General features: G+C 32.7%; 1 long non-coding RNA gene across 1 annotated transcript; it reads left to right on the forward strand.

The window, feature by feature from the left end:
• The first annotated feature begins 23,911 nt into the window (after nt 1–23,911).
• Nucleotides 23,912–47,993, forward strand: LOC121486470. The gene is made up of 3 exons (XR_005986639.1): nt 23,912–24,188; nt 24,481–24,578; nt 47,940–47,993. It is a non-coding gene; the product is annotated as an uncharacterized LOC121486470 (long non-coding RNA).
• The last annotated feature ends 24,096 nt before the right edge of the window (nt 47,994–72,089 follow it).

Genomic DNA, 72,089 nt, shown 5'->3' on the forward strand with positions numbered 1-72,089 from the left:
GTAACCTTTTCAACTGTGAAGGCTCTTAATAAGTTTAAATCATTATATAAAAGCATCTCCAAAGTATCCTGCAATCTCAGAGCACGTTATTTAAAATATAACATGGCTATAAACTATGTCACTTTCTTTAGCCAGTGATTCTTAAAATTTATTCATAAACGTATGGAAATTCCTTAAAATGATGGTGATTGGGTTATCAAGGCTGTTTCATTTTGGCATAGCTGAATGGTTCTATCAGTGAAAGAATTTAACATTCTACAAAAGATTGTTATAATTAAATGCAGATGATTTGTCCAGTTTGATTTGATTCAACCATATATGTAATGTAATGATAATAAAATAAAATATGTAGCTGGCATACCCAAACTTATTCTGGTCAGTGTTTAGGAGACCAGAGCAAAAATAATTGTGTAGTGGGGCTAACAAATGGAGATCTATAAAGTGATACATTTGTTTTAAAAAATAATTGGTTTGAAACACAGCAGCTCATACTATAGAGAGCTTTTACTGACCAGGAAAGATTTTCTTTTTGGTATAATACTTCCAGCTATGCAAAGTTAACATCTGGTTTGTATAACTGAAGCCATAAGTTTTGTTGTCGTCGAGGCTGTTGTTGTTTGTTGGCAATTGGATACAGGGAATAATTCAAATAACTGGGGTAGCTAAAGACATTACAATACTCCAGGTCACTCCAAGACACTTGAATACACACACATACCCAGAATCTAAAAATTTTTGACTTCCTATAATTAATTGACATTTATTCTTTTAAGATGCCTTTTATCTTTTTAGTGGGAGGGAGCTTGATAATCAATTTTTTTTTTATCTTCCAAGATTGCATTTAATATTTCTTGTATTCTCTTTATTTCTCCAACATATATGCCTGGTATGTGGTCACTTTCTTAAGAAAATTGACAAATGTATATGAAATATCTATGTCTACAGATATGGGTAGATATAGATAGATGTATCTGTAGATGTGATGTAGATTTATGTGAAAAAAGGATAATTTGTGGCATTCAGGAACACTGTGAAGCCTCTTCTTGTCATGTTTTATAATGTCTTTATCAATTTACCTTGTTGGAATTTTTCATCAAATAATCAACTACCGTATATGGTATAATACTTGGCAGAAAAAAAAATAACAAATCTTTTGTTAATAATGAAGGGAAGATTTTGACTTCTGGAATGGCAGGAGTAGCATTTTGGTGAGTTTGCTTTCTCCAAACTCATGAAAATACTGGCAGAATAGTGAATTGTAACCGTTTCAGAACCGTGGAAATTGACCAGATTCACAAAAAACCGAACATCATCTATCCAGGGGATACATCAGTAAGAGAGAGGAGTCTGTGATGCTCTAGTTTGGTGCTATTCCTATCCTTTTTTTCTCCTGAGCTTCCTGGTGGGATAGCTCTGAAAATCCCCCAGCTTTGCAATCAGCAGAAAATACTGATGTCTTTTGGAGCCTTTGTAGAAACACCACCTCCAAACAGAGGCCCTTTGTTTACACTAGAAGCTCCCAATTTGATGCAAATTGGAAGATAAGTACAGTGAAAACATTCAAAATTCTAAATTCTAAAGAGGAAATAATCAAATGGAGGAAATTACCAACTCATAAAAGTGGAGGCAAGAAACATAGAGAAGCAAAACAAAGAGCACCAACTAGGACAAAAAATAATCAAACGATGGGGGAAATCACATAAAAGCAAAGTTACTTAACTTTTCAGTTCAAAATCATACTGGCTCAAACCTTATAAAACAAAATATTTATTCCTATGCTATTTAAAAGAGACATATATAAATATCATGTCACTTATTTGCTGAAGTTAAATGAAAGAAAATCCTTATTCAAACAAAAGCCAAAAGAATGCTACAGAATTTTCAATTAGACAATAATATACATAAGACAATAAAAGTAAGTATGGTCACATAGAATGATACATGACTCAGTACACCAAGAAATAAAGCAAGTGTTGTAAGGATTCTAAGCCAGTGAAGGTTCGGATAACATTGGTAAGCCTATGCTTTGGAAAAAAATACTTCAGGATACAATAAGGCATTAACAAATAAATCTGAACATGATAAAAACATAAATAAAGCAATTGTACTTTTATATCTCCTAAGGAAATACTAGGTGGTGTTCCAAATAACGTATCTTTTCTAATAGCAAAGAAAAAAATATAACCAAGGAAATAATAAAGTAATCAATATTATAATGTAAGGCCATGAAAAATAATAAAATAGAGCTACATTTATTAAAGAGAATATATGCCAAAAATAATGAGTAAAGAATATTTCAGAAAAAAAATACCAAGATTCTTTTATAGAAACATTTGGAAGAACGGAAATAATGAATATGTGTTGTAAAATCTATTGTGTAAAGAGAGGAAAGTATATCAGCGTGTAGCACATGTAAGGCTTCAATTGCTTTAATCTGTAGATGATACATGTGTATTTACTTTTTAAAATTTTTTTAAATATTTTATTTATTTATTCATGATAGACATAGAGAGGCAGAGACACAGGCAGAGGGAGAAGCAGGCTCCATGCAGGGAGCCTGACGTGGAACTGGATCCCAGGTCTCCAGGATCATGTCCTGGGCTGAAGGAGGCGTTAATCCACTGAGCCACCTGGGCTGCCTTACCTGTGCATTTATCTTGTTAATTCTCTTTTACCTAAATACTTTTAATACACTATATCTTATGTGTGTCATGTTTCATAATTAAAACATTTAAAAATCAGATTGATGTCATCATTAAAGATGTTAGTTTTACTATATCGATAAGCATATTTGGCTGAAGTAATGTAGCCATGAGCTGTATTTTTCCAACATTGTAATGCTTTTATTGAAATATTTTACCAGTTAAGATATACTTCTGTAGTACAAAAAAAAAGTACTCTAAAAATTCATTTTTACAGAATACAAATTAATTTCAATTGATTTTCAGTCTGATGTGGTATCATAAAAATGACAGTGATATAAACAACCTATTAATTTAATAGTTTTTTAATTAAAGGGGCACCTAGGTTGTTCAGTCAGTTAAGGGTCTAACTCTTGATTTCGGCTCAGGTCATGATCTCAGGGTTGTGAGACTGAGCCCCACCTGGGGCTCCATGCTGGGTGTGGAGACTTGGTTAAGATTCTCTCTCCCTCTCCCTCTGTCCCCTTTCCCCTGCCCTTGCTCCTTCTCTCTCTCTCTCTCTTAAAAAAAAAAAAAAAAAAATATATATATATATATATATATATATATATATATATATAGTTTTTGACTTATAAAAAATGAAGTGAGAAAATAGTAAACTAATCATATTAAATTGCAGTGAGAACTTGGGAGTGTATACATCAAGTCCCAGCTTCCAAAAGTCGAAAGACTTTTCAAAAAATTATATAGCTTTCAGATTATACAGGGACTTTCAATCTTAAACTGTGTGGCCCATCAAACATAGAGAACCTTGTATAATTATGATATTCAAAGAAAAAAATAATCAAATTAAGTGATAAAACATTACTATGAATATCTTTCATATTTAATTCCACATTTAAGAATGAATTATAGCTCAAGACACTAACAGGTCACTTTAAGCTTATGTAATATTTAACTTTATATTGTAGACAATTTCTTGCAAAGAAAGTAAGCTTTAACATAAAATAAATATTTATATACATTTATCTACTATTTTATTCTATAATTTATAAAGTCATGTTGGTTTTAATGATGTGTATGTAAGATATAAGCAATTCATAATTTGTGCAGTTCTTTAAATCGCATTACAATCATCTAAACAATAATTATAAGTCAACTCAATAATGGGATTTTTTTTTCTTTTAAAATTAATTGAAAAAATTTAAATTAAAATAATTGAAAATTATTTAGGGCATCCTTTCCGTTAGCTTCACACTGTTCTATGTGTTAGGGAAACCCCAATAATAAATAAATAAATATCTTATACTCTTGAAGTTTACCTTCTAGAAAATCAATTTCTAAAGTTAACAACCCATGTAGAAAATTTTTCACAGATAATATGAATTTGGTCTTAGATTTCTTGATACTTTATGCTCTTTATGATGCCAATAACTGGTCAACAGCCAAAATTCTTATGCACATGATGATTAGAGTGACAGAAATAGTAATGATAGAAAAATGATAGTTCTTTTTTTACAATACAGATAGAAACTTCTGACACTTTAAACAAATGAAAATTGTTTCTTAATGCTAATTTTGCACAACATATCTAGATTTGAAATACTACTTAACATTTAATACCCCTCATTGTAATGTCTTATCATCAAATATTATTTTGAATCAAATTTTATAATTTGCATTTTCTAAGCTATATCAAGTATATGTTAGATATTGGTCAATTTATAAGTGCATTTACAGAAATAAATAATTTATACATTTAACAAAATATAAGTTAAATATGAGTCACAATGATTATTTTCTTTCAAAAATATTGGAACACAAAATACTTCAAATACATTTTTTTCCAAACATTTAATGTGATCTTTATTATTTCCTGGCAATTCTTCAATGAAATAATTACTATAAAATCACTAGTAAGCTATTGATTGAACAATGTTGTTATTTAAAAAACTTGAAAAACCAAATTAGATCTAAGAGTCTTTTGTATAATATCTCAAAAATATATATTAAATTATTTAATGAATATTAATAAAACAACTAATGCATACCTGTGTATAAAATAGTATAGTTCTAAAGTTTTATTGTTGTATTCAATCACAAAGTTGCTTAAAAAAATTTTTTTTCATGTCCCAGATAATTGTTTTCTGAATTTTAAAAACATTTCTTGTCTAATTACCTCTGGAAATAGATCAAACCACATGCCACTTAGTATATACCTAGAGGGCATTTCCTTGAAATTATGTGTTGCAGAATCAGGGACGAATCCTAAAATGACAATTTACTCTACACTGTCTGCTGTATTACAGATATTATATAAGCGATTATAATGGAGCAAATTGAGTTGGCTCCAATAGTTCAAGAACAATCTACTTATTTGATGTCATCAGAGTGATCATTCCGTTCAGATGAGTGGATATACGCCCATGCATCTCGTAGCTTATTAAAGCACATCATTTGGCTTTCCTTAGTACACATTTCCAACTCTGGTATCTGGGCCCCAACCAAATTGTTTGGGACTAGAACCCTACAACCTGCTAAAATCAGTGTTAAATAAGGCTGCAGTAATCCATCTGATTGCAGATGTAATTATTATGGAATTTCAGGGACTTAGCCAACAGTTTCTCAACACTTTCAAAAACATTTTGTGAATTACTTCAATGTTTTCATTTCTGAAAAATTGTCCTATGCTTTATCATTATGCTTTCAAATGCTGTTTGAGGGTTTTAAAGTGTGGGGTTATCCTTGTGTTTCTAATGCCTATTATATACAGAGATAGATTGCCCTATTTTATATATACACATAAATAGGTGGCACATGGGTGACACCAACAAAGAATAAAATTATTAGACAAATATTGAATTATGCACTTGCCACTTTGGAAATAAGCCGGGCATATCTGTTACTTAAGCAATCTAATTGGTCTGATACTGAATCTCTTGTCAGCATTTCTACTTATCTGTGAGGTGCAGAGAAGAGGTTAAAAGTATAAAAACTAAATCATATGACTTTACCAATTACCACCAAAAAATGAATTTGATGAAAATAGTGGATTTGTGGGACTCATATGTTGGATTTTTGTGGTTGAGTTGAGTCCTGGAGGTAGACAAATATCATTTGGCTGTGAAGGAAAGTGAAAAATGTGGCTATATCCCCAAATCTCCTCTATCTTAAGACTATTAATGAATGTGTCAGTGGAAAGGTAGTAAAGGAAGAAAAACGAGACAAAAGATAATTGATAGAGTAGGATCTCAGAGGAAATAGAGGTAGTTACGACATGGAGAGAATTTTTCTTCTTCCATTCATAATTGAATATGGAGATAATAACAAAAAGAAATCTGCATTAGTAGCAAAATAAGCTTTGAGATTTTTTTCCTGATAGTCTAATTTTCTCTTTAATAAAGCAAAGATATTTTCCCAAACTAAATACATTGTATTGGACAAGGTAAAATCATATGTACATTCTTTCATTTGCACTCAGATGCATAAGGGCCTGGAACTTTCTTTAGCAGGAGATCAAGAGTCCACACAGCCTGTGCTGGGTTTATTACTTTGTGTGGGAATATCTTTCTTTGTTTCAGGCTCAAAGAATGTTCTTTTGTACTTACTTGAAGTTTGAGTGTCAGATGGCACCTGGGCCACCTCACTATGGTATCTACCCTCTATGGGGAGGGGACTCTGTCTTTCTCCTAAAGCACAGGAGGGATCCACACAGGTAAATCGTCCTGTGAAAACTGTTAGATTTATGGACCTTGCCCACTATTGAAGCTGATATTGTTCTATTTATATAAGCAAAGTGTTGTTTCATATCTATATATTTTTTTTTATTTTACAGTGGATGGCCCTTTAGAAACTCTGATACAAAAATTAAGTGCAGTATTATTAATTATTTGGATTTGTAAATCTTTACAGGCATACTGCATTTTATGCCTCATTTCATGCTTCACAGATACTGTGTTTTTTGTTTTTGTTTTTGTTTTTGTTTTTTCAATTGAAGGTTTGTTGCAACCCTGTGTTGAGCAAGTCTGTTAGCACCATTTTTCTAACAGCATTTGCTCACTTTGTGTCTCATGCCTTTTGGTAATTCTCACAATATTTCAAATGTTTTCATTATTGTATTTGTTGTGGTGGTCTGTGATCAATGATATTTGATGGTACCACTGTAATTGTTTGGGGGCATCACGAATCATACCCATAGAAAACAACAGACTTAATCAATAATCAATAAATGTGTGTTCTCACTGCTCCACTCATTGGTCGTTCCCATGTCTCTCCACCTCTCCCCAGGCATTCCTATACCCTGAGACAACAATATTGAAATTAGGCCAATTAATAACCCCACAATGGCCTCTAAGTATTCAAGTGAAATGAAGACTCACATGTCTCTCATTTTAAATTGAAAGCTAGCAATGCAGGCACCTGGATGGGTGGCTCAGGTCATAATCCCAAAATCCTGGGATTGAGCCCCGCATCAGGCTCTCTGCTCAGAGCCTGCTTCTCCCTCTCCCTCTGCCTGCCACTCTGCCTAGTGTGCTCTCTCTCTCTCTCTCTCTCTCTCTCTGGCTAATAAATAGTTGGGGGGAAAGAGAGAGAGACAGAGAGAGAGAAAGCTGGTGATGGTTAAGCTTAAATTTAGGGAAGGTGTCAAAAACTAGGCCTCTTACACCAAACAGCCAAATTGTGAATACAGAGGAAAAGTTCTAAAAGGAAGCTTAAAGCGCTACTTCAGTAAACTCAAATGGTAAGAAAGTAAGATGGCACTACTGCTGCTATGGAGAAGGTTTATGTGGTCTGGAGACATCAAACCAGCCACAACATTCCCTTAAGCCAAAGCCTAGTCCAGAGCCAAGGCACCAACTCTCTTCAATTCTATGAAGGCTGAAAGAAGTTGAGGAAGCTGCAAAAGAAAAATGTAAAGCTAGCAAAGGTTGATCTTTGCTTAAAGATCATGAACTCCATTATATGAAAGTTCAAGATGAAGCAGCAAATAACAATGTAGAAGCTTCAGCAAGTTATTCGGAAGATCTAGTTAAGATAATTAGTAGAGGTGGTTATATTAAACAACTGATTTTCAATGTCGAAAAAAATAGCCTTGTGTTGAAAGAAGATGCCATCTAGAACTTTCATAGCTAGAGAGAACAAGACAATTTCAGGCTTCAGAGCCTCAAAGGACAAGCTGATTGTCTTGTCAAGGGCTAATGCAGCTGATGACTTCACAACTTCACAAGTTGAAATGCTGTTAAACACTGTTTACCATTGTGAAACTCCTAGGGCCCTTAAGAATTATGATAAATCTACTTTGCCTGTGCTCTATAAATGGAACAACAAAGCTTGTGTGAAAGCACATCTGTTTATAATATGGATTTGGTGAGTATTTTAAGCCCACTATTGAGACAAACTGCTCAGAAAAAAAAAAAAAAAGATTCCTTTCAAAATATTCCTGTTCATTGACAATGCACCTGGCTACTCAAGAGCTCTGATGAAGATGTGCAATGAGATTAGTGTTGTGTTCATGCATGCTAATACACCTAGTTTGCAGCCCATGGGTCAAGAGTTAATTTCAATTTTCAAGTCTTTTATTTAAGAAATACATTTTGTAAGGCTAGAGCTGGCATTGTGATTCATTGGAGTGATGTGGGCAAAGTAACTGGAAGACCTTCTGGAAAGGACAACCCTTTCTAGAGGCCATTCAGAACATCTGTGATTCATGGGAACAGGTGAAAATATCAAATGAATAGGAGTTTGGAAGAAGTTGGTTCCAAGCCTCTTAGATGGCTTTGAGGTATTTAAGACTTCAGTGAAGGGGGTAACTGCAGATATGAAAATAGCAAGATAAATAGAAGTCTGAAAAATGTGACTGAATTGCTACAATCTTGTAGGAAAGAAACTTGAACAGATGAGGAGTTGCTTCATATGGATGAACAAAGAAAATGGTTTCTTGAAATGGAAACCACTCCTAATGAAGATGTTGTGAAGACTAAAATGACAACAAAGGATTTAGAATATTACACAAATTTAGTTGGTAAAGCAGCAGGAGGGTTTGAGAGGACTGACTCCAATTTTGAAAGAAGTTCTACTCTGGGTAAAATGCTATCAAACAGCATCACATGCTGCAGAGAAATTGTTTGTAAAAGGAGAGTCAGTTGATGTAGCAAACATGATTGTTTATTAAGAAACTGCCAAAAAAACCAAAAAAAACAAAACAAAAAAAAAAAAAAAGAAAGAAACTGCCACTGCCACCCCAGCGTTCAGCAATCAACATCTTGATCAATCAGTAGCCATCAATATGGCGGCCAAACTCTCCACCAGCAAAAAGATTATGACTCCCTGAGAGTCAGATGATGGTTAGCATTTTTTATGAATAAAATATTCTTAAAAATTAAGGTACAAACACTATTTTTTACACATAATGCTATTACACACTATATAAACTACAATATAGTGTATACATAACTTTTACATGCACTAGAAAAGCAAAAACCCCATTTGACTCACATTATTCAAATATTTTATTGTGATGGTCTGGCATTGAAACCCCAATATCTCTGGAGCATACCTGTTCTCTGTTCCCAACAAAGATTTTTCAATGGAAAAACAAAAAGTTTAAAAAAAAAAGATTTTCAGTAGATTTTAATATGTTTAATATGTGTAGATTTTAATATGTTTAATATGTTTAATATGTTAAATATGTTTAATATGTGTTTTCTATTCTTGAACATTTGGAATATAGGATTTAAGCTTATAGCTATGTGTATATCTTGCTATTTTATAAGCTGATAAAATATTTTTTGTTTACATTTCTATAAGGACTATATTATACTAAGAAGAATCTATAATTTTATCTAACTTCATATCGAAGAATATCCAATTTCATAACTTGCTGTGATCAACTAGACATTCCTAACAAATAATTGAATTAAGATAAATATAATTGCAGATATGATTTTATATTTATATACCATGTATCTATTCATATATTAATTGATTCAGCAAATATTTAAAATGCTGTTTCAGCAATTCTCATGTTAAATTATGAGTAGGGTAGAGAAATTGATGTACTAAAAAAGTAAATGACAAATGTGTAGTTTTTGTTACTTTAAGGACTAATTAAACATATATTTTTAATTTATCTTTTCTGCCATAGGTGGGTGGTGTTGCCTTTAGGGAATTTGGGATCACTGAAGAAGTAGCAAGATGAAAAATATGATTAACCTCTTGAGTTCTGTGTCAACAGTTATGGGTCTAAGCACTTTAAATATTTTACTCATGCTTTCCTGGCTTCTAATGTGCCTGATAAAAGGAAATTGAAGCTGCCAGTAATACAGTTGTTTATTTATAGATATTTTGTCTTCAGTTTAATCTTAGAATTGCTGCTTTGTGTGTAATGTTCTACAGTCACTAAAATCCGTCTAACTTTGCTTCCAGTGTTTTCATTATTACTTAATTCTAATAATATCTATCAAATGCCACAAAGACTAAAACTTACCTTAAATCTAGGTGTGTATTTGCACTTCTACTCATGAAGTCATTGCTTGAATAATGAGCAGGGATATGATCTCTTTTGTTTTTTTGCCTAAACAGATTTAAATATATATATAATATATATATAATATATATATATTATACACATATATACATAAAATATATGATTAATAATGTAATATATTAATTACATATAATTATATGCAGAAATCATATTTGAATTGTAGAACTGATTATATAATATGATATGGACTTAATAATCTACATTCCAAAAAAATTCACTTATTGAAATTGAATACCTATTGTGATGGTATTAAGAGGTAGGGCTTTTGGAAGGTAAGTAACTTATGGAAGTGGAGCCCTCATTCATGGGATTAGTTCCTTTAGAAGAGGCAAAAATAAATGAAAGTCAGCAAGATACAAGGAGGGCAGGAAAAAGTCTGTCACCAGAACCTGACCACACTGGCATCCTGATTTCAGACTTTCAGCCTCCAGAAGTGTGACAAATTTTTGTGGTGTATAAACTACTCAGTCTATGGTACTGTATTCTGGCAGCCCAGTCTAAGACATAATTCTATAAAAAAAAAAAAGTCAGCCTTGGCATTTTTTAAAAATAAACCTAATTATTTATTATTTCTGCTATATCAGCTGTTGTGCTTTAAATTTCCCCTACTCTAAATTTCTGAGATAGTATAAATGATAATTACACATGATCAATGTCAAAACACAGGTGATTTAAACTCTTAGGATTGATGAAGGACAAATATTAACTTTTTTCACCCCTTTATCTAAATGTCATTCTGAACTAAAATGAAGTGTTCTTTTGTGCTAAGGTGGTCATGTTTCAGAGTAATCCTTGACATCTTAAAACTAAGAAACATTTTTATATAAGCCTTCAGTATAATACCTAATAGTACAACATGCTCACCTTACTTTTTCTTTTCTGAATAATGAAAACTGAATTCATACCATCATCTCAGGTTTTCATAATTTTTGACAGGAAATAAGATGGAAAAATTTAATTATGAAATATCCTCTGAAGCATTTGGTTGTGTACTTTAACCTTTTTAGTATTCTGAATTTCAACAGATGGTCATTCTAGCTCTTCCCAACAGGGGTTTGAGTTTTTAAATAGGAGAAAAATTGTCCATCCAATCAAATTTGCAGTTCTGAAAAGGTCAAATTAGTATAGTACATGGCAGTTATTCTGAGAATGTATTAAACATTAGCAATCTGACAGCTTATTCTTTTGACACAATGTAGGACAACTTTCCACATGAGAAAGCTTTTAACAAATAAGAAAAATTCAAGTCACTTGACAATTTTCACTACAACTTTCACCAACATAAAAATAATAGAGAAATCAAATATTTAATAATATCTTTAAAATTGTGTACTTGGGATTGAATATTTTATTCAATTGTTTTATATTCTTCAATTCTTATATGTATCTTGGCCTCTTTCCTTATTTGCTATTTTAATATTGAAAATGATGTGTGTTGCAAATTCAGTATTACTGTTTAAAGAAATATATATGTTGAAATGTTATCTGAAATCTTAAAAAGACAGCATTATTTCTTATGGAAAAAAAGCTCACTTTAGAAGACATTGACAAAATAAACCATGACATATCACAGTATTGAAATGGTCTATCCTTCCCCATTGAGAATGATATTTGCTGTGGGCTTTTCGTAAATGGCTTTTAAGATGTCGAGAAAAGTTCCCTCTATCCCAACACTTGAAGGGTTTTGATCAGGAATGGATGCTGTATTTTGTCAAATGCTTTCTCTGCATCTAATGAGAGTATCATATGGTTCTTGGTTTTTCTCTTGCTGATATGATGAATCACATTGATGGTTTTACGAGTGTTGAACCAGCCTTGTGTCCCAGGGATAAATCCTACTTGGTCATGGTGAATAATTTTCTTAATGTGTTGTTGGATCCTATTAGCTAGTATCTTGTTGAGAATTTTTGCATCCATGTTCATCAGGGATATTGGTCTGTAATTCTCCTTTTTGGTGGGGTCTTTGTCTGGTTTCGGAATTAAGGTGATGCTGGCCTCATAGAACGAATTTGGAAGTACTCCATCTCTTTCTATCTTTCCAAACAGCTTTAGTAGAATAGGTATGATTTCTTCTTTAAACGTTTGATAGAATTCCCCTGGGAAGCCATCTGGCCCTGGACTCTTGTGTCTTGGGAGGTTTTTGATGACTGCTTCAATTTCCTCCCTGGTTATTGGCCTGTTCAGGTTTTCTATTCTTCCTGCTTCAGGTTTGGTAGTTTGTGGCTTTCCAGGAATGCGTCCATTTCTTCTAGATTTCCTAATTTATTGGCGTACAGCTGTTCATAATATGTTTTTAAAATCGTTTGTATTTCCTTGGTGTTGGTAGTGAGCTCTCCTTTCTCATTCATGATTTTATTAATTTGAGTCTTCTCTCTCTTCTTTTTAATAAGGTTGGCTAATGGTTTATCTATCTTATTAATTCTTTCAAAGAACCAACTCCTGGTTCTGTTGATCTGTTCCACAGTTCTTTTGGTCTCGATATCATTTAGTTCTGCTCGAGTTTTAATTAACTGTCTTCTTCTGCTGGGGGTGGGGTCTATTTGTTGCTTTTTCTTTAGTTCCTTTATGTGTAAGGTGAGCTTTTGAATTTGAGTTCTTTCCAGTTTTTGAATGGATGCTTGTATTGCGATGTATTTCCCCCTCAGGACTGCTTTTGCTGCATCCCAAAGATTTTGAACGGTTGTATCTTCATTCTCATTAGTTTCCATGAATCTTTTTAATTCTTCCTTAATTTCCTGGTTGACCTTTTCATCTTTTAGCAGGATAGTCCTTAACCTCCACGTGTTTGTGGTCCTTCCAAACTTCTTGTTGTGATTGAGTTCTAATTTCAAGGCATTATGGTCTGAGAATATACAGGGGACTATCCCGATCTTTTGGTATCGGTTCAGACCCGATTTGTGACCCAGTATGTGGTCTATTCTGGAGAAAGTTCCATGTGCACTTGAGAAGAATGTGTATTCAGTTGAGTTTGGATGTAAAGTTCTGTAGATATCTGTGAAATCCATCTGGTCCAGTGTATCATTTAAAGCTCTCGTTTCTTTGGAGATGTTGTGCTTGGAAGACCTATCTAGTATAGAGAGAGCTAGATTGAAGTCACCAAGTATAAGTGTATTATTATCAAAGTATTTCTTCAGTTTGGTTATTAATTGATTTAAATATTTGGCAGCTCCCACATTCGGGGCATATATATTGAGGATTGTTAAGTCCTCTTGTTGGATAGATCCTTTGAGTATGAGGTAGTGTCCCTCTTCATCTCTCAGTATAGTCTTCGGGGTAAATTTTAATTTATCTGATATAAGGATGGCTACCCCTGCTTTCTTTTGAGGACCATTTGAATGGTAAATGGTTCTCCAACCTTTTATTTTCAGGCTGTAGGTGTCCTTCTGTCCTTAAAATACAAATCTATGAAGAATTGGGCAGAAGTGTGCAAAAAAGAAAAGAAGAAAAGAAAAAGAAAAAGAATCTAGACATTTTACACCCTTCACAAAAACTAACTCAAAATGGGTCATGGCCCTATGTGTAAGCAAAAAACTACAAAATTCCTAAAAGATTACATAGGAGAAAACCTAAATGACTCTGGGATGGTGGTGTATTTTTCAGATATAATACCAAAGACACAATTTCTCAAAGAAATAATTGACATGCTAGATTTCATTAACATTAGAAACTTCTGGTCTATGAAAGACAATGTCAAGAGAATGGGAAGACAAGCCACAGACCAGGAAAAATATTGGCAAAATAAAATACTGTTATACAAAATATAAAAAGAACTTTTAAAATTCAACAAGAAAATCAACTCAACTAAAAAATGGGCCAAAGACCCTAGCAGAAATCTCACCAAAGAATGGTCACATTGTGTTTAATATTTTGGATTTTGCATGTGAAAAAAACCTGGGGTATTTAAATTATGATCTCTTGGAATTATATGTTAGAAAGACAAATTTTGGAAGCAATGTTGAGGAAATATGGAAGGAAGAATTGAGAGGATGAGTCAGTGAACCTAGTGGGAACAGAAACCATACAATAATTTCAAGAGATTACGAGAATAATTACCAAAAAATTCACAAGTTTACAGGTTTTGTTAAAATGTGAAAATATGAATATTATATTAATGACACTTAGTATGTATTGAAAATTAGAAAATAAATTACCTATTTTAAAAAGCTGAGAAATCCCAAAAATATTGCCAACCTCAAACATATAAACTATTTTAGTTAACTGCTCTAGGTTTATGAACATTTCTACAATTTTCAAATTTGAAAATATAGCAAACTTGTTCTTATATGTTATTTAAGATGTTAGGGTGTTAGAGTTTTTCATGGATCCTAACTAATTTTAAATATTCTATGAATTGATGACATTAGATAATACATAAAAGGCTACTGTCTCTTTCAGAAACTGACAGAGGCCATTAAAGTGAAGAACTCTGAATTTCTATAATCTTCAAGAAAAAATAAAAGCCAAATGGGGGCTGGGGGCTGGAGGACACATAGTATAGTTAGAACATGGAAGGACTAAGCTATTCAATGTTGATTTCCTTTTTTTTTTTTTTTTTTGGTTTTAAAGCATTATTATCATTATTATTATTGAAGAATAGTGGGCATACAACGTTATATTAGTTTCAGGATTATAGCATAGTAATTTGACAATTCTACACATTATTGTAGTTCTCACCATGGTAAGCGATAAGTGTACTTATCACCATAGAATTATGTTACCATATTATTGACTATTTTCCTATGTTGTATTTTTAATCCTCTTGATTTATTTATTTTAGAAAGGGAAGTTTGTACCTCTTAAACCCTTTCACCTGTTTTGCCCATCTCCACATTTCCTCCATTTTGGCCACCACCAGTTTATTTGTTTTACTTATGAATCTGTTTCTGTGTTGTTTGTTCATTTTGTTTTCCAGAATTCATGTATAAGTGAAATCATATGGTATTTGTCTTTTTCTCTCTGACTTATTTCACTGAAAATAACCCTCTACATCCACCATACTGTTGCAAATAAAAAAAATTAATTTTTTATGGTTTAATAACTATATGTATAATATGAAAACATATAATGTATATTTGATACTCATATATATGTATGTATCCCGCATCTCTATCCAATCATGTTTCAATGGACATTTGGGTTGCTTCTATATCTTGACTATTGTATATAATGCTTCAATATGCATAGAGGTGAATATACCTTTTCAAGTTAGTGTTTTGTTTTTTGTTTTGTTTTTGTTTTGTTTTTGTTTTTGTAGATATTCAGTACTAGAACTACTGGATTGTATGGCACTTTTACTTTTAATTCTTTTTGAGGAAACTCCATACTATTTATCACGGTACCTACACCATATTTTACATTCCCACCAACAGTGCACGAGGGGTCCTTTTTCTCCCCATCCTCACCAAGATTTGTTATTTCTTGTCTTTTTGATAGTACCATTCTGATGGGTGTAAGGTGATATCTCATTGTGGTTTTCGATTTACGTTTTTCTAAAGATTAGTGATGTTGAGCATCTTTTCACATGTCTTTTGGCCATCTGTATGTCTTCCTTGGAAAAATGTCTATCCAAGTTCTCTGCTTTTTTTTTTTTTTTATCAGACTATTTGTTTTCATGGTGTTGAGTAGTATTTTTTTTATATATATTTTGAATATTAACTCCTTATTGGACATTGAATATATCATTTGCAAATAGCTTCTCCTATTCAGTAGGTGGTCCTTTTGTTGTTGATGATGGTTTCCTTCACTGTGCAAAAGCATTTAGTTTAGTGTATTACAATAGTTTATATTTGTGTTTGTGTCCCCTGCCTGAGGAGACATATCCATAAGAATGTTGCTAAGGCCAAGTCTAAGAGATTATTACCTATATTTTCTGCTAGGTGTTTTATGGTTTCACATTTAGGTCTTTAGGTCCTTAATTCATTTTGAATTCATTTTTCTGTAAAAGCTCCTTACTTTTAAAAGAATCTGTACTGGGACATCTGGGTTGCTCAGTGGTTAAGTGTCTGCCTTAGGCTTAGGGCCTGATCCTGAGATCCTAGGATAGAGTCCCACATCAGGCTCCCTGCATGGAGCTTGCTTGTCCCTCTGCCTATGTCTCTGCCTCTGTCTCTCTCTCTGTGTCTCTCATGAATAAATAAATAAAATATTTTTAAAAATTAAAAAATAAAAGAATCTGTACCATAATTACCTGGAAGGCATTTTTCCATTTCAAAGCTAGAACAAAATGGTTCCCACTTCCAAACTATGTGTTCCTTCGGAATTTACAATTTTCTGCTCCTATGGCAAAGATATTGTAAGATTAATCATCAAGGGTTTTTGTTGTTCTTCTGTTTGTCTTTTTTTATTTATTTCTTTTACACTACATGAACCACCAGTAGAATATAAACTGTATAGATTAACCTTTGTGTATGTGTGTATGTTATCTTTTTGTTGTTTGATCCCCTTGGCAATATAAGTCTAACCACACTGGTGTCTTTTCACCCTGTATAGTATTTACAAAGATTGTTCTAAATGTTTTTGGTCATATATCCAACTTTCGTGATGGCTTATATGTATACATATATGATATACATATATGTCCATGTATACACTTACATATTTATAGATATATACATATATACATACCTATATATAAATGTACATAGGTATATTTTAAACAGCCTTATTTATTTTTTAAACAGCCTTATTTGGATATAATTTGCATACCATAATGTTCACCCATTTGACAGATACAATTTTTTTTTTGACAGATACAATTCAATGTTTTTGTTTACAGAATTGCACAATCATTGTACAATGTTTTTATAGAAATCGAATGATGCAGTTTTGCTGTCTGCATGTTTAAGAAAATTTTAATTATATTTATCAGGTCTATATTTTAAATTCTGACACCAGAGACATTTCCTTGATTTTTTTTCATTGTGGATTACTTTTGTTTGTTGTCATCTATATGAGTATATTTATATTCAGCTGTTAGTGGCATTTGAAAAATTGCTTAAATGTGAATTTTATTTTTGGAGATTTTTTTCTCAGAAATCTCATTTGCCTATTTAACGTTGAAAGAACATAATATTTACTTCTATGCCTTCTTTTTCTCCAAAATATTAAATAGTTTGAGCTATGATTAAAAATCACTTCCAGTAAAAGGCAGATTTTTTTTTCTATTCTACAAAATACTTCTATATAGCTGATATGTATAGGGCCCAATCTCCTACAGTAAAACAGTAATGTAGTTAGAGAATACTTAGCTCATTAATTTGTCAGTAACAACACAACGCTATTGATAATATAGTACATTAATGCTTACATTCTGTTGATATATCACATTTGCAAGTAACCATGATTTGCTGGTATTGTTGGGATTGAAATTTTTGTTTTGGTTAGGCAATAAATTACATTTGAAAAAAATAATAAATTAATTTTAAGAAAACATGTCAAGGATTTATATATTTTGATAACAAATTGTCTGCTAATGTTTAATCTATTTACACTTTTTTTAAATTTTTATTTATGATAGTCACAGAGAGAGAGAGTGAGAGAGAGGGAGAGAGAGGCAGAGAGAGAAGCAGGCTCCATGCACCAGGAACCCGATGTGGGATTCCATCCCGGGTCTCCAGGATCGCGCCCTGGGCCAAAGGCAGGCGCCAAACTGATGCGTCACCCAGGGATCCCTAATCTATATACACTTGTTTTCACATTTTATGATTTATGAAAACACAAAATCGTAATGCAAAATTTCATCTCTAAAAGAGACAAGGCATATTAGCCAATGACCTGCCTGACAAGAGCCAAAGAATGTACAGCCTACTGAACAAAAGACCAGACAGGTTAGGAAAAAGATAAGCATATTTTGCCATAGTTCCTTTTCATTACTCTTATCTATAGATTCCAAATCTAGCCCTCACCCCATTCCTTGAAAACTTTAGATACTAAATCATAACAACTTCATCCACCTCTACTTTCATCACAATTATTGATGAGTTCCACAAAGACAATAACTTCAAAGCTCTGTTTTGTTTTTTTGGTTCCTTGATATATTGTCTTCCTAAATTGATGTTTTCAACTCATGTCAACCATCCATCATATGATCATACACTAGATCTTGTTCCTAATGACTTTGCTATTCCAATATCTCTTATCAGGAATCTTCATCTCTATAATGCCCAAATGGTTGAGTGATAAAGAAGGATTCACTCACTCCTTAATGATCTCATGTAGTCTTATGGCTTTACATGCCATCTCTAGCTGATAAATGCAGTTTATTAAGTCTCCTTTTGGGATTATCACATAAGCTCAAGAAATGTACACTAAGCTCAAGGCCACTTACACAACTACCCCATTTAGTGCTTAAAAGGCACTTTGGATCTGGATATGAGAAAACAAAACTTGATCTTTCTTCCACATTGAAGCCTACACATTTGTAGCCTACTTCATTTCAGTAAATGGTAGCACTAAACTTCTATAGTTCTCCATCTTCTGTGGGGGAAAATATAGATTTATCACTGCTACTGTTCTGTTTTTCATGTATGGTTTGTATTCTTTTAGCACACTCTATTGTTTTTATCATCCAGAATCTCAGCACTTCTAGCCATTTTTGCTGCCATCTTGCTCCTCATCACAAATGTTTATCAACTTGATTACTGCAGTAGCTTCCTAAATGTTTTTCCTACTTACCACTCATCAACCTTTAAATTATGCAGCCCAGAGTCAAACATTTATAAAAATGTTAAGATCAATTGTGTATGGCTTCTAATTAATAAAATGTAACAACCAACAGTTTTACAATGAGCTAGAATGTTCTAAATGTTCTTGCTTCCAGTGACTTTCCATTCCTTTCTGTAAACATTTTTTGTTTTCCTCTGGCACTCTTTAGATATGTTAGTCTCCTTTCTGTTGTTATAAAGGTATGGGTTTTGTTTTCCCAACATCTTCACCAATATTTGGTGCTATGAGTCTTTTTAATTCTTGCTTTTCAAGTGGATTTATATTGGTATCTCATTCTGGCTTTTCTTTGCATTTATCTAATATATAAGATAGCTAAAATTCTATATATGCTCACTTGCCATCTATGTATGTTCTCTGTGGAAATGTGTGTTTGAATTATTTGTTCTTTTTAATTTGGAATTTTATCCCTTTTAATATTGAGTTGTAAGAGCTCATATTTTCTGGATAAAAATATTTTTTAAATATTTGTTTTATAAATATTTTCTCCCACTCTGAAATTTATCTTTTCTTTTTCTTACCATTGTCTTCTGGAAAACAAATGTGTTTTTATTCTGTCAAATTTCAAATTTATACTTCGTGCTTTTGTAACTTATTCAAAAAATATTTACCCAGTTCAAGGTTGCTAATATTTTGTCTTGCTTTCTTCTACAAGTTTTTTATTGTGAACTCTTTACATTTAGATCCATTATCCACTTCAGTTTAATCTTTAATTAAGATTAGTATTGAGATTCATATTATAGTTAGTAAACCAGTTGTTCTGGTACATTTGTTGAAAAGGTAATCCTTTCCCTGTTGGATTAGCTTAGAGCTTTTGTTGAAAATCGATTGACCTCTATTTCTAAACTATTACATCACATTGACCTTTATTTGTATTATTTACCAATACTACATTGTGACACACCATTCTTACAAAATATTACTAAAAAAAGAACAACCTCCAGACCAAGTAAAATTATGCAGCAACTAATTTACTCCTACGTTTTCTGATGACAACATTGTGAGAATTAGGCTGATTAGTCATATTTTGATCTCAAGATTTGCTCTTTACCTCCTTTGCCTTGCACAGTGCCCACCGGATGATGTTCTTTACGGAATCAGCTATGTGGACACTTTGTTCTCTGGTACAGTTATGTGTAGACACCTGCTGAATAGTGGAAACTAGCTGTTTGCTTATTCTTCCTGTCTCTTTCCTGTCTTGCATCAATGCCAGAAGAGCTACTTTCCCTTGCCACGTCTTAGAAAATACCTCTGAGTTTCCAGAAATTGCTGGGCCCATGAAATTTCATTCTCTCCTTCCTCTGGCTTCTTCAGGTCAGTAGTAGTTTTGACTTCTCACCGTTGTTGTTTCACGAATGCTTCAACATCCATTGCTGTTTTCCTTAATCTTCTCTCAGATCTCTCTAAATTGTCCTTTTGAGAATGCTGTTTCCTGCTGAGCCTCAGACTGAAACTAATACCATCAGAGATCCAACTAAATATAGATTCTGATTGATAATTGCCAGTTTTAACAAAATTGTCCAGGATATGTGCATAAACTAGCTCCAGAATGTAATAAATAAAAGGAGGATATTAAGTAACCATATATCAGTCTCTTGTTTTTCAGCCCTCTTCCTGAAGACAAGAAATCAGTCATTCCACAGTAATGAGTCCCAGAGCTGAAGTAGCCAACTCCAGTAGGACTGACTAGGCCAGAAAACTAAGGTAAGATTTTGGCTTCTTTAATATTTTCAGCAAGTGGAAATTTTTGACAAATGATGAAAGCTAGTTCTGTCTTCTTTGGTCCTGATTTTGAATGTAAAAAGACAAGTTTCTTATAAATATATCTATGGAGTATCAAATATTAAATTGCAAGCCAATCAAGAATCTTGAATAATGAACCTTTAAGGAGGCAATATATATGCAGTCTATATTTTAAGAAATAGAGCAGCACACCTTTAATAAGAACAATGGCCAGATCAGCAATATGGATATCTAAAATTGAAATAATACAAATCCCTCTCATGAAAGGCACATAAAATACTGGACATAACAAAAAAAAATTCACTCTAGGTCAGAGCTGTCCTTAGAAAAGGGAAAGGAGAATCTCCAGTGAAAAATGTACCTGTGTACTAAATTGCAAACAACTAGGGGTGAAAGATGTAATGGTTTTCAACCATGTTTGTACTCTCAATTTATATTTAAAATATTTGCATCCATATTTATAAACTATATTTTTTCTAAAGTATTCTTATCCAGTTTTTCAATAAAACACATATTTAAAAAAAAACTAAAAATAAATAAATAAAAAAAATTAAAAAAACAAAAAACAAACAAAAAAAAAACACATATTAGTCCTATACTTAATCCTTGCTATATCTTGAGGATTTATCATGATTCACTGTGAAATTTTCTGCATTTTGTTGATAAATTTGCTAAATAAATGTATTTATATAATATTATTGGTCCTTTGAATAAATGTGTTATAATTATTTTTATGAATTATAATTAAATCTAAAGTTGTAAAATATTTTTATTGCAAATAATTTTTATCCCTAGGTTATTGTATTTATTTTCTTTTTTGTTCAGTCTTGCCAGTGTTTTGTTTTTTACCTATTCATTTGAAAGCTTTAAGAAAATGGACACAGTTGATGGACCTCATTTTTAAATCACTATCATACTGATTTCTGCTCTTAAAGTTATTTTTCTCTATATTGGCTTATTCCATTCTCAACACATGAATTTAATTTTCAGTCTTTCTTATTTTCTAATTTTTGCACATAAAGCTTGTGGTACAGATTAGTAGCTGTTAACAGAATTTTGTGTTTCTTTCTACCTGCGGACACAGAGAAAAGCTATATTTCTGCACTGGGCAGGACCATATGGCCAAATTTCAGCCAATGGAATGTGAATAAATATGTGCCATTACAGGTTTAAGAGTAGGAACTTTGCAGAGTTCTACTATCTTCTTGTAAATCAAACATGCTGTACTTTGCACAGTAGGAATTATTTATTAGATTTGGCAATATAGTGAAATGACTTATGGAAAAAAGCAGAAACTTTATGAGAAATACATTTATTGTATAAACCAAGGAATAAGTATGGATTTTTTATCAGATAAGTAAGTGATATTGCAGTTTGATGGCAAATTTCTGATTCTTGAGATATAGAGATAGTTATATATGAAAGAAGTTTGGATTTATATTTCTTCCATTCAAAGAAACAAACAGAAAATTAAATGTGTCAAAATTCTAAATTGCCCTTTACAAACATATTGTGCATAAAAACTAAATATCTGGGATCCCTGGGTGGCGCAGCGGTTTGGCGCCTGCCTTTGGCCCAGGGCGCGATCCTGGAGACCCGGGATTGAATCCCACGTCGGGCTCCTGGTGCATGGAGCCTGCTTCTTCCCTCTGCCTGTGTCTCTGCCTCTCTCCTCTCTCTCTCTGTGACTATCATAAATAAATAAAAATAAAAAAAAAATTAAAAAAAAAAACTTTAAAAAAAAAAAAATAAATGCAGTTTATTAAGTCTCCTTTTGGGATTATCACATAAGCTCAAGAAATGTACACTAAGCTCAAGGCCACTTACACAACTACCCCATTTAGTGCTTAAAAGGCACTTTGGATCTGGATATGAGAAAACAAAACTTGATCTTTCTTCCACATTGAAGCCTACACATTTGTAGCCTACTTCATTTCAGTAAATGGTAGCACTAAACTTCTATAGTTCTCCATCTTCTGTGGGGGAAAATATAGATTTATCACTGCTACTGTTCTGTTTTTCATGTATGGTTTGTATTCTTTTAGCACACTCTATTGTTTTTATCATCCAGAATCTCAGCACTTCTAGCCATTTTTGCTGCCATCTTGCTCCTCATCACAAATGTTTATCAACTTGATTACTGCAGTAGCTTCCTAAATGTTTTTCCTACTTACCACTCATCAACCTTTAAATTATGCAGCCCAGAGTCAAACATTTATAAAAATGTTAAGATCAATTGTGTATGGCTTCTAATTAATAAAATGTAACAACCAACAGTTTTACAATGAGCTAGAATGTTCTAAATGTTCTTGCTTCCAGTGACTTTCCATTCCTTTCTGTAAACATTTTTTGTTTTCCTCTGGCACTCTTTAGATATGTTAGTCTCCTTTCTGTTGTTATAAAGGTATGGGTTTTGTTTTCCCAACATCTTCACCAATATTTGGTGCTATGAGTCTTTTTAATTCTTGCTTTTCAAGTGGATTTATATTGGTATCTCATTCTGGCTTTTCTTTGCATTTATCTAATATATAAGATAGCTAAAATTCTATATATGCTCACTTGCCATCTATGTATGTTCTCTGTGGAAATGTGTGTTTGAATTATTTGTTCTTCTTTAATTTGGAATTTTATCCCTTTTAATATTGAGTTGTAAGAGCTCATATTTTCTGGATAAAAATATTTTTTAAATATTTGTTTTATAAATATTTTCTCCCACTCTGAAATTTATCTTTTCTTTTTCTTACCATTGTCTTCTGGAAAACAAATGTGTTTTTATTCTGTCAAATTTCAAATTTATACTTCGTGCTTTTGTAACTTATTCAAAAAATATTTACCCAGTTCAAGGTTGCTAATATTTTGTCTTGCTTTCTTCTACAAGTTTTTTATTGTGAACTCTTTACATTTAGATCCATTATCCACTTCAGTTTAATCTTTAATTAAGATTAGTATTGAGATTCATATTATAGTTAGTAAACCAGTTGTTCTGGTACATTTGTTGAAAAGGTAATCCTTTCCCTGTTGGATTAGCTTAGAGCTTTTGTTGAAAATCGATTGACCTCTATTTCTAAACTATTACATCACATTGACCTTTATTTGTATTATTTACCAATACTACATTGTGACACACCATTCTTACAAAATATTACTAAAAAAGAACAACCTCCAGACCAAGTAAAATTATGCAGCAACTAATTTACTCCTACGTTTTCTGATGACAACATTGTGAGAATTAGGCTGATTAGTCATATTTTGATCTCAAGATTTGCTCTTTACCTCCTTTGCCTTGCACAGTGCCCACCGGATGATGTTCTTTACGGAATCAGCTATGTGGACACTTTGTTCTCTGGTACAGTTATGTGTAGACACCTGCTGAATAGTGGAAACTAGCTGTTTGCTTATTCTTCCTGTCTCTTTCCTGTCTTGCATCAATGCCAGAAGAGCTACTTTCCCTTGCCACGTCTTAGAAAATACCTCTGAGTTTCCAGAAATTGCTGGGCCCATGAAATTTCATTCTCTCCTTCCTCTGGCTTCTTCAGGTCAGTAGTAGTTTTGACTTCTCACCGTTGTTGTTTCACGAATGCTTCAACATCCATTGCTGTTTTCCTTAATCTTCTCTCAGATCTCTCTAAATTGTCCTTTTGAGAATGCTGTTTCCTGCTGAGCCTCAGACTGAAACTAATACCATCAGAGATCCAACTAAATATAGATTCTGATTGATAATTGCCAGTTTTAACAAAATTGTCCAGGATATGTGCATAAACTAGCTCCAGAATGTAATAAATAAAAGGAGGATATTAAGTAACCATATATCAGTCTCTTGTTTTTCAGCCCTCTTCCTGAAGACAAGAAATCAGTCATTCCACAGTAATGAGTCCCAGAGCTGAAGTAGCCAACTCCAGTAGGACTGACTAGGCCAGAAAACTAAGGTAAGATTTTGGCTTCTTTAATATTTTCAGCAAGTGGAAATTTTTGACAAATGATGAAAGCTAGTTCTGTCTTCTTTGGTCCTGATTTTGAATGTAAAAAGACAAGTTTCTTATAAATATATCTATGGAGTATCAAATATTAAATTGCAAGCCAATCAAGAATCTTGAATAATGAACCTTTAAGGAGGCAATATATATGCAGTCTATATTTTAAGAAATAGAGCAGCACACCTTTAATAAGAACAATGGCCAGATCAGCAATATGGATATCTAAAATTGAAATAATACAAATCCCTCTCATGAAAGGCACATAAAATACTGGACATAACAAAAAAAAATTCACTCTAGGTCAGAGCTGTCCTTAGAAAAGGGAAAGGAGAATCTCCAGTGAAAAATGTACCTGTGTACTAAATTGCAAACAACTAGGGGTGAAAGATGTAATGGTTTTCAACCATGTTTGTACTCTCAATTTATATTTAAAATATTTGCATCCATATTTATAAACTATATTTTTTCTAAAGTATTCTTATCCAGTTTTTCAATAAAACACATATTTAAAAAAAAACTAAAAATAAATAAATAAAAAAAATTAAAAAAACAAAAAACAAACAAAAAAAAACACATATTAGTCCTATACTTAATCCTTGCTATATCTTGAGGATTTATCATGATTCACTGTGAAATTTTCTGCATTTTGTTGATAAATTTGCTAAATAAATGTATTTATATAATATTATTGGTCCTTTGAATAAATGTGTTATAATTATTTTTATGAATTATAATTAAATCTAAAGTTGTAAAATATTTTTATTGCAAATAATTTTTATCCCTAGGTTATTGTATTTATTTTCTTTTTTGTTCAGTCTTGCCAGTGTTTTGTTTTTTACCTATTCATTTGAAAGCTTTAAGAAAATGGACACAGTTGATGGACCTCATTTTTAAATCACTATCATACTGATTTCTGCTCTTAAAGTTATTTTTCTCTATATTGGCTTATTCCATTCTCAACACATGAATTTAATTTTCAGTCTTTCTTATTTTCTAATTTTTGCACATAAAGCTTGTGGTACAGATTAGTAGCTGTTAACAGAATTTTGTGTTTCTTTCTACCTGCGGACACAGAGAAAAGCTATATTTCTGCACTGGGCAGGACCATATGGCCAAATTTCAGCCAATGGAATGTGAATAAATATGTGCCATTACAGGTTTAAGAGTAGGAACTTTGCAGAGTTCTACTATCTTCTTGTAAATCAAACATGCTGTACTTTGCACAGTAGGAATTATTTATTAGATTTGGCAATATAGTGAAATGACTTATGGAAAAAAGCAGAAACTTTATGAGAAATACATTTATTGTATAAACCAAGGAATAAGTATGGATTTTTTATCAGATAAGTAAGTGATATTGCAGTTTGATGGCAAATTTCTGATTCTTGAGATATAGAGATAGTTATATATGAAAGAAGTTTGGATTTATATTTCTTCCATTCAAAGAAACAAACAGAAAATTAAATGTGTCAAAATTCTAAATTGCCCTTTACAAACATATTGTGCATAAAAACTAAATATCTGGGATCCCTGGGTGGCGCAGCGGTTTGGCGCCTGCCTTTGGCCCAGGGCGCGATCCTGGAGACCCGGGATTGAATCCCACGTCGGGCTCCTGGTGCATGGAGCCTGCTTCTCCCTCTGCCTGTGTCTCTGCCTCTCTCTCTCTCTCTCTGTGACTATCATAAATAAATAAAAATAAAAAAAAAATTAAAAAAAAAAACTTAAAAAAAAAAAAAAACTAAATATCTATAGAATAGCATGGATTTTTGATTTGTTATGTTTAATGCTCAGAATGATACAGGGTGATGAAAGTAGACACATCTTAATCCATATATCTTATGAAATATTATTTGTGATAGATAATAATCAGTTCAGATGTTAAATTATGCTTTTTTTAATCAAGCATAATTAACATAAACTTATACCATTGAACTGTAGACTGAAACAGGTCAACTGGATCCATTAAAAAGACGCCTTGTATTAATCTGTGCATCCAATTTTATTCTGATAAATTTTATGGTGAATATGGTTGATACACAAACATATAAGACATTTCTAATGTTCACAAGATGTTCTCAATCTAAGATAACTAACTATGGGACAATGAAAATCTTGTTATGGAGAAAATGAAGTAAAAAAAAAAAGTATTTCTTTCATCAAATAAATCATCTGAAAAACCTGTCAGTTTTTACAACAATTGTGTATAGATCATTGTATTGAAAGGAATGTTATTTATTTAATTATATGGTGAGGAAATTTTTCAAAAAGAGAAGGTAATCTTTTTTAATAGGGTTTGATCTAAGCTTAATCAAAAGAGTGATGAAAAATAAATGGAAAAGGTTGATATGGATTTCAGGTCTGCTTCTATCACTACTTTCTGCCCCATGTACCTTCATTGGTGGGATATGTAAGCATGATTCTTTATATATGCTTATTGGCATAGAGAAATCCACTGAGAAGTCCCTTTAGTTAGCATGTTCTTTCATTGTTCTTCCTTTTCCTCTCTCCTATTGAATTTTAATTCTTCTTAAAATAAAGTGTCAATTGTGTGGGGTTCTGTTAAGTGAGATGTACAATATAAATACTCTATACATATTCTTTTTTGCAACATCCCACAAGTTCTGCAATATTGTGTTTCCATTTTCATTTCTCTCAAGAAACCTTTTTTTTTTTGCTTTTTTTCAAAATTCTCCCTTTAATTTCTTCTTTCTTTAATTTATTCTATTCTTGTTCTTAAAAGTAAGAACGCACCCTTCCAATTACGAAGACATTTTAATGATTAAATAATTGAAATGAAGCCCTGGATTCAAATTCATACATAATCTAGGATTATATGTAACATACACTAGTAGAAATAAAAAGGAATTGTTTTAAACAAATGTGATAAACAATACTATTTAGTCTCCCTCCTGAATTTTCTTTTTTTTTTTTTTTTTTTGTATTCTGCTATCCGTTTTATTTTATCCAGGAAAAATGTGTATGTTTAATAAATGGTCAGACTTATGCTTTATTTCTGAGTACATTTCAATAGGTTTTTATCTAAATAAAATAAAATATATCTTATTCCAAGTCTGAATAATAATAATGAAGCAATATGCATTTTTAACTAGAAATATATAAAGCATATTAACATTGATCAAGGGCATTTACTTTATTTCCACTTTGCTTGAAATCACACTACAAAAACATTTTTAAAAATTACCATTACTATATGTGGAGTGTGAGATATTATAAAGTATGTGGATATTAGACATATGGCATTAAGAAATTATTTGAATGAATTATGTACATATATGTATGTGTGTGTACATATATTTATTTTTACAAATGCTATCGAACACAATAATATCAGGAAAGAAAGAAAAAAAATGTGTCAATTTACTGTCCTTTTTCTCTTAATGTTGGGATACATTATCCTGCTTCTTCACATGTCTTTCTTTTTTTTTATATTATGCTGGGTATCATTTTTAAAAGACATATGGGTGGTGCCTGGGTGGTTCAGTTGGTTAAGCATCTGCCTTCAGCTCCAGTCAGTGTCCTGGCATTTTGGGATCAAGCCCCTAGTCCCGTGAGGCTCCCTGCTCAGCAGGGAGTCTACTCCTCCTTCTCTCTTTGCCCCTTCCCCTTGCTCCTGCATGCTTGCCTGCACTCTCTATTTCTCTAAAATATATGAAATCTTCAAAATGAATGAATGAATGAATGAATGAATAAAAGGCATATGAATATGTTGTGAATATTGTTTGGCAACAGAGAGAAAATTCCTATTCTTCTGTCTGACATAACTGTGAAGTCTTATTATTTTTACCAATTAGTAGGTTAACTGAGTCAATTTCTGTGTTACAGCTTCAGTTGTGATATTTTGAGAGCAATAAATGTTTTACATTATCGTAGTTCCCTTCATGTTGCAAGATTTTGAGCTTTAGGCATGATAATACAAGTATTTATCTCTACTTTTTAGTGCAGGTCCCCCAGACTTTTATGCTACCATGAACTCGAGAAAATAGAGTATGGAAGAGATATAAAGACTACCTTTGTATTTGGATACCTTAGAATTGCAAACTATCATGTCAGCTAATTGAGCCTTAAAAGCTGTAATAGTTTCTTATTACTCTAAAAGACTTCCTCTGTCTGTATCAGCCCAAACTTCCCAACTCAGCAGATACTTTCAATAGCCAACAACCTGATCACCTAGGTAGGACTAACTTTCTGTACATTTTATATCTTTAGATTTCTTGCATTCTCAGCTCTTCACTAGTTTAATAATGCATTTTTTTAAAAGTTTATCCCGTGTTCTCTAGTAGTCCTGAATGAGAACATTATAGTATGTGGTCTAAGGTAGACTATATATTAATTGAAAGGATAACTTTGAATAATTCTTACTGTCCAAGGAAAGATTATACTGGGCAATATTAAAAAGGCAGGGAAGACTTTATTCGAGGCTATTATAAGAAGGGAAACAGGCTAGAACTTAGTCTGTTTAGCACTGCCAAAATAAAAATGAAGGCCAAGGAAGGATTTTTAACAGCTAGTTGTGAGTGAGATCATGGACCATCATTTTCTAATTGGGCTTACCCAGAGGAAAAGTACATTTTCATTTATATTCATGGAAGGAGGTAGTTTTAAAACTTGGAGCAAGTTGGACCCAGTGGATGTCTGTTCAGTCAGTGAACTTGAGGGCCTTGTTGAGAAGTCCAGTGGTGAACCCTACTCAAGCCATGATTAATGGTGCCAAAATTAATATGAAAGCAAAACTTATGCCCAACAATGTTAAATAGTTAAGGAAGACTATTTATTGATGCAACAATTGAAATAATCATTTTAAGGATTTATTTATTTTAGAGAGAGAGAAAAAAAAAACATGCTGGTTGGAAAAGGACTAAGGGGGAGGGAAAGTATGTCAAGCAGACTCCTCACTGAGAGCACAGAACTAGATCTGGGGCTTGATCCCATGACCCTGAGATCATGGCCTGAGCCAAAGTCAAGAGTCAACACTTAACTAACTGAGCCAACCAGGTGCACCTGAAAACATCTTTTTTAAACATCACATTAATAGATTAATGCTGAATATTGATTAGCCCAAATTCATCAATGGCTTACCACTAAGACATATATTTATTATGGCTTTTACATAAAGTATACAGATGCGTCTCACTTAGGTGGACTAAATCTAGATCTCTATGTCTTCTCATTTTGCAATGCAGCCTACAGGATTAGCTTGGATATGTTGTTGCCATAGTGAAGGACACAGTGAGATGAGCTCATCAAAATAATACAATTGCATTTAAAGTTTCTGCTTAGATGAGACCTTTACCATTGGCAGGTCTTCATGCAATATACAAAGGTCAGTCACATGAGAATGGACATGGGTGATAATCTTATTACAATTATTAAGAAGGTATTTGGGAACAAATAATTCAATCTCCCATGAATATTGTACAATGAAAATATAAGCACACTATATAAATTAAGAAAAATAATGTAAACAATGACTATTATTAATATAATCATCAACATTATACTTAAGCCCAAAGCCAGATCAATAAAATAAATGAAGCATGCATATATGCAATATTAATATGAAAATGTCAAGACATTCAAACTATGCAATCTTGTGCATAGTTTAGGAGAATATATAGTATTTTTTATACTCCACTAATAAAATTAATTAATAAAACTGCTAGAACAGTTAATGAAGAATTTGCAAAAAGTTGGCTGAGTCAAATATTATATTAAATCGAGGTTTACTGTTCACTAGAACTTAAAACATCAGACACAAATTATATGCAATCCAGAGAAAAATTTCCAGCAACTATACACAACCATACACAAACTTAATTTTAAATGTCATTGATGTATAGAAAATCCAAATGAAAGGAGATATAAATATGTTTTTTAGTTAAGAAGTTCCAGAAGTATTATAAAATGCCAGTTTTATACAATCACCAAAAATTCAATAAATATCAACCCAAATAACTAATTCATTTTGAAAGATCTTGAGAAGTTGATTATAAAATGTGGTGTAATTATTTAAGGATAGTTAAGGCATATCTAAAGAAACTGGAAAACTATATCTAATTATTACATATTAATATTACCTAATTATTGTACATAATTATAATGTATAATTATTAACAAATATATTAATCATTAGCCTATAACCAGATGCAAATATTTATGGAAACTTGGTTGTCAGAGGTGCTTTTACAAATCCAGGGAATATCTATAAATTAAGAAAATTTGTTTTATTAAAAAAAGTTGTTTTACATAAAAAATAAACATTACTTTAAACCATAGACATAGGGCAGCCCCAGTGGCTCAGCGGTTTAGCGTTGCCTTAAGCATTGGGCATAATCCTGGAGACCCGGGAACGAGTCCCATGTCAGGCTCCCTGCATGAAGCCTGCTTCTCCTTCTGCCTGTGTCTCTGCCTCTTCTCTTTGTGTCTCTCATGAATAAATAAATACAATCTTTAAAAAAATAAATAAAAAATAAATCATAATTGTAAAGAAATTTTATATGTATTAAAAGCTATTGAAAAAAATAAAAAAATAAAAAAAATAAAAGCTATTGAAGAAAAAAGAAAAGTGTATTTCTGATCTCAGATTACAAATGAATGAAATGTTTTACTTCAAAATTAAATCTTCACTACAACATAAAACTATATAAGCAATGTTAAAAATAGCAATGAAATTGATAAAAATTTTGCATCGTATATGGCAATACTTCCATTATTCATGAAGAACATATGAAATACATTAAACGATTCTGTATATTTGGTAAAAACAAAACACCAAAAGAAAAATAAGGAAAACATATATGAAAAATCAATTTTCAAGAGTGTACCAGTGAATGTATTAAAATTTACATTCAAATGTAACAGTTGAATACCATTTCACAGGGATCACACTTACAAAAATAATTTTTTTCAATTATACCTACATATGAGGCTGGTAGAGCAAGAGATTCTTATATATTATCAATAGAAGTATAAATTATACAATTTTGGGAAGCAATAAAATTTAGCAGTGTTGAATACAACCTCTCTCAAACCTAACAATTTTATTTCTACCTATACATGCTACAAATTTGTAAGTGTACACAAATTGAGAAGTTTAAGAATTTTCCCTGTAGTATTATTTGCATAATTCAAGAATTATCATCAGGGAAATAGTCAAATTAAATTGTCGTTAGATGAACTACATATCGTTGCTTATATCCGAGCAAACTTCTACATGTCATCATGAGTAACTCTCTATAACACACTCATGAATAAAAATCACAGCAAATAATACATACATTTTAAACTTTACATATAACATGAATGATGAGAGCAATAGGATAATTAATAAATGACACACATACATATGAATAGCACAATAGTGTGATGTAATGGATAAAACTGTGCTTTGTACATACAAAAACCACAATAGTAGTTTCTTCAGAAGGAAATTTTTAAATTGTTAAATAAAAAGAATTTTTAAATTTTAATTTAGTTTTTCAATAATATAAATAACATAAATGAAGCAAAAATTAAAAATATAAACATACTAATTTTGAATGGGATGCATATTATGGCATGTTTGCTATATTTCCCCTTATTATCTGTGGTTAAAAAGAGTAACTCTTCTAACAAGGAATAAAACAAAAGTGGATTCAGTAATTCAGTGGATTATGTTTCCACCTACTCAATATGCTTCTTCTATATTATTACTCTCGCTTATGGGAGAACCCGGGTGAGAACTATGTATAAACTAAGTAATTCTGTAGTTTAATGTAAGCTCCATGAGAGTAGGGGCTTTGCCTGTTTAGGGTATTGCTATAACACCTGCATGTAGAACAGCATCAGGGACATGATGTCAAATGCACCCTTTTTAATTGAATAAATGATTAAACGAATGTGTTAATGCAAGTAGTGTTCTAGGAAATTGTGATCCACTATATTAATTTTCACTTAACTTCCTGGATGGGCAATTTATCTGAATTTCTTCATCCTTTTATGCATACCCATATAATAAAACCTTCGTGAGACAGTAGATAGAAAAGGGGTAAGAAAATGACTACACATGAGCCAAATACAACTTGCCATCTGTCATTGTGTGATGACCCATGAGCCACACAAAATAGGTTTTACATTTCAAATGGCTGAAACAAATCAAAAGAAGAATAATATTCTGTGACATGTGAAATTATATGAAACTCCATTTTAGTATCCATAAATCAAGTTTTATTGGAGCACAGCCATGCTCATTTGTTTGCATGTTGTCTGTAGCTGTTTTTGTGCTAAATAGCAGCTTTAAGTAGTTGTGACAGAGACTGTATGGCTCAAACAGCTTAATATATTTACTACCTAGCCCTTGATAGAAAAAACATCTGCCTACTTTTGGTATAGCAATATCAAAAATTCATTTCAATAGCTTAGCTTTACTTTCTTCGATGTACTCTCCGCTACTGGCTTAAGTTTTCCTACCATGCCTCTATCACAAGTAGTCGTCATATTTAGTGTTTATGAATGCACACATGGAGGTGTGTTTGTATGCATGGAAGTAATTGTCTCCTTGTTTTTTTTCTGACAAGAATGGAAAGTCAGATAGTTTGTCTTACTTGAAAATTTTTCCAGTGGCTAATGGAGAGCCTCCTAAGCAGTAGAAGGTATAAAAATGAATTCACGGAGGATAAATATACAATTTTTAATTTATTCTCTCAATGAAGATCTCTGTGAGAATTGCTCACCTGTCAATCATCTAGAAAAGGACTCATTTTTACATCAGGTTTTTTTAATATGCAGGTTCAACCATATGACAGATGACTAATTGTTTAGTATAAATTATATGTTAAAGTTATTGCATGAAAATTGTATCTGTAAATATCTAACTTACACATGAATTGCTAAGAGAGAGAAACACTTTCTATTTTTACATTTCATGTTTGAGATGGTGATGCACAATTATAATATTCAGAGCACTGTGTTTATTGAAATTCTTATTCTAAAATGCAAATAAGGAAAGTTTTACCGATTTTAAGGAAGTTAATCAGAGCTGATAGAGTGCAGAGATCATTGTAGGAATTCATTAAATGTTAGTTATTTTTATATGTTTAAGTGAGGCTTTATTTTTTTAATTTACCATAGGCAAATGTATATTTTTTCAATATTTGAGATGATAGACTTTTAAGAATAAGTTTTGAAAAGGAATTTCTAACAAATTTTAAAAGATTTTTGAGAAATTTATAGACACAGATTGTCTTTAAGACCAAAATAATATCGTATTTTATTTGAGATTGTTACTCAGCTCTTTTGCCATAAACTGTTCAGGTATCATTTCTTGTTTCTAAAGCATGGAACCGGAATATAAATGAGTGCTGGTATTATTTTGGACATAGCTTCTTAAACATACCCTTTGAATTCCATTTAAAAGAAAAAAGAAGAAGCACCAACCTCTATATTTTTAGCATATTAGAATTCTAATATAAAAAATATTAAAATGTAATATTGTCTGATGGCATTTTACTTTATATCTTCCTTTTTAGACAGATGTTTAAAAAATAGTTGATATGATCTGGCATTTGGACATAAGCTTTTTCTCCCCATTTATAAATTCGACTTAGTCATGTGAGTTAAGATTACTCTATATATTTGATCATGGAAAAACTATCCTTAAAAATAAAAATCAGAGGGATCCCTGGGTGGTGCAGCGGTTTGGTGCCTGCCTTTGGCCCAGAGCGTGATCCTGGAGACCCGGGATCGAATCCCGTGTTGGGCTCCCGGTGCATGGAGCCTGCTTCTCCCTCTGCCTATGTCTCTGCCTCTCTCTCTCTCTCTCTCTCTCTCTGTGACTATCATAAAATAAATTAAAAAAAGATTTAAAAAATAAAAATCAGGCAGACAAGTTCATTTTATTTTTAACCCTTAATCCCTGAAAATTTCAGTTGGTTAAGCTATGCCTTTTGAGAGAAATCAGAATGAGTGTGAGTTTGTAGGATATTTCTGGGTTTTTTTTTCTATTTTTTTAAATTATTCATTTTTTCAAGAGAGACAAAGAGAGAGACAGAGACACAGGCAGAGGGAGAAGGAGGCTCCCTGCGAGGACCCTGATTCGGGACTCGATTCCAGAACCCCAAGATCATGACCTGAGCCTAAGGCAGATGTTCAAACCACTGAGCCATTCAGGAGCCCCTCAGATTTTCCAAGTCAAAGATCAAATAATGAATATCTGGCATGGAAAAAAATTAGTTTATTACAGAATCTATAAGGAAATGACCAAAATTTGGAGCTAATCTTAGACGTTGGAAAATTTGTTCATCAATTTAAGAGTTTGCATCGGAAAATTAGTAGGAACATTTTTTTTTTTTTTAGAGAGATGCTATGTAAAGTTTATATGTCAACCAAGAAAAAGATATATATATATATATATATATATATATATAAAAGGTATATATATATACACACATATATACACACACACATATGTACATGTCTATATTATATAAAAATTTATATATAAAATTATGTCTTTCAAAATGCTAATTCAATATAGGGATTTTAGTTACATAGATGTTGGAGGATTATCTATCAGAATATTATCAATATCTATCAGAATATTATGTTGAAGAACTCCACAAAGCTGTTGCCATTTTTGTTGTGAGACCATAAAGGGGGAGAAAATGAGGTCAGGCAGTGGAGGAGTTCAGAAAAGGGAAACAGTGATGTGGAGAAGGGTGTAGAGGGGTCAGAATGGACGCTGTGGATAGTGTTTTTGCGACTGTAGCTAATGGACTACAATTGAATGTGAAGCTTCTCTGGGAGTGCTTAGGAGAAGTTGGAAGCTGGAATCAACTGCCAATTCCAGAGTCAAGTGCTTTGGGCTGAGGCTGGGTGTCAAGATATGGCAGGTTGCCACGGAGCAAGTGAAATTATCCTATAGACGGTATGATAAAGATAGCACCTGAAATGATTCTCAGTGACACTCTGTTAGTTTGTCAATAATTCATTTTCTCTGAGCTACTCTCTGTCTACTTTAGTGGAGATACATGGTTCCCGCCATAAAAAACACTGTGAGCCAAACTATCACTTAAGATGAAATTCAGTAACTATTTCTTTGTTTTTTACCTCTTTTGTGGAAACAAGTCTGTGATCTGATTCCCTAAATCTTTGTATTTCTACCCAGTTAGCTTTCTGTAGATATAAGGCATATGGATAGGTATTTATCTACTATAAAATGACTTTCTTTCTTTCTTTCTTTCTTTTTCTCTTTCTTTCTTTCTTTCTTTCTTTCTTTCTTTCTTTCTTTCTTTTTTGCTTTCTTTTTTTCTTCTTTCTTTCTTTCTTTCTTCTTTCTTTCTTTCCTTCTTTCTTTCCTTCTTTCTTTAGACTTATTTATTTATTTATTTGAGAGAGAGAGCACGTACAAGCAGAAGGAGAGGAAGAGGGAGAGTAGAGAGAATCCCAAAGGACTCCATGCTGAGTGTGGAGTCTGTATCCCTATGCAGGGCTCTATCCAGGACCCAAGGATCATGACCTGAGCTGAAATCAGGAGTTGGTTGCTTAACAGACTGAATCACTTGGGCACCCTGATGTCTTTATTTAAGGACATAATATTTGTTATAGTATACTAAGTTATGGATCTACCTTACACCAGTAATAATCAGATTCCAGAGGATGTCACCATTATGACATTGCATGTAGATGTTGGAGTTAACGAAACATGTACAAAATACAAGCAAAGAAGGAGCTTTGTTTTTATACTTTGATCAAAAGGCTTCTGTGTGTTGTTTATTCCAGAAATGACATAGAATTCTGCATATTCGTGAAATGTTTTATGACAATACTCAGTTTCATTCCATAAGTAATTTATGTAACATATTGAAATTTTGTCTTTTGTATGTTTTTAAAGAGTTTGTAGCAGTTTGAACCTAAGAATATTCATATTTTTCCTGAGTTCTTTAGATGCTACTTGACCTCATGTTATTTTATAGATACACTTATTAGTCACTATATATTCATTACTTTTTGTTGTGCTTAATTACTTTACTTATGGATTTTACTCTTTTGATTTGTGGCAATGTTATGTATGTATAAAGTTGGAACTGCTTTTCTTCAAGCAAAATGTGAGTAGCTCTTTAGGTGTTGAGTTTGGTTATTTATAGATTTTGCCGACTAGCCCTTTATTTGATGTATCATTTGCAGATATCTTCTCCCATTACATAGGCTGCCTTTTACCTTTGTTGACTGTTTCCTCTGCTGTGCAAAAGCTTTTTATCCTGATGAAGTCCCAATAGCTCCTTTTTGCCCTTGTTTCCCTTGCTTTTGGAGATGTATCTAGCAAAGAGTTGATGCTGCCTAGGTCAAAGAGGTTGCTGCCTGTGTTCTCCTTTAAGATTTTGATGGATTCCTGTCTCATATTAGGTCTTTCATCTATTTTTCTGTATGGTGTGAGGAAATGGTCCAGTTTTGTTCTTCTGCATGTGGCTGTCCAATTTTCCCGACACCCTTTGTTTAAGAGACTTTTTCCCTTGGATATTCTTTCCTGCTTTGTTGAAGATTAGTTGGCCATAGAATTGAAGGCCCGTTTATGGATTCTCTATTCTGTTTTATTGATCTATGTGTCTGTTTATATATGTTTATATTATATATAAATAATATATTACTATATTATATATTAATTATATATTAATATATTAATGAATGTATTGATTATATATTAATTTTATGTTACATATATATATCATGTATGTTTTTGCACCCAGACATCTATCAACATCTACTTATATAAAGAAGTTAGAATAGTTTCTAATAGAAAGAAGACAAATGTTACTAGCTTAGAATCTATGTTAAAGACATATGAGGGCTGGGATTAACAATGACTATAATTCCCACCCTCCAAATTAGTTCAGCTATTTCCTTTTAGTGTCCAAAAGATCTAGTGTGTGAAAAATTTCTATTTCTGATATTTCCTTTTTTAAAAAGATTTCATTTATTCAAGAGAGACACATAGAGAAAGCCCAAGCAGAGGGAGAGGCAGGCTCCCCATGGGGAGGCCAATGTGGAACTTGATCCCAGGATCCCGGAATCACGACCTGAGCCAAAGGCAGATGCTCAACCACTGAGCCACCCAGGCGTCCCGGTTTCTGATATTTCTTATTCATTGTAGATTATTTTCTTTTTCTCTCTTAGTGAACTTTTAAGACTATATGTTCTTGAGGTTTAAAGTAATGAAATTTCACCAGAATATGACTATTGTCTAATGACCCATCAGTTCAAAATTTTTTCAAACTATAAATACAACTTCTTTTTCAAAATACTTTTTTCTTTGAAGACTAATTGCCTTGCATATTATTTATAATTATCATGCCAATATTCACTATTTTACCTTATATCTAATTACCAATAGGTAGGTAAATAGGGTTTTGGATTCATAGACTTGATAAATTACTGGAATTCTTCACATAACTCTTAAGTTAACTTTTATAAACTTGAACATCACACACACACACACACACACACACAAAGGAAAACAAACATAAAACGCTAGTATTTCAAAGAAACAAAGGATAGAAATTGGGAAGTTATTCTCTTTTCTCTACTGAAAGATGGTTATTTTCATTCTACCTTCCAAATACATTTCATATCAAAACACCTATAATGATCCTGAAGGACATATAGTATTTTGTTGGTAATAGGTAAATAAGATTCTTTTGGAAATAAGGCAAAATGCTGAGAGAAAAAAAGCTCTGAGTAAACTTAAATAAGTAAATATTTCAAAGTATTCTCTAGAGGCAGAATTTTAGCCATCCATTTATTTAGGAAAGTTGCAACAGAATGTAATTGACCACTAATCATATTCCCAGATCTGTAATAAACATTAGAAAGGACAACCTTAGATTATATCCAAGCAAAAGTGTGATATACTTATTAACCTTACTTTTAAATCATTTTGTGATGATGATGCAAGCTGCCCTCAGAACTAAGTAATGGTTAAGAACTATCAATTATATATTTGAAAGCATTACATATTGATCTATAGCACATCCTAATCATTTATATTCAGAAGGGATTATATAAGCATAATACAAACATAGAAAAGAATAATCCATGTATGTTTGATGATTACTACATGCCAAAGTGACATAGTTAGTATTTCATGTCTGTTCCATTAGGAAAATCTGACTAAGAACATAATCTTCAACAATTTGACATTTTACTGTAACTCTCTTAGAGCAGGAGACAATTTCTAATGGCTCTTAGAGCCTATTGTTAGCATCTCTTCTTCATTTTCATTTAGTGACGACATATAGACAGGTTGAAGTAAGCTATAGATTGTTTTCATCATAAAAATTGACAAATCCTAAAATCATAGCTTCTTTCCACCTCTACAGAAAGAGCTTGTTTTTGAACTTTTGCCAGAACACCACTATTTAAAGTCCAAATAGAATATTCAGAATTCATAATGTAAAATATTTTCTTATTCAGGAGAATAGATTATTTTGACTTTCTCATCACATGAGCAGACAAAAATTATTCAAATCTTTTATGTTTAGTCCAAAAATGACTTTTTTTAACTCTGCTGACATTAAATGTATCACATCATTTTTTTCTTCTTTGAGAACAAGTGCAAAGGCAAAGAGTTCAATTTTGTTATGAATTTCCCACCAAATATTTCTTTGTTCACTTTTATATATAGTTGCCTGCTTTTAACTTTTCAAAAGGAATGATAAATTGTATTTCCCAGTGAAACAAGTCACTATTCAGCTAATATAATCTTTGGTTAAGATCAAATAGGCACTGATCGTTTTACAGATTTTATTTTATTACTGTCAGTTGGGTCATACATTTTTCTGAAGTGAAAGTAAAAAAACAACCAGTTGAAATATTTTGAAAGATAATGTTTCTGGAAGGTAACAATTCATTGTTGAAAACCACAGTGAGATTGCTGACAAAAGATCAAGTTTGGGTCAATGAAAAACAATATGCTTCCCTCCTCCCTGCAACTATTCTTTTGTATGTGTGTAGATGTAAAAATTCTATTTAAAAAAAAAGGAAAAGAAAGTTTATTTTTTCTTTCTATTAAGGAAATAGATCTCGCCAGCATCTTATGTATATTTCATACTTATTTCACAGAAGTAAATTTAAAGGTAAATTGCAGAGGTGCCTAGGTGGCTCAGTCGGCTAAGTGTCTGCCTTCACCTCAGGTCATGATCCTGGGAGTCTTGGGATTGAGTCCTTCATTGGGATCCCTGCTTTGTGGGAAACCAGCTTCTCCCTCTCCCTCTGCCTTCCATTTCCCCTGCTTTTGCTCTCATTCTCTGTCAAATAAATAAGAAAAATGTTGCAAAAGACAAAATAAAAGTAAATTGCAGAGATGACTTATTTTAGGTAGAGAGATACATTTTGAAATACAAATATGTCTCAATTAGTAGTCTCTGAGTAGCTAGCACTGAGTAAAATATTACAATTGTTCCTTATTTATTTTTTTAAGTAGGCTCCATGCCCAGCATGAACTATAACCCTGAGCTCAGGACCTGAGCTAAGTTCAAGAGTCAGATGCTTAACCCACTGATCTACCCAGATGCCCAACAGAGAATTTTAATATGAAGCTCAATAAATAAAATCTTTTAAATCTTTTTTTAATTCATATTATATTCCATAAAGCTGGTTCCAATTATTCAGTCTGCTTTAAAATTTCTTCTATTAGCGTGCCTGGGTGGATCAGTCATTTAAGTGTCTAACTCTTGATTTAGGCTCATGTTATGATCTTAGGGTCATGAAATTGAGCCCTGCATCAGGCTCTTTACTCAGCAGGGAGACTATTTGAGATTATTTCTCAGTCTCCCACCCCCAAGTGCTCTCTCTCTCTCTAAAATAAACACATCTTTAAAATGTCTTCTATAATTTTGGTTCTGCTAATTCCCTTGAAGACTGTCCTATGGCAATTTGTAATAGTTGACATCATTACAGATATTTTTACTTCAAAATATGAACATTTTTCTGTGGCCATTTGAAGCTATGTCTTTATTCAAATAATGATCTTTTGTTGTTTGTCTTCCACTTAATTAATAATTTAAAACTCAAAGAAATCTGTCTCATGTATGTGTGTATGTTGGTATATTATCCTTATATTTTGAGAAAAATGTATTTAAAAGGAAAGATATTATAAACATTATATCTAAAAAGACATTTATTACAGAAGCCATTAATATTTAAACACCTGTTTTCTTTTAAGAAAAGTGGATAATTATTGACTTTGATATATGGATAAATGTTAACACATAGAATTCTTTCTAGAATTCTTTCTAGAAATAAATTTTGGTTTAGAATAAAAAACTAAGCATGTTGGAGGGCTGAACTTAATATTACAAACATAGAAAACGATACATCATTGTTGAACTGAAAAATCATCTAATTATGACATTTTGATGTGAGTTAGATGTTGACTAGAGTAATATAGCTTTAATGTATTCTTATTTAACATTGACTATTCTAATCTTGAAAATTTTGCATTGAGTTTCCAAATCTATTCTCCATGATAGTTTTCTTCATTCTGTCTTCCCAATATGTTTTAAGTTTGAACTAATTTACTAAGATTCTGTCCTGCCAGTGATTGCTACATGAAATCAACAGTACTGGTCTACAAAACTCTGAGGCTGAACAAGTTGCACCTATAAAATATTATCCCCATTATTCCCATTGTGAGCTCACCGATCACTTCCTCTCCAGATACAATCACTAGAACACTTCCAAAAATGAAGGAATTAGACAATCAAGCTAGAAAGTTGGTGACAAACCAAATGTTTTGATTCAACAAATACTTAAATAAAATTAACATGGGAGAAATTGATTGGTCGGAGGTATTATTAGGGTTTGGGTAATATATATAATGATTTTTTAATTCTTCTTATTTTGAAAATAATTATGTGCATTCACAGAAATAATACTATGTTTCTCAGTCAATGATAATCACAATATATCTGAATCTGACTAAAGTTCTGCATAGATTTCTACTTAGTTATCATAATCAAAGAATGCAAAATAAGAGTGAATAAATATCCTATTATGAAAGACTCTATCACACTTTACCTCTGTTGTTTCCTTTTCCCAAACCCATAACCTCAAGGAACACATCAGAAAAGAGAGAGCTGAAGGATATTCTAAAATATGTCTGATCAGTACTCCTCAAAACTGGCAAAGTCATTAAAAACAAGGAAAGATTGAGAAAATGCCATGGGCAAGAAGAGTCTAAGGAGACATGACTACTAAATGTAATGCTATTCTTGATGTGATCATGAAAAACAAAGGGGGGGGGAGTATTTGGTAAAACTGAGGAAATCTGAATAAAGTATGAAATAGTTAATAATTTTGTAACACTAGCTTTCCATTAAGTGGCAAATATACCACACCAAACTGAGATATTAACAGTAGGTGACACTGAATATGGAGGATACAGGAACTCTCTGAACTATCTTTGTCATCATCTGTTTATCTAAAACTAACTTAAATTTTGAAGCTTATTCAAATATTTTGTAAATGTAATTAAACTAAAAAATGCACTGAAAAAGGTAAAACAAGAAAAACCATTTAAGTAGGGATAATAGAAAAATCTTCTACTAAAAGCCTTTAAAAACCGAATGACTCCTTTGCAGGACAAATGGGATTTCAAGGCATGCCTATTGTCCTCTCTGGTCATCCATGACCTCTTGTAAAAGAAATACTGTATGGCCACAGTAAGAACAAAAGGTTTGGGCATAAGGTAATATAATAAAATAATTGAGATTCATATTTTAACTCTGCCATGGTCTAGAGTGTCAAATTTTGGCAAATGACCTAACTGTTCCATGTGTTACTTTTCTCATAAATAAAATGAGAGTAATAGTAACAGCTACCACTTAATTAATGATGCTGATTAAAAGAGATACTTGATACAAAACACTAGGATAGTGATTAGTATATTGTAAGTGTTTCTATTGATGAAAAGCATAGAGTAATGATTCTGGTGAAATTATCTACTCAGTAGATTAAAATGAATATAACCTTCTAGGTATAGACTATTCTGTGCCTCAAGAATAATATATCTAATATAATAGTATATGTATTTCCTGATGTTCTACAGAGAACTAGCCTCTTCAACAGAAGAGATGAAATATAAGGGGGAAAAGCTGTGTAATCAAATATACAAAATTAAATTGGTTACTGTAGATCTTCTTTTTATTATTTTTTAATAATAAATTTATTTTTTATTGGTGTTCAATTTGCCAACATACAGAATAACACCCTGTGCTCATCCCCTCAGTGCCCATCACCCATTCACCCCCACCCCCCGCCCTTCTCCCCTTCCACCACCCCTATAGATCTTCTTAAAACCACCAATAAGCTACAGGGAAATATATGTAGCATTTAACCAGGCTCACAATACTTTGCAACTTCAGCAATTGCAATTTATATAAAAATAAATTTGTGACCACAAAATACCTTGAATAGTCAAAACAATCTTCAGAAAGAAGAACAAGGCTGGAGGTGTGGAAGTTTGGTAGAGATTTTGGTATAGATTTCCAACTATTGTATACATACACATACACGTACAACACACACATATTGTTGTGGCAATCTAAACAGCACATTTGCTGGCATAAAAATAGACAGATAGGTCAATAGCAGAAAATAGAGAGCACAAAAATAAATCAACACTTATATGGTCAATTAATCTACAACAGCAGCAAAAATACACAATAGTGAAAAGACAGTCTCTTCAATACATAGTGCTGGGAAAACTAGATAGTTTTATGCAAAAGAATGAAACTGGACCACTTTCTTACACCATACACAAAAATAAATTCAAAACGATTTAAAGACCTAAAGTAAGACTAAACCATAAAATTCCTAGAAGTAAACATAGGCCATAATTTCTTTGACTTGGACTTTAGCAACATTTTTCCAGATATGCCCTCAAGCAAGAGAAACAGAAGCAAAAGTAAACAATTGGGACTACACCAAACTAAAAAGCTTTTGCACATCAAAGGAAAACATCAACAAAACAAAAAGTAAACCTTTTGTTTGAAGAAGATATGTGCAAATGATATATCCAATAAGAAGTTAATATCCAAAATGCATAAAGAACTTTTACAGTTTAGCACCAAAAAATCCAGTTTAAAAAAAGTGCAGAGGACCTGAATAGTCAGATTACCTAGAGTCAAAAAGATAAATCATAACAAGTGTTGATGAGAACGTGAAGAAAAAGAAACCCTCATACACTGTTGGTGGGAATATAAATTGTTGATGCCACTGTGAAAAACAGTGTGGAGAATCCTTAAAAATTAAAAAAAAAGAAAATACCATATGATCCAGTAATTCCACTACTGGATATTTACCCAAAGAAAATGAAAACACTAATTCAAAAAGATATATCCATCTTATGTTTATTGGAGCATATTTACAATAGTCAAGATTTGGAAGCAACCCCAATGTTCACTAATACATAAATGGATAAAGAAGATATACACACAAAAGAAGATACACACACACACACACACACACATAAATATATATACACAAGGGAATATCGTTTAATTATAAGAAGTGATCTTACCATCAGCAACATGGGTGGATTTAGAGGGTATTATCCTAAGTATAGTAAGCCAGGCAGAGAAAGACAAATGCCATATATTTTACTTGCATGTGAGTAAGTAAGACTCTAAAAATGAACAATAACAATAGCAACAAAACAGAAATAGATTCAAGTACATAGAAAAAGTTGGTGGTTGCCAGAGGATAGGAAAGTGAGGGCATGAGTGTAATAGGTAAAGGAGATTAAGAGATGCAAAACAAAATAAAAACAAAGTCACAGGGATGAAAACTGTCACAGAGAGAATATAGTCAGTAATATTCTAATAACTTTGTATTAAAAAGAAAACCTACAAATGTGAGTACACAGAATGAATGTCTACACATAGCAGCCATATGTTTTCCAAATGTATTTGACTCTTTTTCTATAAGGGAACACAAAATAATGATACTCAAGATAGTCTTTCAGAAATGTTTAATTAAGGTCAAATACTGGTATCAGTATTTATGAATATACATATACATAAAGTCTTAAACCCTCCAAAATAAGGAGACAGCCCTTTCCATTTGGTCATGCTTAGCATAACTCAAGTTTTCAACATAATTCCTTTTAAAACATAGTTTTTTCATAGATGCTTTTGACTTTAGGATAAACAATATAACATAGACTTAAAAATCTGTAACTTATAAAAGTGAGTTTTTCAGTTAGCAAATGTAACCAAATATTGCTATATATCTATATTTGCCATGGACAGAAGGTAAGGGAAATTAGTAAGAAACTTGAAACACAAATTTGCACATGTTCAAAAACAACAATACAAAACAAGAGCAGTGATGACTAGATTAAGTTAAAGGGCATTGCGGCATTTATGTCATGGTCCAGAAGCGAGGTGATCCTCATCTCAGAAAAGATATATGCTTGCCATCACTCTTCACTTTGATCTCATGATTCTATTACAAAAGATGCCAAGAATCCCTTGAAGTAGCACTTTTTTTTTTTCTTCTCTCTGTGGTTCATTAGTTCTTAATTTTGTGAGTTTCTGGAACTCTTTGATAATTTGATAGCAGCTATTGCCAGTATAAATATGGGTATATCGGGTACATACTCAAGAATGTAGCTGCAATTTCAAATAACTCCTAGACTCTCTGAAACCTACTTAATGGTTTCTTGTCCTCAGGCTTCAGTCTAGAGATTTAGCATTAAGGACATTTTTCTACCCTGCTTACTTAAAAAAGAGAATCCTAAGAAATAAGTAAACAAATAAAAAGGGTTATATGCCTACTAACTAATTTGAAAAGAGTATTATTGCAGTGAATGGATGTGATAGCCACTCTTTACTGCATGCGTAGGTGTATTTAAAAACACATGCGGAAAAAAATAAATAAAAAAAATAAAAACACATGCAGGTGCGCCTGTGTGACTCAGTCAGTCAAGAGTCTGCCTTTGGCTCAGGTCATGACCTCTGGGTCCTGGGATAGACCTCCACATTGGGTTCCCTGCTCAGTGAGGAGTCAGCTTCTCCATCTCCCTCTACTCCTCCCCCTGCTCCTGCTCTAAGAGTGCTACTACCACCCCCAAATCTTGATGCTGAAAATAATAAAGTTATTAAAGAAAAAAATATTAAAAAGAGATGCTAATTTTAAATAAGAATCCAGATTTTAAGAATACAGCTTTCATTGAGGAATTCAAAATACTATGACAGAAAAATAAATAGATCCATATAGAAGAGCAAAACCAAGATGTAGGGTTATTTTGATATAGTTACATTCTAAATAAATATAATCTATTAGTTATATTTTATGATTTAGTAAAATCATAAGTGAACTGAGGCAGAACAAATAATGATTTTATTTTTTAAAAAACAAATATAAAAAATCATACAAAATAAGTATAAGAAAAATGAGTCATTTTAATTTAAAAAGTGTAGACTTAATTTGATATTAGAAAAGACAATATGAAATATCACAGTTATCTTATACAGATGAAAAAAAAAAGGAAATTGAAAAAGATGTCTTACCTAAAGTCAGGAATACCTAACTATAGTATATATTATGGTTTCTTTACTTTTACCTTCTTAGTTTAAAAATATTCTGCTTTTCAATTTGTTTTTTTATTGTCAGAAAAAATAATATAGCCACCTTACTGTATAGTCTCATGTTATTAAGCAAATCATAAATGCAGTTAGAATAGTTTGGTATTCCTATAAATAATGTTTAGTGATCATCTACTATGAATCAGAAATTATGCAAGTATTTAGGATATAATATTTAACAAAATTGAAATAATACCATCCTAGAGCTTGCAATCTAATGGCAAAAACAAATAATTAAAATAGGCTATTGCAGGGCACTTAGGTGGCTCAGTCATTTAAGTGTCTGTGTCTTGATCGCAGCTCAGGTCTTGATCTCAGGGTGGTGAATTCAAGCCTTGCCTTGGGTTTCATTGTTGGGCATGAAGTCTATGGAAAGAAAAAAAAAAAAAAAAGGAGGGCTCCTGAAAACAGTGTAATAAGGTTCATGGCTTGTGTATTATAAGATATTATTAACCTATAGGAGAACCAGCTATCCTGGACTGGAACTTTGCAAGTAAAAAGTCTTTGAAACCAATGGTTAAACATGTACTGATCTCACTACACGTGACTAATTCAATAAATCTCTCTCATTGGGTCTCATTGTCTTTTATAGCAGTTACAGCCATTCCTGGTGATATCACAGCACAGGTTTCAAATAGAGGAAAAGGTGATAATACATGTTGCACGTTTTCTATAAAGCTGTTTTTTCCTTGTTTTTTGTCAATATGCAATTAGTTGTGATAAGAGTTTAACTAATTCCTGTATACAAACTTGCATAGAATATCACCTTGTGGGGATCCCTGGGTGGCGCAGCGGTTTGGCGCCTGCCTTTGGCCCAGGGCGCGATCCTGGAGACCCGGGATCGAATCCCACATCGGGCTCCCGGTGCATGGAGCCTGCTTCTCCCTCCGCCTGTGTCTCTGCCTCTCTCTCTCTCTCACTGTGTGCCTATCATAAATAAATAAATAAATAAATAAATAAATAAATAAGAATATCACCTTGCAGTTGCAGTGTAACATTTTTCAGTAATTCAGGTAAAAATAAAATTGTTGATACAGACTGAATTTTGTTCCAATAATCAATAACTCAGTTATCTTCCATAGAATGATAGACTCTAAGATGTGTGAATTTTGAGCTGCATTTTATGCTATTGCCTTATCTTTTAAGAAGGGCACCCCACCAAGAGAGTGGAAGCCATACATTGGATGTTAAGTAGATGAGAAATTAGATTGTAAGCCATATTTACTGACAAAAAACTATTTTCTAACTGTTATTTACATTTAATGGCCGTCTCTTCTATGATTTACCATATTTAAACTTTCCTCTTTATTACCATATTTAACACTTTTTTTCTTCAGTATGTGCTTGCAAGCTCCAAGACCCTGTACAAAACCGTGCAGGGAATTCTAATATCATGGTCTTTGTGACTCAAATAAGGAATACATAATCACATCATGAGCTTTCTAGACTGCTGAAAGGGTTTACCTCAAATTTTTCTTAAGACATAACGTGACTTTACTTTGTCCACTTAAGTTCTAGATAAAGATAAAATTTAATGAAATAGGCAGTAGATTTTCCTGATAGGAGAACAATGATCTAATTCTTAGGAGTGGCTGATATTCAGATTGAAGAAAAGTGACTTTAAAGAATATTGTCAGTTATTATATTAAAGAATTTTAATTCTTTAAAATTGAAGGGAAACCTGCACCCCGATGTTTCTATCAGCAATGGCCACAATAGCCAAACTGTGGAAGGAGCCTCGGTGTCCATCGAAAGATGAATGGATAAAGAAGATGTGGCCTATGTATACAATGGAATATTCCTCAGCAATTAGAAACGACAAATACCCACCATTTGCTTCAACGTGGATGGAACTGGAGGGTATTATGCTGAGTGAAGTAAGTCAATCGGAGAAGGACAAACAGTGTATGTTCTCATTCATTTGGGGAATATGAATAATAGTGAAAGGGAATATAAAGGAAGGGAAAAGAAATGTTGGGACATATCAGGAAGGGAGACAGAACATAAAGACTCCTAACTCTGGGAAACGAACTAGGGGTGGTGGAAGGGGAGGAGGGCGGGTGTTGGAGGGGAATGGGTGACGGGCACTGAGGCGGACACTTGATGGGATGAGCACTGGGTGTTTTTCTGTATGTTGGTAAATTGAACACCAATAAAAATTAATTAAAAAAAAAGAAATTTATTTCCTAAAAAAAAAAAAGAAATTTATTTCCTTCATATATTTTGCATATTTAACTATAATTAGCTAGAAGTTCTGAAAAAAAATAAAAAAATAAAGAATTTTAAATTGAAATAATACATACTTAACATTACATATTTATTGCAAGACTCAGTGTTTTCATTCCCTGTAAAGTTTTCAATGAGTCCACAAATAGGAAATGGATTTTCATCTCGTATGAGAATATAACTAGAAAGTAGATTAAACTTGAGAGATACTCCATGTTTTATTATGGAATAGATATCCCATAGATATTTTAGAAGCAATCTACTTGGACTGTAAGTATCTGTTGAGCACATATAACATAGATGGCATTTGCTGTTACAAAGGGAATATAAATTCCATCCGTAAAAAACTTATTGTCTTAGAAAAGATAATATGGAGTCAAAAAATAAAAGTTGTCAATACTGAGGATTTTTAAACGATTTTATAATTTTCCTTCAGATATGTATGCATTTATATATTTAGATATATGTATGCATTTTTAAAGTGTACATACACTACTATATACCATATAAAGTGTATATATGAATATATATGTGTGCATAGACATGTATAATTTTATATAGTACCTACAAGTAGTTTTCTTTCAGATACTAATAACTAACTTATAGGTTATTTGTAATTTGATAATTTTTTAATGCTGCAAGGAATTAAAATTTGTATAAATAAAACTAGCTGGAATTAAAATTTGTATTTATATAAATAAAACCTGATTTCATCAGCAATGTTATTAACTGAAGAATCAACAAAGACTATAAAAATGCTTTTACTGCTCTCCGATTTTTGAGGCACATTTAAATCAAACATATCAGATATATGTATATCTATATATGGAATGACAAAATTTAAAACAAGAATTGTTGTATGTAAATGAAGTTCTATGCAATTAGCAGAAAGGGAATTCATCTTAAAAAACAAGTTTATGGGCAACCCAGGTGGCTCAGTGGTTTAACGCCTGCCTTCAGCTCAGGGCCTGGTCCTGTAGACCTGGGATCAAGTCCCACGTTGGGCTCCCTGCATAGAGCCTGCTTCTCCCTCTGCCTGTGTCTCTGCCTCTCTCTCTCTCTCTGTCTCTCTGTCTCTCTGTGTCTCTCATGAATAAATAGATAAAATCTTTTAAAAAACAAACAAGCAAGTTTAAGTAGTAACAGTAAAGACAATTCTAGTTTTCACACAGTGTGTCTTGTTTTTAATTAATATAGGCCTACAAATCCATAGAATATTCATATAGTTAACATAACTCTTAATCTATGAATACATATTAATATGCTTTGCTCTTTTAATAACTTACCTTGTTTTTCAAATCACGGTAAACCTTCGAGTAAATTTCTTTTCTGTACATTTTTTGTACATCTACCCATCATATGGTCTTGTGCCTGAAACAAGTGTATTACTAGTGTAAGTGCCTAACAGTGGAAATGCTAGGAAAAACATAAAGTGTTATTTTTCATGGAAATGTATTGTCAAATGTCCTGCAAGTATCTTTTACCAAGGTTTTCCTATAATTCAGTAATATATCAGAGAACAGTTTTCTTAAACCCTTGTCAGTGCTGTGAATATTAAAAATATTTTCTACTTCACAAAACTGATTTCCAAAATCTGCCATCTCACTGACGTTTAAAAAGTGTTTATCTTATGAATGTGTTTGGCCAGATTTCAATAAGATATAGACTTTTCTCTATCTTTTTTGCAAACCATTTACTTCCTTTGGTGCCTTTTTTTTCTTTTACTGAACCATTGATATTTTTTGAATTTTAAGAATATTGTATAACAAGTGTTTTGGTTTATTACTATTTATTACTATTTCTCATTTCCTAATCTGTATCTTGTATTATGTTGTTTCTCAATTCACTTGCTAAGCAGACAAGTCTTTAAAAAGTAGGCAGTTGGGACAACTGGGTAGCTCAGTGGTTAGCTTCTGCCTTTGGCTCAGGGCTTGATCCCCGGGTCCTGGAATCGAGTCCTGCATCAGGCTTCCTGCATGGAACCTGCTTCTCCCTCTGCCTGTGTTTCTGCCTCTCTCTATGTGTCCCTCATGAATAAATAAATAAACTTTTTAAAATATAATTTAAAATTAAAAATAAATAAATAAAAATAAATAAAATATAATTAAATTGTCCAAGATAGCAGTGATAACGCTGGATACTTGATCTCCAATTTGCAGCTGACATACCAGTGTAATACATAAGGACATAGGCTTCCTACATACCCTTTAACGAAGGTCTTGGATGCCCAGATAAATGTGGGGTTATAGTCAGTAGGCATCCTCCAGCTATCACTTCCTCACGTCATGGCTCAAAGAGTCAACGTGTCTGAAGTTGTTCTCTTCCCAGAGCTGCTGAATGAAGCAGAGATATAAACATCTGTCTACTTCTTTGGTACAACATAACTCAGTCTTCAGAGCTACCTGTTGGGTACACTGAGGACTTGTCAGGCTCACCCTCAGTTTGACTTCTTCCTCTGATCAACCCCCACACCCTATTCCTAGAATAGGTGTAATAAGCATCTTGTACCACCAACTTTGTTCAAACATCTGCTTCCCAAGAATTCAAATTAGCAGAAAGGGAACTCATCTTAAAAATAAGTTTAAGTAGAAAGCTAAAGACCATTCTAGTTTTCACACAGTGTGTCTTATAATAAGTGGCCAATTCTTAACCACAGCATCCAAAAGTGTAACCACCCCCCCACACACACACACAGCAAATTAATAAACATCCTACTTTTTCCTGTTGTTTACGCTACCCAGTTTGTGATACTTTAGTAAGGCGGACCTAGCAAACTAATACAACCACTTACAACCTTGATGCAGATTTCTTTTCCTCTCTCTCTTTGTTCCTTCTTTTCTTCTCTCTATCCTTCCTTTCCCTCTGTGCCGTGAATATGCTTGAAGACATACATACAAGTTGTGCCTTTCCACGATGTTGTCTTTAGTCAATCATAAAGCAAGATTAACATAATTATAAAGCAAGTTCAGGATTCCAAACTCAATGACATTTCCCTATATGTTTAACTTGGCTTCTTACATGTCACACGCAGCAAAGAACAAAACAAGTCACGCAACTAATAAGATAAAACAAGGGGGAGGCAGTTAACAGACCAAATGCAAAGTCAGTCTGTGAATGGGCAGAGATTAAGCCTTTATCCAGTTCAGTCCAGTTCTTGCTGCTTATTATGTTCAGGCAATGGAGGATCTCTACCATATTCAAAGATCACATACTTTCAGCGGCAGTTGCTGTTTTGATGCGGTAAGATGTGAAAGGCTCAATGTCTAGAAAGTCTGACAGTTTTCTGGAAAAATCTTCCCCTTTTTAAAGATACTTAAAGATGGTAAAGATACTCATCTTGGACTTTAGCAGACCTCTTCTGGTTGTGCTAGTTATAGTTCTGGGTGTGTCATCAGCCTGTGCTGGTCTTAGCTAGCTGCATTGCCCTTGGCTGCTTGCATCACTGCTTGACATGAGTCACAGCTTGGCATGAGTGCCTCCATCTTGCTCTCTACTCTCTTTCCTTCACTCCATCCATCCCTCCCTCATCTCTCCCAGCCTCACTCACTTCCTTCTGTTAATGTAGGCAGGTATTTAGACAGAGCTGGAGGCAAAGGCAGTGATAAATAGATGACACATTAGAAGCCTAAGGACCCAAGATCCTGATTTTGCGGCCTTTAACGTGCTGAGCTTATGGCTTTCATCAATCCAGGGCTGAGAGACCAAGAGCCACAGGTGCAGAACATGCACTCTCTTCTTCGATCTCTGCCCCAGGGTAACTTATAGCTTTATTATAACATAATTACATTGTGATTTTGATCCACTTCCCCCACAGTGGGGGCCAAAGGCCATGACAGTTCTGGCAAGAAACTTGTAGGGCCAAAACCCTCTTTCCCAACTGGTAGGAGGTTTCTCTTAGATGATTGATTGGAAACAACCTCAGTCAGATGGAGGCCACGCTAGCTATGATCCATAAAATATGCAAATATAAAAGGAAAATACTGCTAACCTTGATGAGTGGCCACCTGACCATTCTTCCATTTTGAGAGTGTCCTGTCCCTAATAAACTGTTTTTGTACTTGCTATTTTCTTTCTGGTTGTCTCTTCAAGCATGGATCCCCATGTAAATCTTTTATGGGGAATCCAGGAACTAAGACCTCCATTCACACAACACAGGCTTTCCGACGGATAACAACTTCCTTCCCACCTATTTATCATATACCTATCATTTTTTCAGATGTAGCATATTTACTTTGTTCAAAAATGCATTGCATTGGTTAATTCTGGACAACATTCAATAATTGTCTTATTAAGCATTTATCATTATTTCCCTGTCATTTCATTGTTGATCTCCAGTTAGAAGTATGGGTTGTATTTCTTCTCCTAGCGATTCTTTTTTTTTTCATATTTTCTAGTTTTTAATCCTCTGTTGCATTCTATAAAATGGCTTTATATCTGCTTTCCAAATATTTAATTTGCTTCTCCTTGCCTAATTTAATTTTTAAATTTAGAGTAAATGCATCTCATTTTAGAATATCAAGTTTACCTTTTTGTATCTAATTATTTTAATTCCTTTAGTTTTTCTTGCATATTGAATTCTTTTGCTGATAGTTTTATATATCATTAAGGAGGACATACTCATTTAGTATTTAACTGATATGTCCTATGCACTTTTGGAAGGACAACAAATCTGGAATTGTTTGATCTCCTTTTTCTCCTTAATCTATATTTTTATCTGTAAGCATGTAACACTTTGCTTTTTTCCCTTGCTTTGTGAAAAGCAAGGTAAAAAAGAAAAAATCAGAATGAAAATGGGGAAGGTATGTAAAGAAGGCACATTTTGGGAAGGGAAAAGACAATGATAAAATAAAGGAAACAAAGTTTTACGGCTGGGATGCTAGAAGAGCTATATTGGCCTTATTAAATTTTAAGAAATTTAATTTCAAGTAGTAAATGAGAGAAAAAGAAATTGAAGTTGATTTACACTTAAGATATGGAGCACAGTGTCTTTATGAATAGTAAAAGTTCTCAATATATACATTGCCAGAAAACAAATGAAAACTAAAACCTATTAAAATGAGCTAAACACCAAAAAATCTTGATATTGCATATGATGATGGATACATACAGTATTTTCTTGTCCCCCCTCCCTCTGAGCAGGGAGAGGATAGGGAGAAGGGGCAGGGACAGAGGGAGACAGAGAAGCTGAGCAGGGAGCCAGATGGGCTGGATCCCAGGACCCCAAGATTGTGATCTGAGCCAAAGGCAGATGCTTAACCTACTGAGCCCTCTATGCACCCCTTGATATGACTTTCCATTTACAATTACAGCTTTATCACAAAGATTCACCAGGCAAAATTAAATCTATAGAAATATTCAAGGTTTCTTTTGCAAATAAATACAAGGAGGTTAAAAAAGAGAGACAGAGAGAAACAAAGAAGAAAAAGGAACATGTTGACTAAAAGAAATTTCAGGCAACCATTAACCAATGAAAATTAAGGGATTATATGTGAATGTTGATTCAATACCTTGTAATTCATGTTTATGTGATACAAATTAGAAATTAGCAAGCAAGAAGTTTATGATTTGTCAAATAGAAATGTTCGGGATTCTAAGTAGATCGATGATAGATGATAGATAGATAGATAGGTAGATAGATAGATAGATGATAGATGATAGATAAATGATAGATAGATAGATGTTAGATAAGAACTGATACCAGCTCACCTGAAATTCACTTCAGGACCAAATATAAATGATAAATAAAAATAAATGATATTAGAATATGTGATGTTATAATTAAATTTAAATAGTATTAGTTGATTTTACCTAATATTTATTTAAATTATATTAATGCAGCTTTTTGAGTAAAAATTATTTTTTAACTCTTATTCAAACTAATAAATATAGTAATTCTGAACAGAGTTTTCTTTTTTTAATTTATTAAAAAAATATGTCTCATAGTGTTTGCCACAATAATCAATTTCATTTTGGTTAGTACAATGCAAATCCATTGTTTTACCCAGAATGCAGCATATGTAGCTAAATCATTAACAAACAAGTTACTCAATAAAACAAACATAATATGCAAAATAATCTCTTCAGAATTTTGAGTGGCATGATTTTCCACTAAGTTCTTTAGATTAGCCTACATGTATTTGATACCAAGTTCTAATATTTGTAATACAACATGGCCAATCAATTAACAATATCTAAACTTAGATATATATTTTTTTTATTTATGATAGTCATACAGAGAGAGAGAGAGAGAGAGGCAGAGACATAGGCAGAGGGAGAAGCAGACTCCATGCACCGGGAGCCTGACATGGGATTCGATCCCGGGTCTCCAGGATCGCGCCCTGGGCCAAAGGCAGGCGCCAAACCGCTGCGCCACCCAGGGATCCCTATACTTAGATATTTTAAGCAATCATTCAGAGTTTTAAAATTTATGTTATCATTGTAATATTTATCTGAAATGATCAGTTTTTCTGAATGTACAACAGTTTCACAAAGGAGACTTTTAACACTAAAGAATACATAAGAATTAGCTTAGAAGTTATAGAATTGTCACAATTTTCAGCCCTAATTATGAGGAAGCTATTGTTATTTATTCTCATAAATCAGTTCAGTAGAATTTCCAATTCACATATAAATAATTCAAATATTTTGTAACTCAGATAAGTGTATGTAAAATTCCAAATTATTAAATATTTATCAAAGATACCTCAACTAAATTATGCGATATTTTTCTCATTCATGCACTCATAGAATTCAGCAGTCTCCACCTACATTATAATTATTCAGTGTAGGGATTTCATACTATTTCTTTTCCACAGTTAATTCAGTGGAACAATATTTCTTTTCCACAGTTAATTCAGTGGAGCTATATTTCTTATTTGAGAAGTTGCCAATATTTTCAAGAGTCTCGATTTTGACTTTTTTTCTTACCAATTAAATAAAAAAGGCAGATTACAAATATGTATGGTTCTGTGTCATTTGTTTAGCAGAAATTCTTGTTTGTCATTTAAAAAGAGAGGAGAGGTATATTTAATTGTGGGACAGATAATGTGATCTTCATGGATTTTCACCACTAGAAGGTGCAAGCAACAAGGAAAGAGGTGTTCTTAGGGAAGTCAGAAAGCAATTTTGTCTAAATCAAACATCAGTGAGCATCTTGACTTGTCCATGTTCAAGAAGATCTTCTTTACTTTGATCTGGTTTCCAGATCCCACAATTCTACTAGCAGAATAATTCCCATTCTCTAGTTCCTATGACAGATACTAGCTTTGTTATGCACATTTGTCCTAGTGTTCTGCAGCCTGCAATTAAGAAATGGAATACAAGAATATGTCAGAGGAAAAAAAAAATCACAAGTGAAACTCTTCTTCTAACAGATAATTAGGGGCAAACATGACTAGATCCAAGGTTTCCAGACATCCTGTACCTGAATTAGAATGTTTTTAAATGTCAAAGGTTCACTCAAATGTTTTCCCAATTACACTGTTTTTCGATACACCTTCACTAATACTCCTTAATGAGATATGACAATTTCTTTGAGGATTAGCATTAAAGCACTAAAATTAAAGGAGGAAAAAAAAACATTGAAGCTTTGCATATACCTTTCATCTTTTCTCCTATCTCTCATTGCTTTTTTAAGGTATAACCTTATCATTATTAGGCCTAAGCTTCTGAATACAAGAAAATATTTCTGTTCATTACTAGGAAGTTATCCTTCAAGAAGTACTAAATATTCTGCTTTGGAACAAATAGAAAATCCTTAAGATATTAGCTTATTGCCACTTGGAGTCAACAATACCAATAGCAGGGTATTAATATTATTTAATGCATTAGTTGAACCAAAAAATGTAAACAAATTTGTGTGCCAGTTGTTTGTTCATCAAAATAATTTTAATTTAAAACAAGAAGGCAGATTTCAGTTCATGTGTATTAAATAACTTCAAGCTATGTAACTGTTAGATACAACCTTTGCTTGCGATGATTTGCATATGCTTACCTTTTAGATCAAGGATAATTAAATGAATAAATTTATAAGTCATAACTTTATGTGAGAACTTGTGTTTAAAATATTTTGTGGGTTTTTTTCTTCTATGGGTATTGTGGGTAACTGAGAATCATTCGATTTTTAAAGAAATTATTTAGAGAACAAACATTCACCCAAATTATATATAGCAGACTAAGCTTGCAGGATCGTTTTGTTGGCAATACAATTGTATAGGCTTTTAATTTTTTATGCTATTTTGAAATAACTTTATTCTTTCCAAATCACGAAAATATTTGGAAAAAGCTTATGTATATTTTAAAGTTGTTTATATATTTAAGTAAAATAAGTATTAAAGGGGAAATACCAATATCAAGTCTGCACCAAGATTATATTAAAATAATGCACACATTTGGGATCCCTGGGTGGAGCAGCGGTTTGGCGCCTGCCTTTGGCCCAGGGCGCGATCCTGGAGACCCAGGGTCGAATCCCACATCGGGCTCCCGGTGCATGGAGCCTGCTTCTCCTTCTGCCTATATCTCTGCCTCTCTCTCTCTCTCTGTGACTATCATAAATAAATAAAAAAATTAAAAAAAATAATGCACACATTTGAAGTAAAATGAGTAGCATATAAAAATAAAATACTATTAATCATAAATGTTAAATAAAATACAGGATGATGCAATTAAAAGAAACATTTTGAAAGCAAAAGGGCTTAGAGAAGTCAATAATAAAAATGTGGATTATAAATTCTCCCAGATACATGTTACAGAATAAAATACATTTTTGATTAAATATTTTATTCCACTCAGATGAAAAAAGGACTATTCAGAAATTCAGTAATTGCAGAGAAATGAAATACAAAATGAATAATATATGAAAATATAATTCCACCTGAAACATATTAAATGATAAATATTTAATACATATATTCCAAATAGACAAGGAGTTCTAGCCTGCTTACTTTCTTCAAGAGGAAACCAATAGTGTAATGAGGACAAATGATGGAATTTCTATACATAATTGCATTTTAGTCATTGTTACACCTTAAAAATAGGTTGTTAGTTATAATTTTGCATAAAAGCAAATATATACCATTTCAATGTTTCATGAAGTTGGTCCAGCTACACAACACCCAAACATGTATGTGTCAAAAAGTATTGATAAAAAGTATTGATAACAATTTTAAAAATCTGTCAATTAGTGTGTGATAAAAAGCAAACATACAACTCTTCAAATCTGAAAAGAATTAATAGTTATTAAAAGGAGATAATACCAATACACATACTATATAGAGGCAAATGTATGATAGGCAAATGTGTAACTATGTAGTGTATGTGTGTAGATAGATAATTGTATTTTTTTGTAAATGCCACACGTATTTGTATCCTTGTAATATTATTCATTACTTAACTTTTGAAAGACAGTTTATGAAGCATTTATGTACAAAATCTGGTTGAATTTCATACTATAGACCTATTTCATACACAAAAATAAAGTAAGTCAGTTTCTTTAAAAAATATATTTATTTATTCATGAGACACAGAAAGATAGAGGCAAAGACATAGGCCATAGAGAGAAGCAGACTCCATTCAGGAAACCCACCCCGGAACCCCAGGACCATTCCCTGGGCTGAAGGCAGGCACTCAACCACTGAGCCTCCCAGGCATCCCAGTAAGTCAGTTTCTTAAGGTCATATTATTAAGAACCATCAGTGACAGAATTTTATTCAGGCCTTCCCTTTATCTCTCTATAGTAGTTATAGAGAGATATGTACTATGTATACTGCATCTCTGATTCTGCATATCTGCTATATCCTAACAGCCTTTGCTTCATGCATCGTAAATATTAATTTTATTTGCCAATTCTCATTAATAACAAGGTGATGTTTTTAAAAATGTGAAATGGTATCTAAGAAATATAGTTCCAATTGTGACTTTCTATTTATTCTTCAGCTGTTAGTTTCATTCAAATTTTTGGCAAAATTTACACTTGCACACAGACACAGCAACCTATGAGTTCACAAAACTGTAATTTTTCTGTATTGTTTAATCAAGCCAACAAAACACATAAGAAAGACTAAATAATGACAATTCATGATGATTAAGTCAGCAATTCATGAGCATAAAATATATTTAATAGTTGAGAAGCACATAAAAACACAATGGTTTGTTTAAAGGGTATTTCATTTGTTCTAACCCATTTTGCCTTCAAGGATAATTATTGGACTGCATTAGGTATTGCTAATAATAATTTTCTTTACTGGGATCCCTGGGTGGCGCAGTGGTTTGGCGCCTGCCTTTGGCCCAGGGCGCGATCCTGGAGACCCGGGATCGAATCCCACGTCAGGCTCCCGGTGCATGGAGCCTGCTTCTCCCTCTGCCTGTGTCTCTGCCTCTCTCTCTCTCTCTCTCTGTGCGACTATCATAAATAAATAAATAAATAAATAAATAAATAAAAATTTTAAAAAAATTAATTTTCTTTACTTACTGATTAATAAATTTTAATGAAATTCTGCTTTAGTGCTAGGTATTGCAACAAACAGTAAATAAAATACCAAATTTTAATAAATTAAATAATAATGTTTATGTCCTGAAAATAGAATACTCCATAAGGAAAAAAAAAATAATGCCTGGCAAAGTATTTATAGTTAAAATTTTAAACAGATAATAAGAGATAGGTAGGTAGATTTATAAAAGATGATAGATATGTAGATAGACAATAGAAAGATAGACATATATAAATATAAATAAGTAGATGGTTGTAAGACAGATACAGAGAGACACAAATGTGCACATTCTTGCATCCTATAAAGTTCCCATTTTTTCCCATTTTTAAAAACAACTTTATCAAGACAGAAGTCACCGTACAGTTCACACATAGGCAGAGGAACTAGTTAGACACTTCCAAAAAAGACATACAGATTACCACAGGTACATGAAAAGATGCTCAACATCACCAATATATATAAGTATTATTTATTTGTGAGAAAGAAGGAAACCCTGCCAATTGCAGAACAAAATGGATAGACTTTGAGAACATTAGTTAATGCAAAGTTAAATCAGACAGAGAAAGACAAATACCATATGATTTCACTTCATGTGGAATCTAAAAAAGTCCAATTCATAGAACCAAAGAATAGAATAGTGGTTGCCAGGGGCTGAGACGTGGGGAAATTGGGGAAATGGTGATCAAAGAGTACAAACTTGTACTTTGAAGATTAATAAATTCTGAAGATCAAATGCACAGCATTGCGATTATAATCAAAAATATGTATTTTATACTTAAAAACTGTGAAGAGCCTTGATTTTCAATGTTATCACCACCAAAATGAAATGATAATTATGTAAGGTAATGGAGGTGTTAATTAACACTGGTGGTAATCATTTTGCAATATATAAGTGTATCAAATCAACATGTTTAACACCTTAAATTCACACAATGTTACGTGTCAATTTATATCCCAATAAAAGAGTATGATTAATGGCTTTCAGAATAGTCACAGATGCGTGTGGTTACCACCACTGTCAATTTTAGAATATTTTTATTACTTAAAAAAGAAACTCTTTGTCACCTTCAACCATCATCTTTTCAACCCCTTTCCTGTAATCTTAAGCAACCACCAATCTACTATCTCTACACAGAAATTTCCCAATTCTATATTTCATGTAAATGCAATCCTATAATACATGGAATTTTGGGACTAGTATTTTTTTTTTTACTTAGAATGTTTTCAAAGTTCATCCATATTCTATAATATCTCAAAACCTAATTCTTTCTTTTTTTTGAAATTATTTTTCTAAAACAGTTTTGGGTTCATGGCACAATTGAGAAGAAGGTATGGAGATTTCCTATGTATTCACTTCTCCAATACATGCATAGATCCCTCCATTGCCTACATCCCCCAAGACAGTGGTACATTGGTTACAACTCTTAAATCTACATTGATACATCATAATCAACCAAAATTCATAATTTACATTATGGTTACTCTTAGTGTCATACATCCTATGAGCTGGAAAATACCTATAATGACACATATCCTTCATTATAGTATCATGCAGCATATTTACATTGCCCTAAAACTTGTCCGTGCTCTGCCTGTCATCTCTAACCCCAGCCCCCAAACTTTTGGTAGCCACTGAACTTTTTAGTCTTTATACAGAGTTTTGCCTTTTCTAGAAAGTATATATAATTTCCAGAAAATACAATTATAATCATGTAATATATAGACTTTTCAGATTGTTTTCTTGTACTTAGTAATATGCATTTAAGGAGTCTGTGTGTCTTTTTGTGACTTAAGAGCTTATTTATTTTTAGTGCTGCATAATATTCCACTGTCCTGCTGTGTCATCATTTATATATCCATTCACATACTGAAAGGCATCTTGGTTACTTCCAAGTTTTAGCCGTTATGAATAACGTTGCTGTAAGAATTCATGTGCAGGTTTCTTCATGGACAGAAGTTTTCAGTTCCTTTGGGTAAATACAAAGGAGCACAGTTGCTGGATCATATGGTGAGGGTATGTTTAGTTTTGTTAGAAACTGCCAATCTGCATTCCAAAGTGGCTGTAATACTTTCCATTCCCACCAGAATTGAATGAGAATTCCTGTTCCACATCTTTATCAATATGGTATGGTCTGTGTTTAGATTTTGGCCATTCTAATAGGTATGCAGTGGTTCTCATTGTTGCATTTCCCTGATGACATATGATGTGGAATATCTATTAATATACTATTTGTCATTTGTATACTTCTTAAGGAGGTGTCCATTAGGTTCTTACCTTATTTTTTTAAGAATTCTGTTGTCTTACTCTCGAGTTTTAAGAGTTTTTTGTGTATTTTGGATAACATTCCTTTATCACATGAGTCTTGCAAATAACTTCTTTTAGTCTATGCCTTGACTTCTCATTCTCTTGGCGTTGTCTTTCATAGATTACAAGTTTTTGACCTTAATGAAGTCCAATCTCTCGATTATTTCTTTATGAATTGCATATTGGTGATTTATCTAAAATTATCTCCATAACCAATGTGATCTAAGTTGTCTCCTATATTATTGTCTAGGAGTTTATAGTTTTGTATTTTAAATCACTCCTATGGTCTGAGTTTTAGAAAGAGTTTAAAATCTATATCTAGATTCATTTTGTTTTTTGTTTGTTTTGTTGTTATGTAATTTTGGAATGAGGATATCCATTGCCTCAGCATCATTTGATGAAAAACCTTTTTCTTCTCCATTTTATTGCCTTTGTTTCTTTGTCAAAGATCAGTTGACTGTACTTATTGTGGGTCTATTTCTGGGCTCTATATTCTGTTTATTCTCTATATTCTCTTTATTTATTTGTTTACTCTTTTCAAAAGCCTCTGTGGATGGAGCTAGAGTTTGTAATGCTAAGCGAAATAAGTCAGTCAGAGAAAGACAAAACCATATCGTTTCACTCATATATGTGGAGTTGAGAAACAAAACACATAGACATAGGGGAAGGAAGAAAAAAGAGAGCGAGAGGCAAACCATAAGAGATTCAACAACAGAGAACAATGTGAGGGTTGTTGGCGGGAGGTAGGTGGGGTATGGGGTAAATGATGGATGTTAAGGAGGGCATTTATTATGATGAGCACTGAGTGTTTTATGTAAGTGATGAATCACTAAATTCTATTCCTGAAACCAACATTACACTATATGTTAACTAACTAGAATTTAAATAAAAACTTGAAATAAGAAAAAAAAAAAACATTACGTCATGATTACTGCAGCTTTACAATAAGTCTAATAGTTCATCCAGTGTCAGTCCTTCAAATTTGTTCTTATACAACATTATGTTGGCTACTTTGGATTTTACCTGCCCATGTAAAGTTTATAATCAATTTATCCGTATGCACAAGTAACATGCTGGAATTTTCAATGATTGCTGGAATCTACAGAACTATGGAAAGAAGTGACATCATAACAATATTGAGTCTTTGCTTCCATTACCATGGAATATATCTCCATTGATTTACTTCTTCAAACTAATAAGCAATTCTGGCAAGGTTGCAAGATACAAGGTTATTATACAAAATTCAATTGCTATCCTATATGCCAGCGATGAGCAACTACAAAACTTTGGTGAATGAAATCAAAGAAATAAATAAGTGGAGTGATAGTCCATATTGACCTTTGAGGGTTGGGATATGGGAACCAGGGCTAGCAAGTGTGTAAATAGAGGGAAAATTCCTATACTACAGACAAAGAAAAAAAAACAACAACACCCCGACGTATCAGTCTTGGAGCTTTTATAGGACCTTCTTAGACAGTAGCCATCAGGAGAGAAGGAGAGAAAGAGAGCAAATATTCTGTGTATACTGCCATTAGAATGTGATCAAATGGTTCTGTGAAAATATACTACCTTTAACTTGTAAGGAGTGTTTATCTTTCAATATTCATTTAGCCAGTTTACTTTCTTAGAAAGCCCTGGCCATACAGAAATGTTAAAAAGAAATTTTCATGTAGCTTGGTTTCTTGATAGGCACATATTTGAAATGTCAAATCCCTTAACAAACTGTGAGATATGTATTTACACATCTAAACTGTAAAATAAATATATAATGAAACATATAATAAGTCCATGTGCTGCAAAATGCAACTATTTCTTTACATATCCTTTTTCTAACTAGGTAGAAACTAGAGTTTCTAGGTAACTCTGAACCCTAATGACATTTTAAGAAGGGATTAATTTTGCTTTCTGAATACCAGAAAGCAAAGGTTTTGTGCAATATTTTAGAGTGATTTTCCAAAGTATTTTTTGAACTATGAAAATATTTATATGTTCTACTGCATTATTTATGAGTTCAGTGGTTATATTTATCTAATAAAAGTGGAAATGATTTTTATGGAAGAATGTTTTACTCTGTAAATTTTAGAAACCCCTTGAGAAGTTCATTTTAATAGGAAAAAAGGCAAAGTAAAACTTTTTAAAAAAAAATCTTTTTACTTATTTTTTGAAAGGAAAAATAACAAGATTTTTGGAAAGTGTGGGGGTTTACCTTTGCCCAAATTTTTATTTTATGAAATTTAGCCTATAAACATTTTTTCATGACTCCCCTGACTATTCCTATTATTCAGATAAATATTCCCTGCATTATATTGCCTCTCCTTGAGGTATCTTAAAAATAATAAGCCAGAATTCCTACCAATTTACCTCTATGCAACAAGTTCTCTATATTTCAACAATGAGCCATTCCGTGTTTTTCACAATGAAGATTCCGAAAGCCATTTTTATGAGACTAAACTAAGGCTATACACAAAGGTGGAAGCTATTTGAGTTGATATATTTCTAAAGATTAAAGAAACGCTTAGTAAACCCAGGCAAGGTTTTCTTTTACATAAAATGTTATTTATAACACAGTATCATGAATTATTTACAAGCAGTGGAGTCACTTGCAACAGGAGTAAACAGAATTGATGGTGTCCTTCAGTTCACTGTAATGCACAGAAGGCGATTCTCTCATTAGGTTTACACTGAAGAAAAAAAGAAGCCTTTGCCTCCTGAAAAAGTCACTGCTTAGTCCCTCAATCCCTTTATTTCACCATCGAGTTGAAAATACAAATGTATTACATGTAGATTTCTTCCAAATATAATGAAAAAACAATTGTAAATGAGTCTAAGCCCAGTCCCCTGTTCTCTGACTATGGTCTCTCTATTAGTACATCACTTAGAAAGATCCAAATGGACGTTTGACCTGAAAGTAAATGTCAGATAAATGTGTAGACATTTTTGCCATTATTAATGAGTCTTCTGGGGCTGTTCATTGACTGGAGCATTAAGATTGTGATAAAACAAATTTCCGCAGCCATTGTGAACATTATTATAATGAGACATTTTCCTTCCAGGGATGAATGATTTTCAGGGTAACAAAAAAGAGTTTCTTCTCGACTGAACTTTATCCTGCCTCCTCTGAGCCCTCTGCTCCACTGGGTCTAATCTTGACCTTCTGTCTCTGTTCTTGTAAAGTCCAGTTTTAGCAAAAAATCATGCTAGTCGGGCTAGAGAGAATCTCCACCCTAGGTATCTGGTCACCCTCAATATCTGACCAAATCTCTCATCTCTCATCATCCCCCAGGTAATAGCTGATCACCCTGGCCTGCCCTTAGCAAGAATCCTATTAGGTCAGTTTATAGTAAGACTTGCCCTAGTCTCTTGGTAATTTTCAATCCATTAGCCCCCCTATAGTCTCCCTTGGCTATCAACGCCATACTAAAATAAGTCCTGATTAAAATCTACTTTTGTTGCTTTAATGACTATCATGGCTCTGGTTTATTTCTTTTGTTAGCAGCAAGTCCTGTTCCTCAACCTGGGTTCTTGAGTTTGGCCAAGAAAGAATTCAAAGCCAAACTCTTAAGCAAGCAAGCATTTGAGTAGTCAAAGCCAAAGGGCATTCTGAAGATGAGAGGGCAGGCCCAGAGGAGGCAACTGTACCTGGGTTCAAGTTTTTATGTTTTATGCTTGCATGAGATATGGGTCATGGCCCGTACTGTCTGTGACTGACATTCCTCCAGTCACCTAAGGGTTCCTCCTCAGGTGGGGAGGGAGAGCTTTTGGCCCGTATGGATTTTGTCAGAACTCTCATGGCAGCTCCCCTACGATGGGTCTCAAAACCCCAATATCAATGTATTATCGTGAAGCTAGAGGTTACCTTAGGGCAGCCATTATAGGGAAGAGTGAATGCAATTCCCAGGGTTTTCCCTGACTGTGTTCTAGAAGTGGTGGGTGGTTTCTTTTTCAACAGTCATCTAGTCCTGTTTCCTGCTAGTATCTAGCCAACTGCTGCTCTATCAGGTTTGGTTTGGTTTCGTATGTTTTACCTTTTTTAATTTTTTAATTTTAATTCCAGTATTGTTGACATACCGTGTTTTGTTAGCTTCAGGTATACAATATAGTGATTCAACAATTCTATGCATTACCTAGCACTCCTCATTTTAAGTGTACTCTTTAATTACCTGCTTCACACATCCACCCACTTACCTCCCCTCTGGTAACCATCAGTTTATTCACTATAGTTAAGAGTCTGTTCCTTAGTTTGTCTCTCTTTATCTTGCTCTTTTTTTTCCTTTGCTCATTTGTTTTATTTCTTAAATTCCATATATGAGTGAAATTGTATGGTATTTGTCTTTCTCTAATTAACTTACTTCACTTAGTGTTATAGTTTGTAAATCCAACCATGTTGTTGCAAATGTCAAGATGTCATTGTTTTTTATGGCTATATATAGATATATATATATATATATATATATATCACATATAACACACACACACACACACATATATATATAGATAGATATATAGAAATAGATATAAAAACACATCTTCTTTATCCATCTATCAATGGACAGACACTTGGGTTGCTTCCATAATTTGCCTATTTTAAATAATGCTGCAATAAACATAGGGATACATATATTCCTTTTAATTTGTGTTTTTCTGTTTTTGGAGTAAGTACCCAGTAGTGTGAATACTGGATTGTAGAGTACTTCTATTTTTTAACCTTTGGGGAATCTCCATACTGTTTCACAGAGTGCTGCACCAACTTGCATTCCCAATAGTGCATGGGAGTTCCTTTTCCTCCATATTTTTTCCAACACTTTTTGTGTTTTTTATTTTAAACATTCTGACCCATATGAGATGATATCTCATTGTAGTTTTGATTTCCACTTCTCTGATGATGAGTGACGTTGACCATCTTTTCATATGTCTGTTGGTCATCTGTAAGTCTTCCTTGGAGAAACATCTGTGTTGTTTATTTTGTTTTGTTTTTATTTTTTATTTTTTTTAAGATTTTATTTATTTATTCATGATAGTCACACAGAGAGAGACAGAGAGGCAGAGACACAGGCAGAGGGAGAAGCAGGCTCCATGCAGGGAGCCTGATGTGGGACTTGATCCCGGGTCTCCAGGATCACACCCCGGGCTGCAGGCGGCGCCAAACCCATGTGCTACCAGGGCTGCCCTATTTTGTTTTGTTTTTAATAAGAGACAGGTCTTTCTGTTTATGATTTCTAAAAATACTTAGTATTTTTAGTAAAATACACAAAACACCTATTAGCAGTTATTTAAAAAATATTCTAGTGGAAAACTCATGAGTTTAGGGTAAGTTACTGAGTATCTGTGCATTTCAATTTTCCATGAATACTGTATCTCTCTTAAGGGTTGCTATGAGGTTTAAATGGGATGCTAAAAAATCAACAAATGAAATAGTTATTTGTGCTTAAAAGGTGTACAGTAAATGTTAATTCTAATTGAATTCCTTTCTGAGTTTTGCTCAAGTTAAAGTAGCTAGAAATAGGGAAATTAATATAATCTGAGGATATATAGACAGATTATTCGGGAATGTAACAAGCATACAGTAAGAACACAGACACAATACTTGTTGAATTGAGTTAAACTGAGTTTATAGTTTGTAAATATGATTTTTTACAGATAAATATGGTTATTTTTATAATTGACATTGAATAATACTGCAAAAATGATTTGATAAATATTGCAGGGAGAAGAGAAATGAGTAAAAGAGACATAAGAAAAAGTAAGGATAATGTTAGGTCTAAAGGCGTAAAAGACAGAAGAGGTTAAAACATGAGGATTTTATGCTTACCTTCTTTTTCACTGATTGATTACTATAATCAGGTACTCTACCTGTTTTTTCTAGGTGAGTTTCCTATGTGAGATGGACATCAGTTTAAGGTCAGGGACAAGGAGGATTCTTGGCATCAATGAATTAAGAGAGAATTGCCTAAATATCACCAAAAAAAAAAAAAAAGGTTTATCTGATAATCAAATCATGGGATAGTTATTTCTAGAAAAAAAAAATTCTAGGTTCCCAACCACAACCAGCAAAATTAAAAAGCAAAATATGGTAATTTTTACTATCAAGATTGTCATTTGAGGATGGTCCATGAATATGGAATACGCAAATCAATAATATATCTAAAAATGAGCACAGAAGCAGAACTCAGCTTAAAAAGCACAATGAGTCTGGTTTTGTAAAGAATACTCTTTCAAATGAAAAGAGGTTTATTGTTTATAAATTTGCTATTTTCTTCTCATTTACTTTAAATCTAGTGTTTTTTGTGTATGTTTCATTTTTCTGTTTTTTTAACAGTGCCATGCACTCATGTAAATAATGGAAATATATAGTTTTTGTGTTGAATGAAGGTGAAAGATGAATTTTACTATGTGATTATGATATCCACAAGGATCTAAAATTGGGTCTGCTTCTTTATTGAAAAGTAGTATAACTTAATTTACCTTGAATTTTAAATACTAAATATTCATTTGCTTTCATTAACACATTTTCAAAAAAGGTATATAAATAGAAATCAACCTTGTACTATTTAAATGATTACAGAAAAAAAATTCTGTCCCATATGTAATAGTGCTGTGAGTCCTGAATTCATAGACTAGTAATCCTATCTTTCACACAACACATTTTCAAAGTGTGTATATTCTGGTTCTCTAATCATATATAATCCAGTAGCTAAAACTACATTTAAAATTATTTCTCAGGAAAATAGTATGATCAACTTCAAACATATGAGTAAATTTCTATTTCATGTTTCTGACTAGGAAAAACATCTCAAATATTGTTAAATGAAATGTGTATTTTTCAAAACAAAGTGATAAAAGTGCATGCAACAAAACTCTATTAAATTGTTACCAATTGATTTTCTCATCTGTTGCTTGCAGGAATTTCTCTGTGTGTTGGTTAACCTGAAATTGTGGAGAACATGGCATTTTTCCCTTTAAACACAATAACTATTGTTGTTTGCAGTGATATTAATACATTTTACTGTTTCTCAGAAATTGATAAAAAAACTTGAGCTTTAGTATATTATAATAAATGCTAATTTTTGATAATTATGTTAATACTGTTTGGTAAGGTTTTGCCTTTGTTGTGTGTGTGTGTGTGTGGGGGGGGATGTTTCTCATTCTTTTTCTCAGCCAAATCACAAGTGATCCAGACCAAGATAGTCTTGAAAAAATGAAAAAAGTGAGCAAACAAAAATTTCCATTTCAATGGAGGTCACTGACCTTGGGAGAGATTTGTGTTTGAGCAGGAATATAGTAGCTTTGAATACAAACAGGATCAATTTTTTAATTTAATTTGGATTGAACATTCTAATCCTTGAAAATATAAAAGGACTATTCTGTTAGCTGGCAGAGATAAGGTATATACCGGTATAAGGTATAGATCACTGACCAAGCAATATTCCAGAAGTAGGAAAAAAAAAAACATTTAATGATTCTTCCCCGCTGAGTTTTTCCTATGTAGTAAGTCATCAGCACTTTTTTTTTCAAGTTAAAGAAAGCAATTTTGCTTTCATAGGTATTATGTGTCATGGAGTAAATATATTTTTCTTTTCCTCAAAAATCCATTTTCCTCAGAACAGATCAGTGTGGTTTTTTTTTCTCATTTTGTATTCACATCATGACTTTCAGAAAATGTAGTTCAAACTAAGATAAATACATATAATTTCATTAAAGGAAAGCAAACTACTTCTGTTCTTCTACTTGAAATTTATTAGACATACATATTTATGGCCACCTCACTTCTAAAATTTTGCTTTTTGTTTTTTGTGAGTTTTTTTTTTTTTACTATTTGACTCAAGCGATGCTTTTTAGGGGGATAAAAAGCTATTTCAAAACAACAATTTGTATCTGAAAATATTTTGTGTAACAAGTCATCACTTTATTTTTTCTCTATGCTACCAAAAAAAAGAAAAAGAAAAAATGTATCAACTAACCTTTTTCTCAACTTTATACTATTACAGCATATTCACTTGTGATTTCAAGTTCCTAGTAATTAGTTTTAACGTGATTTTAAGACTGAGGACAATTCTGAATGTTCATGTTATTTTTGGCTGGTTTCATTTTCTAGAGGCAAAAATCTAAGTGTTGTGTTTTAATATTAACAATAAGTTTATATTTACTATATAAAATGAGATATGACCAGAAAGAATTTCCATAGACTACACATTTCATGGGACAGGTAAAATGTTAGATATTTGCCGTCTTGAATTTATTCCAATTTTGTACTGCACAGATATCAATGAAGCTTGCTCTGTGTCAGCTTCTCTGTTATTCTCTTGGGATTTATTTCAGGTTCAAACATGGATTTTGCTCTCAAAACACCATTTTTTAATACAACTATAATTTGCTCTAGATTGACCACGATCTACCACATACTTGGTGGTTTATCGATGCCCATTCTACCCCTTTGAAAACACAAGAAAAACACAGAGGCTGTTAAAGCAGACAAAAATTCATTTATCAGCTTTTCTTTCCCTTCACTATTTTGTATCTAAAGAGAATAATTGCCACTGCAGTACTGAGTTGCTCTTACAAAGGTAACCTTTTATGTGGTAGCCTGGAAAGTTTTCTAAAACCTTAAATTTTGACAATATTTAGTGTTATTTTATTCATATGTACATCCTCTGCTATGTTAATTTAATATCTCCTTGAAGTATTCATTCACTACTCTGCCTTTCTATTAATACTTCTATGAGTTTTATACTTACATCAATTAAAATTCATCTTTTAATTTTTTTAAATAATCAAACTCAAATCAATCTTAAATTCTCACATGGCTCTCATATGCACAAGCTATATTAACTAAGGCATGGCAAATTTTAAAATCCTTTTATATTTGTTTGTGTGTGAGTGTTGAGTAGGGAAAGTTGCTTTCTTTTTAAGTCACAGGGAAATATAATAGAAGTCACATAATGCATGCAGTAACTTTTTCTATATTTCCTCTTATATCCCTGAGCTAATTCCATTGTTTCCATGTTAGAGTCTGATTAAAAACTATAATTGTATAATAATCTTAAGGGGATAGTGAGTACACTCTATTAAAAAGAATCATGATATCCAGGAAAAAAAAGGCATGGATATAAAATGTGTACTAATAAATATTAAACTTTCAGAAAAGAGAACTTGCTGTACGTTATAAACCATTACATGTAAATGTTATTTCAAAGGTTGTCCTGGCAAAAACAAAGAAACAAAACAATACACACAGCACAATCAGAACCAGACACTTAATATTGTGATAATAATATACATATGTTCTACCTCTTAGATATTTCCACAAAGACTTTGGGCTTAGCAACTGGAAATTTCTTTGTTCTTCAAAAAATCACAGATTGAGGCTGATTTTTTTTTCAAAGATTTTATTTATTTATTCATGAGAGACACAGAGACAGAAAGAGAGAGGCAGAGACACAGACAGAAACACAGACAGAGGGAGAAGCAGGCTCCATGCAGGGAGCCTGATGTGGGACCCGATCCTGGGTCCCTAGGATCACGCTCGGCCCAAGGCGGCGGTAAACCACTGAGCCACAGGGGCTGCCCCGAGGCTGATTTTTGTTTGGATACACTGAGTGTTTTAAGAAAATGATCTGCATTATTTTATGAGTTACATGATAATAAAGATAATATTCTTAAGTGAGAAAATATGTATTTGTTAAAATCATGAAATAGCTCTTGAGGAATGATCCACCTAAGTACAAACAAATGAAATAGCTTAGATCATGCCTCTTGCATTAAATAAGCCCTGGTTCCGAACTACATAAAAGCTGAGTAATATTAGTTATTCTATTTAATGGATTTATAGATTTATTCTATTTAATATGTATTATAGAAACTTATTTAATAGGTTTTAGGCACTTAAAGTATAAAACTGAAATAATTATTACACATGGGTGTAGTTGAGAGTCAAATGATACCCCATACTCAAAGTCCCCAGCATAGTTACTGGCGTATTGTAAAGTGAATATATACACATATATTTTTTTCAACTGAATATATTTTTATTGTTATCATCATTATAGTAATCATCTTTTTGCAGAGCCAAATGGTGACTTATGAATAGTTCATAAAATAAAACAGAGAATAAAACATATATTCTCTTGCCTATTAAAAACTCTGATAAGTATATAGTTATTCAAAAACACTATGACGTGGTATAAACTGCAATAGAAAATAAATGTGTTGGGACACCTGGGTGGCTCAGCTTTTGAGCATCTGCCTTCGGCTCAAGTCATGATCCTGAGGTCTTGGGATTGAGACATCAGATTCCTTGCAGGGAGCCTGCTTCTGCCTCTGCTTATGTCTCTGACTCTCTGTGTCTCTTATGAATAAATAAATACAAAATCTTAAAAAAAAAAAGAAAGTAAATGTGTTTCAATTGTAATTTCTTACAAAAAGGAAGAGATAAAACTGTACAAATTTAGATGTAAAAATGCAATAGTAGTTTCCTTTGGTGATGTCATATTTGCCTGATTCTTCATAATACTTGCAGCCATGTGTGGATGTCTGTGCACTTGAAGAAGCAGATATTTCTTCTAGTATTTGAGCAGTCTTTTTTTTTTTTTTCTAATAAGACCTCCTTCTGCCAGATTCTCAGACTGATGGGACAGCTTTGGGACCAGAGTGCAGCAGGGCTGGGGCTAGTTTATGGGGCTAGCACACTGTTCCAAAGTGTACAGGTGGGTTTATTTCAAGGGTATGTTGGCAGCTGTGGTTCCTCCCAGACCCCTTGCTGAATTGGGCTGATCAGAAGACCATGAACAAGTGGAACTATAGCAGAATTAAT

This window comes from Vulpes lagopus, chromosome 3 (genome assembly GCF_018345385.1).
Source record: "Vulpes lagopus strain Blue_001 chromosome 3, ASM1834538v1, whole genome shotgun sequence".
NCBI classification, from domain to species: domain Eukaryota; kingdom Metazoa; phylum Chordata; class Mammalia; order Carnivora; family Canidae; genus Vulpes; species Vulpes lagopus.